Source organism: Humulus lupulus, chromosome 8, assembly GCF_963169125.1.
Source record: "Humulus lupulus chromosome 8, drHumLupu1.1, whole genome shotgun sequence".
In the NCBI taxonomy this organism is placed as follows: domain Eukaryota; kingdom Viridiplantae; phylum Streptophyta; class Magnoliopsida; order Rosales; family Cannabaceae; genus Humulus; species Humulus lupulus.
Window position 1 is genome coordinate 181,507,011 of NC_084800.1, and position 65,880 is coordinate 181,572,890.

General features: G+C 42.5%; 1 protein-coding gene across 4 annotated transcripts; it reads left to right on the forward strand.

Annotated features, from left to right (window-relative positions):
• Positions 1 to 34,672: 34,672 nt before the first annotated feature.
• Positions 34,673 to 60,506, forward strand: LOC133798750 (binding partner of ACD11 1-like). 4 transcript variants are annotated; one of them, XR_009875992.1, is made up of 7 exons: positions 34,673 to 34,810; positions 35,146 to 35,249; positions 35,358 to 35,433; positions 35,532 to 35,618; positions 35,723 to 36,271; positions 36,545 to 36,601; positions 60,337 to 60,505. XR_009875992.1 is itself a non-coding variant. In XM_062237214.1 (6 exons), exons 1-6 carry the CDS (start codon positions 34,805 to 34,807, stop codon positions 36,548 to 36,550), a joined length of 834 nt encoding a protein of 277 aa, XP_062093198.1. In that variant the 5' UTR covers positions 34,673 to 34,804; the 3' UTR covers positions 36,551 to 36,821. The 4 variants fall into 4 exon arrangements, 3 of the variants coding, with proteins under 3 accessions (XP_062093198.1, XP_062093199.1, XP_062093200.1); XM_062237214.1 differs by lacking the exon at positions 60,337 to 60,505 and having other exon boundaries at positions 36,539 to 36,821; XM_062237215.1 differs by lacking the exon at positions 60,337 to 60,505 and having other exon boundaries at positions 36,545 to 36,821.
• Positions 60,507 to 65,880: the final 5,374 nt, after the last annotated feature.

Below are 65,880 nucleotides of genomic sequence, written 5' to 3' on the forward strand. Positions count from 1 at the left end.
GCTTCTACTGGCTGTACAGGTTGCTCAATGATAACCTGCGGGCCAAGGTTTTGTTCTTCATTGGTTGTAGGTGGTACTTCGTAGTTCTGAGAATTGTTGGGTGGTATAGGGAGTCGTCCCAGAAAGGTGTTAAATCTTTCAGCTTGGAGGGCATCAGCGTCCTCCTGTCTCTTTTGCCCTCTTTCTATTTGAGCTCCTTGCGTCTCCACTAGCCTTTGCAGATTGTTCATCTGCTCGGCTATCTCGCGAACTCTATCAACTTGGTTTGGAGCTCTAGCGGCAGGCGCATTCTAAGCTCTATCAGCAGGTGTGGCCTGGCCTCGGCCAGCAACACCCCTTCCTCTTTAAGCTCTTGTCCTTGCCATTTGTTTGCTTTCAAAACAAAAGCTCCTAAGTGCATAAGGACGAGAAGTTAGTATTGACACAGATAGTCAATCAACCTAATTAAACACGCCAATCATATCAAGCACAACAAGAAATCAACACTTTTTAACGAAAGTTAGCAACTTCATTTCCTAACCTATACCATATACAACAACGTTTCAAGTTTGGGTCGACCAGTCTAAGGGATTTACAAAATTAGCCCTAAAAAAAATGGACTTATAACCCTTCTAGACCAGTTACTAATTTCCTTAATCATACTCAAGGTAGGCATATATTTCAAAACTAGGTGGGTTTCTAACACCTATGCAGCGCCTAACACCTAGTCGATGTCGATGTCGCTGTCAGCGGCCATATCAGGACCTCCATCTGGATCCTCCTCGAAATCTTCCTCAGTCTGGTCCATCAGCTCCTCATAAGAAATTTCCCCGTCGCCGAGTTCTTCATTAGCCACTTCCTCCACTGGCAGGTTCTCAGCTACAACTACACCAAAGTCCTACAACCTAGTAGGTTTGCAAGGTCTTTACAAAATGTATCAACAAGACCTTCACAGCATAACCTAATCTAAGCTGTCCATCATCATATCCAGCTCTATGTCGGTATCCTCGTCAGACTACTCGGGATCCTCCTCTGGCTCTACTGAAGACTTCTGTCATGTACTGCGTACATTGCCAAATGGCACGCCATTGTCGTCATTCGTACTCAAAGTGGCAAGGAATTCTCATCGTTAAAGAGTCTACAGAAAATTGATTCTAGGCGAAGGGATCATGGCTAGTTTTTCTATCACAGGGTCACCTATCTCAGGTATATGACCATAACCTACAATTTATAGAATTGAGGTGAATAAAAAGAAAACAACACACTAAAGGAAGAAACAGTACTTACAGTGAGTGCCGGTCTATCTTTGCGAAATGTACATGTGGGTTGTCTACAGAACCGTTTCAACTCGAGCTCTGATACCAACTGTAACGACCCGGATTTTCAAGACTCGATAATGCGGAAATATAAATGTTTTCATTTAACAAAATGTCTCAAAAACCCATAGAAAAAAAAACTTTTTAAAAATTCGTATGGCCATACTTAACATTTAGTTACAAACATGTTTTATAAAGATTAGAGTGAGCCTAGTTTAGGAAAATTACACAACATTTCCAAAAATAAAAAGGCTTCCCAAAAGGTCGGTCCACATGTACATTTGCAAGGAAGACTCCAGCGCTCACTGCTCTGCCTTGCCCTTGCCCTTACCTACAACATGAAACAACTAGGTAAGTGAAAACGCTTAGTAAGATCAACTTCCAAACAAAGCAGATAGAGAAATAGGGATTCGGACCCATCTGGACCCTACACAATCAATTTCAAGAACGCTAAAGCATCCTGGAAAACTTATGGTCATTCCTGATAACCAAGGATAAATTAATTCATATCTAGATAAAAATCCTGCACTCAGAAAAATCCCAGAACAAGCAGATATATTATATCACAACTATATCTTACCAACAATTATATCCCTCCACTCAGAAAATCCCAGAGCAAGAAGATATATTATATCACAACTATAATTCGAGACCAACGCTTGACAATTTCCAACAATTCATGCGTAACGTGCCCTCCAACATAATTGCTAATCTGTAAAAGAGAACTGAGTCCCCACACTATGATCTATCCAATAAATATTCTCATCAAGGGTAACTATCGTGTTACCTAGGGCATCGCTACTTATTCAAGAGTGTAATCCAATTTACACGGTATTTACGGAGACTTCTATGTTAATCACTGGTGCTGGTGAGCAGTTTCCCCTAGGGTGTTCAGCCTCACTCAATCTTGGCAACCCCTAGTATCTCTAGGCCCTCTCACTGAATGGCCAATATTCACGGCTGCTATCCGGGAATAACTTATCAGAGCACTTGCTCGGATTCTAACCGTCCAATGATTAAGTAAGCATGAGGGCCCCTAGGTCCCATTTATCTTGGCGCCCCTAGGTTTAACCAGCTTATCCTCATCTCATGGCCACTCGTCGCGGTAATGAACCGGACATAAATAAAATCAAGCAGTGTGACAGGGATCAACCGTCTAGGATATGACGGACTTCTACCGTTCATATTTTCTAAATCAGCACTCACTAGACTAACGTCTCTAAGCAACTTTCTATGACAGCCTATATATGTGCATGTATCCCTATACTAACATACAAGACAATAATCATTTCAGGTTGCAGCCATACAATATAAGTTGACTTACTTGGAGTCCTTAGCGTTCAGCAAGTTTTCACCCTCCAACGTTCAGTCCAGTTACGCTTAGCCAATACTGTAGTTATCCATACAGTATACTCGGATTAATTATGGCACGCATAATTCATTATTATTATTTTGGGCAGTTTGGTCATTTTAATAAAAGTCATTTGTAAGGATTTATAATCCTTATTTGGTTTTAAACCTATTAAGGAAAGTCATACAAAATATTCGAGACTAAACCCTAAGTCTCGGGGAGACCTATCCTAAGGTCTCGATACCTAGGCTCGGGTATCACAATGGTATTTCCCCAAAACCCGCTAAAAATCTTATTCTTTCAAGGTATCGCTATTAACCCGCACTTTCGACTAGTCGGTTAAAATATGTAATATTTTAGCCGGTATTACATCCAGAAAATACAAATAAATTCCTTAATTATTTTTAAAGAAAATAAACTATTTAAATTTTCCTTTTAGTTTTCTTAAGGTTTTAATATCTAAAAACCGATTTAAGAAAATTGCCTAATTTGTCTTAATTAGGAAAACCGTTATAAATTTCTCATCTTGACCAATTAATTTTCCAAAAGCAATTAATCAATTTTACTTACTAGAAAAATAATTCATTTAATTATTTTCTCAAAATATAGGGTTTTAAACCCTCTTTTAATTTATTAACTATTAATAAATTAAATCTCTTCTTTTTAGAAAGAAATAAAAACTCTTTAATAAAAATAATTCATTTAAACTCAAAGGGGTAATTTTAGTGAAAATATGATTTCAAGACTTACCATTTTATATCTTGAAATAAACAAAATTTTACTTTTTACCTTATGTTTCAAAATCTCATTTTTTTACACTAAGTGTGAAAAACTTATTTTTCAAATTTTTAACTACATACTTCGTTAGTTCATAACTTGAAATTTACTTACCCAATTGTTACCAAAATTTCCCAATTCCATTTTTGTTATACCATTTAGGTCTTTGTAAAATCTTAGGTCAAAATGAGCATTTTTGATTGGTGAAATCATTTTCCAACAATGAGGTAAAAATGACATTATTTTCAAGCCCTTATTTTTTCCAAACTTTGACAGTTAATAACTTTCAAACCGTTCAATATTTTCTTACCAAATTTTACAGTGGAATAATAGGTTATGCCAGAAATATGTCCACAAAATTTTAGAAAAAACTGGGTTTATTTTCCCTATACAGTGGCTGTCCAAACTTGGTTCCGAAAATAAGAATACGAAAAAACAGTTTTTTACCTGAACTTTGAAATAGCATAACCTACTCATTTCTAAACATTTTTTTGTGTTTCAAAAGCTCAATTTTATGTACTCAATCTCAACAACATCACAGTACAATTTAATATTACAAAAACAATATACAGTGGCTGCTTGACCCCTTGGAAGTCACAGCTCAAAACATGTTTTGTTTTAGGGTATCCTAATAAACCCTTGGGGGTTTTGGTTCCCATTTTCAAACATCAATACACATGCATCATAAAAATTATTAAACAACTACCATAACCTTATTACATCACCAACAAGAAACTTTAAGCATTAAATATACAAAATAATGCTTAAAACTAAAAACCCTACAACAAAATCATGAAAAGTAATTTTTTTACCTCTTTGGTGTTCTTGCTTAAGGTTTTGACCTTCCTATTAGCTTTGGCTCCTCCAAAACCTTTCAAAAACCCTAACAAACTTCCCCCAACAACATAGTCAATTAGCTATTTGAAACTCTAAGCTTAAAACTTTACAAAAGCCTAGATTAGTGAAGCTTTACCTTAAGGAAAATACTTCCTAGACCAAGACTTAGCCTCCAAGTTTTCCTTGGTGTTCTTGAGGTTGAATATTGAGAGAACACTTTGAGAGGTCTTCAAAAAAGATGATAGTGAATGAGAGAGGGTGGTGTGGTCAGTTGGGGAGGGATGGAAGAGTTATATACTATCTAATTTACCCTAAAAACACTCAAGTGTTTTACCCACTTGCTTTTATCCCTAACCTTTAATTAAATGGGATTTAAACTCAATTTTTTTTTTGTTCACACCATTAAAAAGAATCACATGGCCGGCCACCACTTCATTTTTTTCTATGTTATATATATATATTTTAATGGTGAACAATTATTTCATAAGAATAAAAACCCAATTTGACTTTCTACACCTTTTTCACTCTCATTAAGTTTTAATCACCATACTTACTATTAATTAATTAAATTAAATGTCCCTCATATTTAATTTAATTAACCACAAAATAAAATTTAACCTAAGGTCCATTCATGGAATAAAATTCCCCATTTCGGCAAAATTAGGCATTTACACAAAATGCCTTAAAATTTCAAATTTCTTTTAGGTTTATTATTTTTGACCAAACTTTAACTTTTATGAATGTATTTTATGCCCAAAATATAATTTCCATGATTTTTCGTTTTATTTTCCGAGATTTTTACCCGATCAGGGTTTTTGTGTCGGTCCAGGACCGAAAGTCTTATCTTGACTTTTAAAATCACAAAATTCATATTTTGGCTAGCAATAACTCATGGAATACTTACAAACAAAATATAATATTTTTTAAAATAATATTCCTAAATCGGGGGAAAAATCCCGACCCGAGTCGTTTAAAGGTACCCAAAAACGTAGGACGTTACATCCCGAAGGCTAGATCTTGGTTTGGGAACCCTTGATTATCATTTTTTTGATGGTTTCCCATATTTGGTTATCATTAGGTGACCACTAAAGGACTAAAATCCAGATCGTTCTCAATGGTCGTTCTTTTATTCATTCTCGCTCGAATCAGAGGTAAGAAAATTGTACCCCATATGTGACATGTATGGTTATTCTTGAGTCATGTTGATTGTGTAAATGTGGACATGGATTGATTATTGAATGCTTAGAAAATCTTGCTCACTTAAGCATGGTACTGACTCATTAGTCAGATTTGGCAAAGGTGTCGGTATCAAATGTGAAGCTGTGACTCATTAGTCAAGTTCGGCAGTGGTACTGGGCACTGGTCACATAGTGCTGACTTATAAGCCAGGACGGCCTTAGCGTGTTCAATGCAAGCCAATAAAGATTAGATTTAATCGACATCTGCATTGGATGACTCAAAGAGCATTAATGCTAGACCGACCTCAAGTTCGATAAATACTATAAGCACTTATGTGACTTACCCATCAGTCACTCGTCTGTTAAGTTAGAGATTTACCTATCCGTCTCTCATCTGTTTAAGGCTAGTGGCTTACCTAGCAGTCACTCTTTTGTTTAAATTAGTGACTTGCTTATCAGTCACTCAGTATGGTTTTCTAGAACCTCAAGTGATATTCACTCATCTGTTTAAGAGCTATAGGCTCTGTGTGATTGTAATGATAATCATTTGATAATGTTTATATTCTATACTGCATTTTCTTGCTGGGCTTTGGCTCATGGGTGCTATGTGGTGCAGGTAAAGGGAAACAAAAGCTCACCCAGCCTTGAGTGGAGAGCTTAGGTGGTGATGTGTACATATGCGGTCACTTGACCACCACGGCCAATGATTTCTCAGAAGAACTAGGGGGTTTATTCTATTTTTGTCACTTAGGTCGGCAGGTTTGTAATTTTGAAACAGTAATGACCATTTTGAGTTGTAAATAACTTATAAATGTTCTTGTGGGCCCATGAACAGTTTTATGTATTAAATAAAACACATCCTTTCCTTTTTATTGATTTTTCACCTTAGCCTGTTAATAACACTTATAACACGTTTTTAACCAAAGGACATGGGTAGCGGGTCAAATTTCCGGTTCACCGTAATGGTTCTGTGGTAACTAGGGCGTTACAATCTTCGTGGTGCCTAGATGCAAAGAGTAAGGTGTAGTATGAGATTCATCCAGAATCTCTTGTCTCAATGCAGTGTCTAACGGAACACATTTCCGTCCCTTGTATCTTAACAAGCCTAACTTAGACACTGTATAATCTTTGGATGCTCCAGCCAAAACATCCTCTCTGATCTTGATCAGCTGTGGATCACTCAACTAAGCCTCCTTGATTCTCTCTAACAGTGTAGACTGTAGTGTGATGTTAGCCAATTGTCCCACCAGCAACTCTATACCAGCTCTGGTCATATCATCTGCTAACTCTCTGGCTATCAGCCTCATACCATAAATCTGTCCCGGACCCTTCCAGCTTAAAGCATCAGCTACCACGTTGGCTTTTCCTGGATGATACAAAATCTCACAAATATAATCTTTTACTAACTCTAGCCAATGCCTTTGCCTCATATTCAATTCTTTCTGGGTGAAGAAGTATTTTAGACTCTTATGGTCTGTATAGATCTCACACTTCTCTCTATAAAGATAATGCCTCCATATCTTTAAAGCAAAGACCACAACCGCCAACTCTAAATCATGAGTGGGAAATTTGTTTTCATACTCCTTCAACTGACGAGAGGCATAAGTAATTACCTTCTCTGACTGCATCAGAACATAGCCCAAACCCTGATGAGAAGCATCACAATAAATCACAAACTTCTCCTGATCTATTGGAAGACTCAAAATCGGAGCTGTAATCAATCTCTGCTTCAGTTCCTGGAAGCTATTCTCACATTTATCTAACCACACAAATTTCTGACTCTTGCGTGTCAGCTCAATCAATGCAGTAGCTATCTTTGAGAACCCTTCCATGAAATGCCTATAATAACCTGTCAATCCAAGGAAACTTCTAACCTCAGAAGCATTCTTTGGCCTTGGCCAATCTTTAAGCGCTTCAATCTTTGTTGGATCTACCTTAATCCCCTCCTTACTGACAATGTTCCCAAGAAAGGATACTTGAGATAACCAGAACTCAGATTTCTTGAATTTTGCAAACAGTCTGTGTTCCTTCAGTCTCTGTAGAACCAACCTCAGATACTGCTCATGCTCTGACTCAGACTGAGAATATACTAGAATATCATCGATGAAGACGATCACAAACTGGTCCAGATAATCCTTGAACACTTTATTCATCAGATCCATAAAAGCAGCAGGGGCATTAGTCAATCCAAAAGACATAACTAAGAACTCATAATGCCCATACCTGGTACAAAAAGCAGTCTTCGATATGTCTCCCTCCTTGACCCTCAACTGATGATAACCAGAACGAAGGTCGATCTTTGAGAATACCATCTATTGACCCTGATTTTGGTCAATGACACGAAGTCTAGGAAACGACAGGAAAATGATATAGAGCTTGAAAATAATCTAATGGAAAGATAAAGAACATAGAGATTTATAGTGGTTCGACCCCAGTGATTGGTAATGACCTACGTCCACTTGATACTATTATTAATATTGAGCTCCCAAGGTGTGATCAAAGAACTAGGGTTCCTGAGTTTCACAGACCTTAGAAAAAGAAAACAATACAACGATGGATAATAGTAATATAATTCTTAAAGCAAAAAAGATCGATCCCCTTCCTTGAGCTATCTCTTGTGTATTTATAGGCTCAAGAAGAGTTACATGAATTAGGAAATAATCTCTATCCTTAATGATCAGATCTGCAGGTCATAATGAAGAGATATTCTCGGATATCATCACAACTGTACAGATCTTTACATAAATGAGTGAAATATACGACCAAGCTGGTCGTATATAGAACTTGATCTCTTCGTGCAGAAATAATGCTGGTCGATAGGCGAGCCGTATCTCTGCTACGTGTCCGCCACGTGTCAAAAATCCTTGCCACATCATCAGCAACTGATTTATGGATAAACATTTTCCCCCCAAGTTTATTTATTGTGACCAGCAATAAGTAAACTTAGGAAAATAACTTTTCGTATGCCCTACGAAATCTGGCAGAGCTCTATGCGTTCTTGAAAATAGTGGCCTAATCACGTCCAATCATGCCCTTTCAGTTTTCAAGAAACCATTATGACGGCTGTTACACTCCCCCATGCCTTGAAAAAGGTAACTCATGATTACCCTTTTTTCGGCACACCTCAGTTCTATAAATAATCCCTACATTCTCCTTTTAACTCTTTACACACCATCTTTTTGCCAAGAACTCTCAAGAAATATATTCCAGAGCCTAGGACTTTAAAGTTTTCAGACGCTTTTCCGAGGATCTTTCGCCTGCAAACTCAAAGTTCCTCCTTTTCAGGATCTCCAATCTTCACTCAGGTAAACTTTCTTCGATGTTTAACCCTTTGAGATGCCATGCATGCTGCTTCTGTGCTCTGAAACTTTTGGTGTTCTTGGGTAGAAATTTGTGAAGATTTTGCATATACCATTTAATGTTGATAGGGTAGTGTACTTTTGCTGTATATAAGTTAGGAATCAGTTTGAAAGTCAGGATCATGGGTTTAGGGCGTAAAATCGAAGTAAAAATTTGATTTTTAGGCTAGCTAAAAAACTGGGTTTTTCCTGCCCCTTTGGAGTTGAAAAAGCTTTTTTCAGAAAAAACTTTTCACTTTCACTTTTTGATCTGTTTTTCAAACTGCTCACATAAAACTTAGTGTTTCGATTAGAATGCTGCTGGTCGATAGACGTGAGCAACGTTATTCCAACTTTCAACATAAGCTCCCAGGTTGTGCGTCTTATCTCCTCCTTTGTCCATTTGCAGTTTATATGCAAGACCCGTGGGGAGGAGAAAGACCCATCAACGACGATCTGCTAGCTCAACTGCTCGAGGACAAAGAACAACCCTCGACATTGATACCCGATATTCCCTTTTATCGTATTAATCCAAACACTTCCCCAGTGTTGACCCGAAACATGGCTCGCACCAAAATCAAGGCCCAGAAAAGAAAAACCTCCGAAACTTCTCATCAGCCTGTTGCTACGACTGATGCTCCCTCGACCAGTGGTCGAGACGAAAATTCCCCCGATCCAAACATCCAAAGACATGCCCGCCCTCGACACGTTATTCAGCCGGATGTCGAGTGGCATGTAGTCTCTGAAAGTAGGGTGACAGTCAGCATGATCGCCAACTACTTAAGGAAATACAGTCTGCCAGGGGTGACCCTAGTCAAGCCCAACCCAGACCAAAGGGCTAATCTGCCTGGAGGCGCCTATGGCGCCTGGTCGCGGTTTCATATTGAGGCAGGGGCCACCTTGCCTCTTCACCCATTCTTTCAGGGGGTGGCCAACTATTTTGGAGTTGCCCCCTTTCAAATTACCCCAAATGGATATAGGATGCTTGCTGCACTCTATATCCTATACAGCCAGAAAAAATGGCCCGTGCCATCGCCTCATGAGGTCAACTATCTGTTCGACCTCAAATCTAACCCCAACCATGAAGGCACGGGGTTCTTCAACCTTTGCCATCAGGAAAATGGATGCACTTTCTTGACTGACACGACCCACATCTCAAACGTGGGGAGGTACTATCAAGAGTACTTCCTTACAACAGACCTGGTCGCGGACAACCTAGCTTTCGCACGAGGAGGTAAAACTTTCGTATCGTTGGCTGACCTCTTCACTTAGTGTTTTCCTCCACAATGTCTTAAACTTTTGATGTCTTCCAGGCCCGTGGCTACGACTAAACCCAACTCCGGGAATGGAGTCAAGATTGACACTCTTAGCCAGCATGCCAGATGCTGAGAAGAGTGTCAAGAATCTAGTTACAGAGGCTAACCTTAGGTTGGCTGGCCTCTGGGCCCCTCAATCGGATACGAGTGGGCCTTCGGCAAGGAGTGCTTGCACCAAATAGGAACCCGAGCAGCAACCTCAAGCGTGTCCTCTACGGAGAAGACCGAATGGGGTCACAATCAAGGAACTTGCTAGCACTCCTCGAGCAGAGAGGCCTTCGGCCCCCTTAGGAAAAGGAAAGCAGAAGGCCACCTAGCTTGCGGACCTCTCTGACGACTCGTTGGATGACAACGGTATAGTAGTTTCACTTTTAAACAATTTGCCAATTCCCTGTCATCTATTCGACGGGGACGACAATTTTAAATATGCTCCACACTTAGGGCCAAACTTTTTCGTGTCAAAGAATGAGTGTAAGACTAGTAGAGTTTGTAGAGTAGTGACCAGTAATAATAGCTCGGGTATTGGACTTTACAATCCTTTTCTGTTTCTTTTTCTGATGTAATGTGTTTGGCTATTCATGCTATCTTACTATTTGACGTTGTTCTTGCTTTTCAGACATGGACTCCACCAATGTGTTCGATCTTTACAGCACCCCAGAGGCTGCCGCAGCTCCTCCAAGCAAGAAGAAAACCAGTAAGAGACATACTGGGGAGAGCAGCAAAGAGCCTCAGGCAAAGAAGGCCCGGAATGCAGGCCCTTCGGAGGACAGGCCCTCTGCCACCGCGACTCCACTTTCTCCCCACGAGCAGCAGACTCCATCTGTTGTGGCCGGGTCGACTCCCTCTCCCGCTGCCCCATCTGACCAACCTCAGCAGGCTGAACCTGCCTCAGCTGGGAACGAGATGGTCAGTCGTGCCTTCAAGCTGATCAAGGAAATGGTCACTCAAAGAATGAGTGTAAGACTAGTAGAGTTTGTAGTGTAGCGACCATTAATAATAGCTCGGGTATTGGACTTTGCAATTCTTTTTTGTTTTCTTCTTCTGATGTAATGTGTTTGGTTATTCATGCTATCTCATTGTTTGACTTTGTTCTTGTTTTTCAGGCATGGACTCTACCAACGTGTTCGACCTTTACAACACCCCAGAGTCTGCTGCTGCCCCTCCAAGCAAAAAGAAAACCAGTAAGAGACATACTGGGGAGAGCAGCAAAGAGCCTCAGGCGAAGAAGGCCTGGAATGTAAGCCTTTCGGAGGACGAGCCCTCTGCCACCGCGAATCTGCCTTCCCCCCGCGAGCAGTAGACTCCATCTGCTACGGCTGAGTCGATTCCTTCTCCCGATGCCCCATCTGACCAACCTCAGCAAGAGGATCCCGCCTCTATTGGGAACCTGATGGTTGGTCGTGCCTTTAAGTTGATCAAGGAAAGGGTCACCAAAATCGCGAAGCACGAACACTGTCGAGCAACAATGGTGGCTACGGAGACGATGGGCGTTGACCCAATTCTGAATCGAGCCCTGAATGAGTTCACTAGTGTAAGTTTTCTCCCCTTGTGAAATCAGGTCTTCGGTAATTTACTATTTGTCTAATTTTTGTTTTGAATGCAGGCCATGCTAACCCTTACTGTCGGCCGCATCTGCCTGGGTGCTGTCACCGAGGAGGCCAGGACCTCGGATCAATGGCACGAGGACGAACTTAAAGCTGCCGAGGCCAGACATGCTGATTAGTTGGCGGTGGTGACTGCAGAGAAGGCCCAACTAGCTAAGGAGTTGGAGGAGAAGCTGGAGTCTCTGGAAAAAGCCCGCGAGCTGAGGGACCAATACAAGGAGTCCAACCGCTCTAACTATAAAGTGGCTAAGCAGCTCGAGCTAGACTTGATCGCGAGCAGGCTAGAAACTAGAGACATGGAGGACCGAGTTAAGGACTTGGAGAAAACTAACGCTGCCAACTTAGAGAGGTACAAAAATGCCACCCTGAGGTGCTTCTATGATTTCTGGAAGCACAATCAGGGTGACAATTTTGATTATCTTCCTGAGAACGCGATGGAAGTTGAGCTGGCTCGCTGCGCAACTCAACTGGCTGAAGAAGAAGGATCGAGGGTCCCTGCTTCCCCCGAAATCTCGCTGGCCACCAGGATGGAGGGTGTAGATAATGAAGTTGTCGACCAGAACCTTCCCCAGGATCCTCCAGCTCCTCAAGCTCCTTAGTTTTTTCTTTTATATTTCTTTTTTAATTACACGACCTACGGGTCGTGATGTAAAGACAATATAATTTTTCTTTTGTTTGCTGCACGGGCAGCTTTTACTTTCATTTTGAACAATTACATCCAAGCAGTTACTGCTTGCGGTGTAAAAGGATCGCTTTGATATTACAATATATTTTCATATTGTTATAACATCTAATTATTCGCATGACCGAACTTAGCATAGCACTTTGGTTTGATTTAACAAAATATCAAAATTTTGAAAAATACTCTAAGTGCCCTAGCATGCTTTCACTTATTTTGCTCATGTGTTTACATACCTTTTAACGATATGCTTTGCTTAATTATACCTTGTATGCCCCCCAAGTGGTCAGGGAGCTTTAGGTCCGCGGTCACTTGCCTTGACTAGAACCTGCCCGAACGTTACTGCTCGTAGTAATGCGATTAGAATTATAATACAGCAAAACAACACACATAATGAGCAAATACTTGTAATAAATACAATAGTTGGCAAGAAATGACTGGCTGAGCACAGTCCCTTTTATTCTCGTAGTAAACAGACTAAACATGTCTTTACGAGTGATCAATAAGATCTTACACAAAACTTTTAAAAAGTAAAATTTATACAAGCCAATTCTTTAAGAAGAATTGTTCATTGATAATACTTGCGCAGGTGTTCTCCATTCCAATATCGAGGAACGAGATCTCCGTTTAAGCGTGCAAGTTTATAAGTGCCTAGGTGAAGGACTTCATCATTCTGGTAAGGCCCTTCCCAATTTGGCCCGAGTACTCCAGCAGCTTGGTCGCGGGTGTTAAGAAAAACTCTTCGGAGCACAAGGTCTCCAACATTGAAATTTCTTTCTCGAACTTTGGAGTTGAAATACCGGGCGACCTTCTGCTGGTATGCAGCTACTCGAAGCTGGGCTTGTTCACGCCTTTCATCAATTGAGTCCAAGGATTCCATCAGTAGCTGGCTGTTAGAATCCTAGTTGTATGTTAATATGCGGTGAGAGGGTGGATCCAACTCAACAGGAAACATGGCCTCATACCCGTATGCCAAGGAAAATGGGGTATGACCTGTTGATGTTCGGTGGGAAGTTCTGTACGACCAGAGGAATTCAGGAAACTGTTCTGGCCATGCTCCCTTAGCTTCTTCGAGACTTTTCTTCAGTGTATCCTTCAACATTTTATTAACTGTCTCGACTTGCCCATTTTCCTAGGGATGAGTGACTGAAGAAAAGCTTTTAATAATGTCGTGACGTTTGTAGAAGTTTGTGAATAGATCACTGTCAAACTGGGTGCCGTTATCTGAGACTATCTTCTTTGGCAATCCATAGCGACAGATGATGTTTTTGACTACGAAGTCAAGCACTTTCTTCGTCGTTATGGTCGCGAGTGGCTCAACTTCGACCCATTTGGTGAAGTAGTCGACGGCAACCACTGCATACTTTACACCACCTTTTCCCGTAGGCAAAGATCCGATTAGATCTATGCCCCAAACCGCAAAGGGCCATGGACTCTGCATCTACTTTAACTCATTGGGAGCTACTTGTGGGATTTTAGAAAACCTTTGGCACTTGTCACATTTTCGCACGAACTCCATGGAGTCTTCATTCATTGTTGGCCAGAAATATCCCTGCCTTAGGATCTTTTTTGACAGGCTTTGCCCCCCAGCGTGCTCCCCGCAAAAACATTCGTGTACCTCCTTCATCAACTCTTTGGCTTTCTCCTTTGTAATACACCTGAGAAGTGGCAGTGAGTATCCTCTTCGGTACAGGATTCCATCGACCAGGATATACCTAGCAGCTTGCCGCTGAAGGGTCCTAGCTTTGTTTCTGTCCACTGGTAGCACATCGCTTGATAGATACTCTACATATGGCGCCATCCATGTATCCGTCATCTGGATGACTAAAGTGGATTATGTTGCTTGGATGATGGGTGCAAGTAGTCGCTCGACTGGCACTATGTTCAGAGTATCAGCATCTTTTGCATTTGCCAACTTTGCCAAAGCGTCTGCATTGGAATTCTGATCACGAGGCACTTGCTAGAGAGTGTATCTGCCGAACTGGGCTAACAGATCCTTTGCTTTGTTCAGATAAGCAACCATCTTTAATCCCTACACTTGATACTCTCCCAAGATCTAATTCACGACTAGCTGAGAATCACTATAAATGTCAAGCGCTTTTATGTTCATGTCCTTGGCTAACCGCAGTCTAGCGAGCAGTGCTTCATATTCAGCCTCATTGTTAGAGGCAGTGAAGTCAAATCTTATTGCATAGTGAAATCGATGCCCTTCCGGCGTTATCAATATCACTCCTGCTCTTGCGTGGGATTCGTTAGATGATCCGTCAGTGAACAATTTCCACGAGGGTGCTTGGGTTTGACCTTCAGGCTTGCTAGGCTCTTCGATCTGCTCGCTACCTGCGGGCTCTGTGAACTCGGCGATGAAGTCAGCTAAGGCTTGTCCCTTTATCACTGCTCGTGGTAGGTAAGATATGTCGAACTGCCCGAGCTCGACTGCCCACTTTAGTAATCTTTTGGCAGCCTCTGGCTTTTGCAGAACTTGCCGAAGAGGCTGGTCGGTTAAGACCGTAATCGGATGGGCTTAGAAATAAGGTCGCAACTTCCTAGAGGCCAATACTAAGCAGTAGGCTAACCTTTCAATGGGGGGATATCTCAATTCTGCTCCGATCAGCCTTTTTCTTATGTAATAGACAGCCTTCTGCACACCTTCTTATTCTCTCACCAGAACAGCACTAGCAGTGTAATCTGTGACTGCCAGGTAGACGAACAAAGTTTCTTTATCGACTGGCTTCGACAGAATGGGTGGTTGCGCCATATGCGCTTTCAGTGCTTGAAAGGCCTGTTCACACTCATCTGTCCATTCAAATTTCTTGTTGCCTCTGAGTAGATTGAAAAATGGGACACACTTGTCCGTTGATTTTGAAATGAATCTACTAAGGGCGGCAATTCTCCCAGTCAGACTTTGGACATCCTTAATCTTCACTGGTGACTTCATCTCAATCAGGGCTTTTATCTTCTCGGGATTAGCTTCAATTCCTCTTGAGTTAACTATGAATCCCAAGAACTTCCCTAATCCAACTCCGAAGGAACATTTAAGGGGATTCAGCTTCATCCTATATTTATTAAGGATGTTGAAGCATTCCTGCAAGTCCCTTACATGTCCTTCAACCTTCTTCGACTTAACCAGCATATCATCGACGTAAACCTCCATGTTTTCCCCGATCATCTCCTTGAACATGTGGTTGACGAGTCTTTGATAAGTCACACCAGCGTTTTTCAAACCAAAGGGCATCACCTTGTAACAGTAGAGCCCTGTATCGGTTCGAAAGCAAGTGTGATCCTCATCAGGGGGATGCATACTAATCTGGTTATACCCAGAGTATGCATCCATGAATGAGAGGATCTCGTGTCTTACAGTGGCATCGACCAGCAGGTCGATCCTTGAGAGTGGGAAACAGTCTTTTAGGCAGGCTTTATTGAGGTTTGTAAAATCCACCCACCCATGCCACTTGCCATTCAGCTTGGGCATGAGTACGGGATTGGAGACCCATGATGGATAAAACGCCACCCTGATGAACCCATTCTCCTTCAGCTTCTCAACTTCTTCCTTCAAAACTTTCGATCGGTCTTTGTCGAGCAGCCATCTTTTCTATTGCACAGGTGGAAAGCTTTTGTCAATGTTCAGGACATGGCTGATGATTGCAGGATCTATCCCAACCATGTCTTTATGCGACCAGGCAAAGATGTCCTGGTTCCTTTTTAAGAACTCCACCAGTGCTTGTTTTGTTGTTGTCTCTAAGTTTTTACCGACTTTCACAACTCTGGTCGGATTTTCCTCATCGAGTTGGACTTCTTCAAGGTCCTCGATGGGGCCTACTGCTTCTTCGAAACCCCCAAAGCGAGGATCTAAGTCTCTATCCTCCTTTGGGAAATGCCCTATTTAGTGAGATTATCACCTGAGCGGGCTTGAACATCATATGACATTTGCAACTCTTTTTCGGTGGCATCCCTCGATACACCCTTTTTTGCCTTAGTGATCGAGGCGTTGTAGCATTCTCTCGCCTCTCGCTGGTTTCCCAGTACGCATCCTACTCCTACGTCTATTGGGAATTTCATGGCGAGGTGCCATACAGAAGTGACGGCTCGAAGGTCAACCAGAATAGGTTTCTCTATCACGGTATTGTACGCCGAAGGAAAATCAACCACTATAAAAGTGGTGAGTAATGTCCTGTTAGTAGGTGCGGTACCTGCTGTGACTGGGAGTCTAATTGACCCTACTGGGGCAAGCCCTTCTCCGAAAAAACCATAAATGGTTTGGTTGCATGGCTCTAGGTCCTTGATGAATAGTTTCATCCTTTCCAGCGAGGACTTATATAGGATGTTGACCGAACTTCCTGTATTGACCAACACCCTTTTCACCATCATATTTGCAATTTGGACATCCACGACCAGCAGATTGGAGTGTGGGAATCGCACATGATGGGCGTCGTCATCAGAGAAGGTGATCGGTTCCTCCTCTGATCGAGCCTTTTTGGGTGCACGATCCTCAACACTCATCATCTCGATGTCCTGGTCGTGGCGTAAGGTTCGAGCGTATCGTTCCCTCGCTTTTCCACTATCTCCTGCAAGATGTGGGCCTCCGTAGATGGTGAGTAAGGTACCTGCCACGGGAGCTGGCTGTAAAGGTGGCGAGCGCTGGCGTGCAGGCGTCGACTCGTTGCCACCTTGAGCCTCTCGCTGAGAACCTCGCGCGGCTCGTACATATCTTCTTAAGTGTCCCTGTCTTATCAGGAACTCAATCTCGTCCTTCAGTTGGTTACACTCATTGGTGTCGTGCCCGTAGTCGTTATGATAACGACAGAACTTTGTCGAATCTCTCTTGGAGATATCCTTTCTTATAGGCGCGGGTCATCTGTAGGGCACGCTCGAGCTGGTCGCTTGGAAAACCTCAGCTCGGATTTCGACAAGGGCGGTGTAATTGGTGAATTTTGGTTCAGACCGATTATTTTTGGGGCGCTTACTCTCGGAGGTCGAGGGTTCGCCATTCGCCCGCATTCCACCATTTTTACCGTTGCCATTCTCGTTGCCTTTGCCATTGCCATTGGGCTTAGACCCGTTGGCGGCTTTGGCGGGTTCTTCTTTGGGCCCCTTGTCCTTTGCTGGCAATTTTCCTTCGTTGGCAATCGCGTCCTCGAGCTTGATGTACTGATCAACTCGATCTAAAAACTCCTGGGTAGTGTTAACCCCATACTTCCTGAGGCTACTCTAGAGAGGAGAATGGCGCCTAACCCCAGCGGTTAGGGCCATCATCTTGCCTTCATCGCCCATAGTCTTGGCTCCTGCTGCGGCTCGCATGAAGCACTGAACATACTCCTTCAAAGGCTCCCCTTCTTTCTGGCGTATTTCAACCAGTTGGTTTGCCTCAATGGGGTGCACACGACCCGCATAGAACTGTCCATAAAACTCCTTCACGAACATTTCCCAGGATATTATACTTGCAGGAGGGAACTTAAAGAACCACTCCTGAGCGGCATCAGAAAGGGTCGCTGGGAAGATCCTACAGCGAGCGTCTTCAGAGACTTTTTGAATGTCCATTTGTATCTCAAATTTGTTTACATGAGATACTGGATCTCCGTACCCGTCAAAGTTTGGCAGAGTCGGCATCTTGAACTTGCCGGGGGTTTCTGCCACAACAATCCTTTGTATGAAAGGGGTGCCTCTCCTCCGATCGTACTCGATATGCGATGTCCATCCCCTGACCAGCTGCTGCACAGCCTGGTTCAGGGCATCGATTTGAGCCTGAACGGCTTCAGAAATTGCTAGGGCCTCTGGTGCTGGGGGAATGTACTCATCATGCCTTTCTCGGCGGTCGTTGAGTACATCTCTCAAGTCATCGTCTCTTCGCCGCTGCTCCCCGGCTCTGAGCTGGCTAAAGACGTTGTTTTGTCTGGGCTACCCCCCAGCATTATGTCCTGCTTGTCGGTCTTCTCTAGGTGGTGGGCTTCTGCCTCCACCTCTCTTCTCGTTTCTTCGATCAGCATTCCCTCTGTCTGAGTCGGCCTCATTGTATCCGTGGCCATCTCTGAACCTTGACTGGCTATGGTGGGACCGACTGTTTCCTCTGTTGCCTCCTTGGGCTGGAACTTCCCGAGCATTAGGGGGAGGCCTGCGCTGATCAGTGGGCCCCGTGCATTGTCATGCCGTGGATGGTCCCTGACCGCAGAGCCTGTCTCCGAGTTCCTTCTGTTGGCAGAATTACGCTGCCCTCTGCTCGGTGGATGCGGATCTTCACCCCCTGGGCATCTAGGGCTGCGGGGATATTGCCCGACCCTATTCTGCCTTGGGCGCGGGGGATTGCCTCGACCAGCCTAGGACGGAGGCTGCGTCTCAGGGTCCCAAGGTGGGACATCATCCTGAGGCATCAGTGGCTGCTCCGGCCTTTGAGGGCTTGTTGGCTGGAACAGAGGGCTAGGATTGGGACCTCTTTGAGGTGGCCCACTTAGGGGTTGATCACGCTGCGAGGCAGGTGCAGCCTGCTTCCTAGCCAACTGGAGGGCTGCTTCAAGGGCTGCCATTGCATCCCTCTGACGACGGTCCATCTCCGCCTGTCTCTCGCTCAGCTCTTAGTGCTGGCGGACTATCTCCCTCTGCTGTGATGCCATTATCTCGGCGGCACTCTCTTGGTTGGCCCATAGAGCGGCCAATTCATCTTTGGCCTTGGCCAATCTTTTACCGCTTCAATCTTTGCTGGATCTACCTTAATCCCCTCCTTACTGACAATGTGCCCAAGAAAGAATACTTGAGATAACCAGAACTCACATTTCTTGAATTTTGCAAACAATCTGTGTTCCCTCAGTCTCTTTAGAACCAACCTCAGATACTGCTCATGCTCTGACTCAGACTGAGAATATACCAGAATATCATTGATGAAGACGATCACAAACTGGTCTAGATAATCCTTGAACACTCTGTTCATCAGATCCATAAAAGCAGCAGGGACATTAGTCAATCCAACAGACATAACTAAGAACTCATAATGCCCATACCTGGTACGAAAATCAGTCTTCGGTATGTCTCCCTCCTTGACCCTCAACTGATGATAACCAGAACGAAGGTCGATCTTTGAGAATACCTTCTGTTGACCCTGATTTTGGTCAACGACATGAAGTCTAGGAAACGACAGGAAAATGATATAGAGCTTGAAAATAATCTAATGGAAAGATAAAGAACACAGAGATTTATAGTGGTTCGGCCCCAGTGATTGGTAATGACCTACGTCCACTTGATACTATTATTAATATTGAGCTCCCAAGGTGTGATCAAAGAACTACGGTTCCTGAGTTTCACGGACCTTAGAAGAAGAAAACAATACAACGATGGATAATAGTACTATAATTCTCAAAGAAAAAAAGATCGATCCCCTTCCTTGAGCTTTCTCTTGTGTATTTATAGGCTTAGGAAGAGTTACATGAATTAGGAAATAATATCAATCCTTAATGATCGGATCTGCAGGTCATAATGAAGAGATATTCTCGGATATCATCACAACTGTACAGATCTTTACATAAATGAGCAAAATATACGACCAAGCTGGTCGTATATAGAACTTGATCTCTTCGTGTAGAAATAATGTTGGTTGATAGGCGAGCCGTATCTCTGCTACGTGTCTGCCACATATCGAAAATCCTTGCCACGTCATCAGCAACTGATTTATTGATAAATACCTTCTTACCCTGCAACTGATCAAACAAATCATCTATTCTTGGCAAAGGATACTTATTCTTGATTGTCAGTTTATTCAGTTCTCTGTAATCAATACACATCCTCAGAGAACCATCCTTCTTCTTTACAAACAGAACTGGCGCACCCCAAGGTGAGAAACTAGGTATGATAAAACCCAAATCCAACAGTTCTTGCAACTGTACCTTTAATTCTTTTAACTCAGCTGGGGCCATTCTGTAAGGTGCTTTAGACACTGGCTCCATCCTTGATGCCAGTTCTATCACAAACTCTATCTCTCTGTGTGGTGGCAACCCTGGCAAATCTTCTGAAAATACATCCAGGAATTCACAAACAAGTCTGGTCTCTTCTGGTCTCACTGGCACGACCTGAGTGGTATCAACCACACTGGCTAAGAATCCAATGCAACCTCCTTGCAATAGATCCCTAGCCCTCAATATAGAAATCATAGGTATGCGAGGTCCATGCACAATACCAACAAACATAAAAGGATCCTCACCTTCAGGCTCAAAGGTGACCATTTTCCTTCTGCAATCAATGGTTGCCCCATACTTTGCCAACCAATCCATACCCAATATCATGTCGAAGTCAGTTATAACCAACTCTATTAAATCCACTGACAACTCTCTGCCCTCGACTGTCACTGGCAAAGATCTGACCCATCTCCTGGATACCACTAACTCTCCAGTGGGTAACAAAGTTCCAAACCCCACGACATAAAAATCACAGGGTCTACACAGTCTATCAATAATACTACTAGCAACAAAAGAATGTGTAGCACCAGAATCAATCAAAACATTATAAGGGGTTCCAGCACTAAGAAGCTGACATGTAACTACTGAGGGAGAAGCCTCAGCTTCTGCTTGTGTCAATGCGAACACTCGAGCTGGGGCCGAGCTGTCCGCTTTTCTAGGTTCTTCTTTTCTTGCCTTTGGACAATCCTTTTTAAGATGACCCACTGCTCCACATGAGAAGCAGGCCCTTGCCCTACATTCTCCCAAATGACGCCTCTTGCATCTAGGGATTCAGGATAAGACTTCCAGGCTTCATTACCACCTGGACGACCCATTGAAACACCACGGGGTCGCCTATCAGGACCTGGAACTGGGAAGGTGTCAGGAACCTTCCTCTTCTGCTCACTGGGGCCTCCACCCCTACTTGAACCCACAAAGGGAGGACCTATCCTCCTAAACTCTTTTCTGGCTACACTGTCACGCCAGATCTTGTTCTCTGCACTCTCAGCTGTGAGTGCCTTCTCAACCACTGTGCATAGGTAGTAACCCCAGCAAAAGTGGTAATACATACATCACGGGCTAATATGGGTTGTAGCCCCTGGAGAAATCTATCTCTTCTGGTCCCATCAGTGGCCAGTTCCATGGCAAACTTTGCCAAACGATCAACCTTAAAGGCATACTCAGTGACTGACAAACTTCCCTGAAGTGGCCTAATGAACTCCTCAGCCTTTGCCGCCCTGATAGCATCATTATAATATTTCTCATTGAACATAGTCTGAAACTCTTCCCAACTCAAGGCATTAACATTCTTGGTCTGGGTAATAACCTCCCACCAAATTCGGGCATCCTCCTGAAACATATAAGTGGCACAGGAAACCCTCTCATAAACAGTCACCCTCATGAAATCTAGGATAGTGGTAATCATACTCATCCACTGCTTTGCCTTGGCAGGATCTGCACTGCCCTAAAAAACAGGAAGTTGTTGCTTCCTGAACCTTTCATAAAGAGGCTCCCATTTATTTCCAACCTCAAGCAACTGCTCTACTGCTAGCACCGACACAAGAGGTGCCTCTGATACACTGGCCACTGCATGTGCTTGCTATTGTCTCAGGAGACGAAGCTCTTCTCCCTGTCTCAACACTGTTGCCTGCAGATCACTAATTATCTACTGCCAGTTTACAGGAGCTGGCTGTGGAATCTGTGACTGGTCATTTTCCTGACCATGACTATTATTATTCTGGCCTTGATCACTTTGGCTAGCTGACATATCTGTCTGCCCTGGATTCATTCTTATCAACTTATACCTTGCTGAAACAATGATCAATACGGCCAGTCAGGTAGTAATAACTAAACCTCTTGCCGCCTTACGGCCCAAGAACAATTATCATATTCCGATGTCACACAATTATACAAGCATATACATGTTTATAGCATTTAGCACTTAGCATGTATCACATAGTAATTTACAAACAACAATACTAATAAGTATGTTCCAACAATTTCAGTACTGATTAGCACACGGTTGCTGAGAATGTATTATTCAGGGCACAGGTTTAACATGGCATCTCATGCATACAGGTAAAACATATATACTATATTTAAGCAGTTATACATATAACTACATAAATAGTTACCAAACCATGAGTCGAGCTTGACTTCAGTGATGAGTGTACATGCCCAGCCAGTCTACAGGAACCCTAACCTTGGCACACTCTGATACCAAGTTGTAACGCCCTGGATACCCCATAACAGTACGGTGAACCGGAAATTTAACTCGCTACTTGAGTCTTTTGGTTAAAAACGTGCTTCTAGTGTTATTAACAGGCTAAGGTGGAAAACCAATCAAAAGGAAATTATATATTTTATTTAATACATAAAACTGTTCATGGGCCCATAAAAACATTTACAAGTTATTTACAACTCAAAATGGTCATTACTGTTTAAATTTACAAACCCGCCGACCTAATCGGCAAAAATAGGGTAAACCCCATAGTTCCTCTGAGAACTCCTTGGCCGTGGTGGTCAAGCGGTCGCATATGAACGCATCACCACCTAAGCTCTCCACTCAAGGCTGGGTGAGCTTTTCTTTCCCTTTACCTGCACCACATAGCACCCATGAGCCAAGGCCCAGCAAGAAAACACAATATATCATGAATACATTCTCAACAATGATCATAATCATTATTCAGGACTCTCAGTCCAAAACAGATGAGTGACAGTTGCAAAAGTCACTAAGGTGGGTTTCGTTCCTTCTAGCCATGTGACGATAGGGTCACCGAGGCTTTACAAATAAGTGAACCTTTCACTAGCTTAACCAGGATAGGTGCATGATGAATAATCGCCAACATAACCTTCCTCATGACCATAGAGTCATAACCATGGGATTCCGCTCCCTAGCCATGTGACAAGCAATCACCTAGGCCTTAGGCCCTGACTCTGAGTAACTAGTCTTACACTAGTCAAGCGCTGGAAGTTTCATCGACCTTAGGTTTGGTCCAACATTAATGCCCTAGAGTCATTAAACGCTAATATCGATTAGATCTAATCTTTAATCGGCCTTGTGTTCAGGAGGCTTATGCCATTTCTAACTCACAGGTCAGTAATATGCGACCAGTGCCAGTAATATGCGACCAGTGCCGTCCCTGACTAATAAGTGTCATACACAAGTAAGCAAGCTCTCCTAAGCATTTAATATGCAATCAATGTCCACATTATCAAACAACATGCCTCAACAACAATCATGCATGTCATATACATAGGGTGCAGTTTTCTTAACTCTAATTCGAGCGAGAATGAATAAAAGAACGACCCTTGAGAACGATCTGACTTTTAGCCCTTTAGCGGTCACCTAGTCATAACCAAATATGAGACACCATCAATAAAATGAATAACAAAGGTTCCTAAACAAAGATCTAGTCGCCGGGGCATCAATCCACACTAATCCGGGTAGTAGGATCAATCCCGTGGCCTAAAACCAAGTTCCCGAGGTCAAAACACTCAAACAGGCTCAAAACTACCAAAGGGATGTGGCCCTAGCACCTTGAGCCGCGACCCCTAGCCACACTAGGAGCAAGGGCCGCGGCGCCCAAGAACAGGGCCGCGGCCCCCAACCCAGAACCAGCCATAAACTCGGTTTCCATCATCCCAAACCCTCCAAAAACATACCTAAACACTTCCAAATCCACAAATCAAAGTTCCCAAGCTTCCCAATGATCCAAAACCATAAAATTCCGAGGCTCAAACGAACCAAAAACTCAACGATTCACAAAATCCAATTCGAAGCTTAGAAATTCTAAAAACTCAAAACTTAAAACATAGATTACCTTTGATTGGGTTGTTTCTCGTCAAATCCTTCGGTCAAGAAGCTTCTAATCTTTCCTAGGATCTCTATGCCTCGATCCTCACTTGATTCCGACTCCTAGAACTCGAGATTTCTTCGAAAATGCCTCGAACGGTAAAATGAACTAACGGGAAAGAGAGAAAGGTGTTTTTATAACGTACAGTTCTATCTGACAAGCTACTTCAAGCTTAAGTAACCTCAAATAAAACCTAGTGCTCGGGGTCCCGAAAACACTCCCGGGGGTATTATAGTCAAAACTTCCTGAATTTCCTCCTGATCTCAATAACTCCCAATTTATCATTAAATAACATTCTCATTTCTCAATATCCCAATAAAAGACCCCCGTTATGTCAAAATCGCTAATTCACAATATAAGACCGTCTCATGCCGAATAGCTCGAATATATCTCCATAATAATGGGATCTCATTCCTAATTCACCATATGCACCAAAATACACAAATATGCACTCAACGGGCCAAATTATCAGAACATCCTAATAATCTTGAATACTCGATGCCACACACACAAGTAAGCAATGCTACCAAACATATATCATATGTCAAATCTTCGAATACAGGGCATTCGATATGCTTACTTAACAACTACTAGCATAATTAGGACCATGCATAAACACAGAGGCTCAAGCTCTGAACAATCTCATATTCAATATTCATAACATGCCCTAACCACATGTTTCTCGTGCAACACATGCATCACATTTAATCACTTGACATGCCTCAACAATAACCATGTATGTCACATTAAAACATCCAACATACATCAAGTATAACCATGCATGTCATATACATAGGGTGCAGTTTTCTTACCTCTGATTCGAGCGAGAATGAATAAAAGAACGACCCTTGAGAACAGTCGACCTTTAAGTTCCTTAACGGTCACCTAGTCATAACCAAATACATGACCTCATCAATAAAATGAATAACAAAGGTTCCCAAACCAAGATCTAGCCTCTGGGACATCAATCCCCACTAATCCGAGTAGTAGGAACAATCCCGAGGCCTAAAACCAAGTTCCCGAGGTCAAAACACCCAAACGGCCTCAAAACCCTGCCTGAGCCGCGGCCCTAGCACCTTGAGCCATGGCCCCCAACCACACCAGGAGCAAGGGTCGCGGCGCTCAGCACACCTAATTGCCTCCAGCTGCTTCTTCAAGCTTGGGTCGCGGCCCCCACCCAGAAACCAGCCATGAACTCGATTTTCTTCATCCCAATCCTTCCAAAAACATACCTAAACACTTCCAAATCCAAAAATCAAAGTTCCCAAACTTCCCAATGATCCAAAATCATCAAATCCTAAGGCTCAAACGAACCAAAAACTCAACATTTCACAAAACCCAATTCTAAGCTTAGAAACTATAAAAACTCAAAACTTAAGACCTAGATTACCTTTGATTGGGTTGTTTCTCGTTAAATCCTTCAGTCAAGAAGCTTATAATCTTTCCTAGGAATGCTATGCCTCGATCCTCACTTGATTCTTACTCCTAGAACTCGAGATTCCTTCGAATTGCCTCGAACGGTGAAAGGAACTGACGGGAAGAGAGAAAGTATTTTCTAATGTACGGTTCTATCTGACAAGCTACTTCAAGCTTAAGTAACCTAAAATAAAACCTAGTGCTCAGGGTCTCGAAAACACCCCCGGGAACATTATAGTCAAGACTTCTAGAATTTCCTCCTGATCTCAATAACTCCCAATTTATCATCAAATAAACATTCCCATTACTCAATATCCCAATAAATGACCCCGTTATGACAAATCTACTAATTCACAATATAAGACCGTCTCATGCCGAATAGCTCGAATATTTCTCCATAATAATGGGATCTCATCCATAACTCACAATATGCACCAAAATACACAAATATGCCATCAACGGGCCAAATTACCAAAACACCCCAATAATCAAATGTGGACCACATGCATGCATTTAACATCATATTATTATATAATTCACAAAACATGCATATAATCATTTAATGGCATAATTAAACAGTTATGACCCTCCTGGCCTACTGATCCAACCATTAAAATGCATCAGGAATTTCGGGGCATTACAACTATCCCCTCCTTACAGAAATTTCGTCCTCGAAATTTACCTGAACTGCCCGAAATATATATTCCACACAACTGATTCTAGTTTCCCAGGTCGTTCCCTTGACCTCACTGTTTTTGCAACATACCTTAACCCAAGGTACAACTTTGTTCCTCAGAACCTTATTCTTTCTATTTCATATCTGGACTGGCTATTCCTTGCAGGATAACTTAGCCTCAAATCCCCAGATTCTCATAACTCAAATCATGAGTTTCTTTTAACCCATGTCCTCAGCATGGAAATACATAATACATTGTGTATAACCGACAGTGCCAAAGATAAGGTCGATCCAAAGTCAACCTAACCAGTCCTACCCAGGACTCAAACTGTCATAACAATCTATGGCTCAACTTGCCCTTAACTCTCCATCTCTTTCCGTGGTGATACTTTTAAGGAAGATACAACCTTCTACCTAGAACTCTATGTTCCTGCTTTTCAATTCAGTACAACTTTTCCATTTATTACGAGAATTGAGCATCCAAGCTTCAACCTCTAATAATCTCAATAGTCCCCTGAACTACCTCAGGATCCAAATATAACATCTCATCCTTCTCATTCCAATGAATTGGTGATAAACATTCTCTATCATACTTTATCTCATAAGGTACCTTTCTAACACTGGATAATTCTCTTTCTTTCCCTCTTTGATTTACCATCAGTCTGAGAATAATAAATTTTATTGAATCCCATCGATATACTTATCGCCTTTCTTAACCCTTCCAAAACCTGGAAGTCACAATAAAGTCTCCATCTGATAAGATAGACCTTGAATTTCATGAAGGCGCACTACCTTTTTCACATAGAGATCTGATTACTAATCAGCTGCATTATTCACCCTTGTTGATAAAGATAAACTCACTTGACACACTGGTCCATAATGACCTAAACCAATTCATGCTGACCCACTAACCTGGGCAATCCCACCGCGAAACCTATCGCGATGTTTCCTTATTTCCATTACAAAATACTCAAAGGCTGCAATGGCCTTGCTGATTCCTGATACTCTGTCTTGACCTGCTAACAGGTTAAGAACTTTACCACGCATTCCATTACATCCTTCTCCATCTCAAGCCACCACTATAAAGCTTTCAAACTCTGATACACTGACATGATGCCTGAATGAAGAGAATAAGAGAGTAACATAAGATTCATCTAGAATCTTCCAATTAATCTTAGTGTCCATCGGATTCCAAATCCAATCTTTATACCATAATAAATTCATGCCTGAAGCTGTACAACTCTTAGCTAATCTAGCTAAGACTTTCCACTCAATCTTTCTTATCTGTGGTTCACTTAATTTTCTTTCCTTTTAATTCTTTCCGAAATGATAATCTCAAACGTAAAACTGACCACCTGGCCCACCAGAAACTCTACTCTAGTTCTGGTCAGATACTTTAACCAACATGTTGCATAAGCAATCCTTTTTCCCTATTAATGAGGTGTCATAACCACCTACTAACTGATTCTAATTTACAAGAAGACTCAGAAATCTTTCCCAAGGCACCTGAAATATCTTTACCACCCAAGGAAACTCCTGCCCCTAAGGCGTTCCTTGACCTTGGAAAATTTCCGCAGAAAATACACCATAAAATCATCGTCCAAGACGATCGCAAATCCCATTAAAATAAACCTTTGAATGCTCTATTCATTTGATTCACCAAGTCAACTCAATGTTAATCAAATTCCCAAATCGTAACTCGGCACTTCCAGTGCCCTTATCTGATATAAAATAGTCTTCTACATATCATTCTCCTTGATCTCTAGCTGGTAGTAACCAGATCCAAGATCTACCTTGGAGAATACCATCTTACTCAATAACCGAACCTTAAGTTCTTACAACCCCACTAAACCATTCAAAACAGTACCCTAAACCTGAATCCATTCCTGGCACCAATCCAATCACCATTTTATATTTTTCACATAAAGGTAACCCTGGCAAATCCTATGAAAGCACATCCAGAAACTCACAGACTAATCCAGTCTGTCATGTTCCCATTGGCACAATCTAAGTGGTATCCACCACACTAGCTAAGAGTTCTATGCCTCCCCCTGGATAAAACTCTAGCTCTCAATACAGACGTCATAAGCACACAGAATCCATGCACATTGCCAATCATCACAAGGATTCCACTCTCAAAACCAAGAGTTACTATCCCTTACTTGCCATTTAGCATTGCCCCATAATCACTTAACCTATCCATATCCTAGATCATACCAAAGACAGTCATAACCAGCTTCATCAAAACCACTGATGAGCCCTTTGCATCGTAATCCAACTCATTTCTTAAGTCACCAATACAGTATTGCCTTCCGATCACAACGTAACCAAGTGATTTGCATAACATCTTTATGCTTCTATATATGCAACAAACAAGGGAACAATATGGCCCCAAAACCAATCAGCATAACTCAAAAATCAAAACTAGAAAACTTATCTGCCACCCCTAAGGAACTAGTCTCCATCTCGGACTCTGACTGCCTCGGAATAAACACTCGAACTGGAGTCGAGCTGTCCATCCCCTTTTTCTCATCCTTCCTTAGCATTGGGCAATCCTTCTTACAATGTCCAAACATTTTACATGAGAAACATGCCTTTGTTCGGCATTCTCCTAGATGATGCCCCTTACACTGAGCGCATACTGGATATGTCTTTCGGCTTTCCTTCTTACTTGCTCCAATAAGTGGAGGCACCACTATCTGAGCTCCGTGATCTCCAGCACTCTTCTACCCAATCTGATGTCTCGCGCTCTCAAAATCAAGAGCCTTCCCTACCACCTGAGCATAGGTAAAGATTTCATGCACTGGGGCAACTCTAATGCCCCGAGCTATTCCAGGATTCAATTCCTGAACAAACGTTTCCTTCCGAGCTATATTTGTGGGTACCATGTCTAAAGCAAACTTGGCCAACCCATCAAATCTGTTAACATACTCAACTATTGTTGCATTACCCTGAACAAGATTTAGAAACTCATTCATCTTAGTAATCTTGGCTACATCACAATAATACTTCTCATTGAACAGCTGCCTAAATTCTTTCCAGTCCATCACAGCTATGTCTCATGTCTGGGATACTACTTCCCACCACGTCCGGGCATCATCCCGCAGTACACATGTAGCATAGATCACCCTATCGTGATCCACCAGCCCCATACTGTCCATAATGGAACTGATCATACCCATCCATTGCTCAGCTCTGAATGGATCTATGCCTCCCTCGAAGACTGGAGGGTAGTATTCCTGGAATCTTCCACAAAGAAATTCCCATCTGCTCACAATCCTAGGCTGAGCCAAAGCTGATGCCACTCCTGGCATAACCAAGGAAGAAGTGCTCCCCAACAGATTCTGTTGTTGCTTCAGACACCTAATCTCTTCCTCATGCCTCTGCAATCTTGATTGCAAATCTGAGAACATCTGCTAAAAATTCATAGGAGCAGATGAAGAACTAAAACCTTGGTTGTAACTCCCAGCCTCTGTGTAACCACCACTAGGCCTTATTATCTACCTTGACTATAAACCTGCTAATTGAATCTGCATTCAATAACTTGACCCATTAAACATGTTGAGCATATCAAGAGCTTTCCCCACAGGAACAATCTTACCACACCACATTTACAAATCACTTGTAGTGTTATAAACATGCCCATGGCATTCATACACCAATCATAACCCCTGCTCTTCCAACATTCACACCATGCCTCCAACTCCAGCATGCAAATATCACAATTATATATTCATAGAGCAAGTAATCATATGATCACATTCATATATATATATATATATATTCACGGAGCATATAATCATATAGTCAAGAGCCAGGCTCTATCAGAATCTCATGCTCCCTAATACAATGTGCAGGCAAAGCATTTACATTCTATTTAAGCAGTTAAGCACATAACTACAGAAAAAGTTACCATTCCCTGAGTGAAGCTATCTTCAGTGACGAGTGTACATGCCCAGCTTGTCTTCAGGAACCATAAACCTTGGCAAGCTCTTATACCAAGTTGTAATGCCCTAAACTCTAGGGACTATTACGGTGTGCATTATAAACAGTGCTAAACTCGCTAATCGAGTCATTCGGCCAAAATCGTGTAACTAAGTATGATTAGCGGTTTAGGGATTACAAATTTTGGTTAATATATAACGTTTCATTAGAACGTTTATTATATACATTGGGATCCCAAAAATATAATTTAAAGGTCTATTACAAGAAAATATTTACAACCAGTCGATCTAAGCGGCAAAACAGGGTTTAACCCTAGTTCCTCTTTCAACCCTCGACCATGGTGGTCAAGTAGCCGCATATGTACACATCGTCACCTAAGCTCTCCAACTCAAGGATGGTCCAGCTTTCTTTTGCCTTTACCTGCACCACATAGCACCCATGAGTCGAAGCCTAGCAAGAAAACTCAACATGCTCATGATTAGTAATAACATGTCATCAAATCATAAGGCACATGCCTAGCAATTATAGCCCTATTCAAGCAGGAAAATAAGTTCAAACAATGAACGAGTGACTGATCAACAAGTCACTAACAGGGGGTCTGTACCTTTTAACAAGTGACTAATTACCAAGTCACTAACAGGGGGTCTGTACCTTTTAACAAGCGACTAATTACCAAGTCACTAACATGGGATTCTGCTCCCTCAGCGATGTGACAAAACAGTCACCTAGGCCTTTGGCCCTGGGTCTGAGTAACTAATCATAGACTAGACAAGCGCTTATAATTTTCATCGAACTTAGGGTCGGTCCAGCATTAATTCCCCATATGAGTCATTCATTGCTGATGTCGATTAGATCTAATCTTTTATCGACTCTGCGTTCATGACGCTCATGCCGTTTCTGACTCTCAGGTCAGTAAAATGCGACCAGTGCTGATCCTGAATACTCGATGCCACACACACAAGTAAGCAATGCTACCAAACATATATCATATGTCAAATATTCGAATACAGGGCATTCAACATGCTTACTTAACAACTGCTAGCATAATTAGGACCATGCATAAACATAGAGGCTTAAGCTCTGAACAATCTCATATTCAATATTCATAACATGCCCTAACCACATGTTTCTCGTGCAACACATGCATCACATTTAATCACTTAACATGCCTCAACAATAACCATGTATGTCACATTAAAACATCCAACATACATCAAGTATAACCATGCATGTCATATACATAGGGTGCAGTTTTCTTACCTCTGATTCGAGCGAGAAAGAATAAAAGAACGACCCTTGAGAACGGTCAACCTTTAAGTTCCTTAACGGTCACCTAGTCATAAAAAAATATGGGACATCATCAATAAAATGAATAACAAAGGTTCCTAAACCAAGATCTAGCCTCCGGGAGATTAATCCCCACTAATCCGGGTAGTAGGAACAATCCTGAGGCCTAAAACCAAGTTCCTGAGGTCAAAACACCCAAACGGCCTCAAAACCCTGCCTGAGCCGCGGCTCCCACCCACACCAGGAGCAAGGGTCGCGGCGCCCAGCACACCCAATTGCCTCCAGCTGCTTCTTTGAGCTTAGGCCGCGACGTCCAAGAACAGGGCCGCGACCCCCACCTAGAAACCAGCCATGAACTCGATTTTCTTCATCCCAAACCTTCCAAAAACATACCTAAATACTTCCAAATCCAAAAATCAAAGTTCCCAAACTTCCCAATGATCCAAAATCATCAAATCCCGAGGCTCAAACGAACCAAAAACTCAACGATTCACAAAACCCAATTCTAAGCTTAGAAACTATAAAAACTCAAAACTTAAGACTTAGATTACCTTTGATTGGGTTGTTTCTCGTTAAATCCTTTGGTCAAGAAGCTTCTAATCTTTCCTAGGATCGCTATGCCTCGATCCTCGCTTGATTCCGACTCCTAGAACTCGAGATTCCTTCAAAATTTCCTCGAACGGTAAAAGGAACTGACGGGAAGAGAGAAAGTATTTTCTAACGTACGGTTCTATCTGACAAGCTACTTCAAGCTTAAGTAACCTCAAATAAAACCTAGTGCTCGGGGTCCCGAAAACACCCCTGGGAACATTATAGTCAAAACTTCCATAATTTCCTCCTGATCTCAGTAACTTCTAATTTATCATCAAATAAACATTCCCATTACTCAATATCCCAATAAATGACCCTGTTATGACAAAGCCACTAATTCACAATATAAGACCGTCTCATGCAAAATAGCTCGAATATATCTCCATAATAATGGGATCTCATCCATAACTCACAATATGCTCCAAAATACACAAATATGCCCTCAACGAGCCAACTTACCAAAACACCCCAATAATCAAATGTGGATCACATGCATGCATTTAACATCATATTATAATATAATTCACAAAACATGCATATAATCATTTAATGGCATAATTAAATAGTTATAGTCCTCTCGGCCTACTAATCCAGCTATTAAACCGCATCAGGGATTTCGGGGCATTACATATAGCAACTCTTTTTAGCAACCCTATATATCAACTTGCTAAACAACTATTGAAACTCACAAACAATCCATAAAGCAACCTAGAAAGCGACTCTTAAAACTCTAAAGCTCTTAAGAAAGTCATATAGCAACCCTATATATCAACTTGTTATGCAACTATTGAAACTCGTAAGCAACTCATAAAGCAACCGAAAAATAAACTCTTGAAACTCTAAAGCATCTAAGCAACTCATATGACAATCTTATATATTAACTTGTTAAACAACCATTAAAACTTGTATGTAACCCTATTGAGCAACCTTTCAAACTCTGAAGCAACCCTTGAAACTTAAAAGCTTCTAATCAACTCATAAAGAGACTTTTAAGTAGCGTATAAGCAACCTTTTCAGCCACTACCAATCATTATAATCAACATATGCAACAAATTTTATTATTACTTTAGCAACCCATAAGCAACATGTACTACAAACAAAGAAACTCTTAAGCAATCTCTTCAGTAACATTTATAACCCCTTAAGCAATTAGTAAGCAATCTATTCAGTATCCCACAACCTTTATCATGCAGCATATACAACAACATTTACAACCACTTAAGAAACTATACAACAACATATGCAGCAACCCACCATCAATATTATAACCTAATTAATAGCAACCCTTAAAGAAGCTCATAATCCCCATAAGCAACATATAAAGAGTCATTTTAGCAACCTATATAGCAAGTACCAACCATTATAATCAACATATGCAACAAACTTTATTATTACTTTAGCAACCCATAAGCAACATGTACAACAAATAAAGAACCTCTTAAGCAACTAGGAAGCAACTTATTCAGCAACCCAAATCATTATAAGTAACATAAGCAACCCATAAAAAACATATACAACAACCTATTCAGAGCAATCTTTGAAATACCCAACACAAAAATAGAGCAACAAAAGTAATGATGGAGCAAATTAAGCTACCAATTGATCTAAACAAAGTATTGAATCATATTTACCTCTTTTGAAGAACTCCCCTTTAAATCCCAAGAACTTGGCAATTGCTTGTTCTCACACCTTCTTCCAAGTGCTTCTTTTATGAATACTATTCTAGCAACCTAAGGATTTAAAGCATCCCATTCAGATTCAACCAAATCAATAAATTAGTTTTGTTTTTTTTTCTTTCTTCTTTTTTAGAAACCAAATTTCAGTTGTGGGTAGCAGAATTTTATTTCACTTTAAAACTGTTTTGGAATACATTATATGATATTCATTTAATTTAGTTGATTAAATCATATTTATAAGTGAATTGAATTTTAAAATTAAAACTTAAGTTGCAAAGATTTTAATTGTTGGATTTGATTTTGAAGTCAAAATTCAAAGAACTTTCAACCATAACATCTAATAATATTGTCTGGTTTTTGAATTTTAATTTTAAACTTAGTTGATATGGTGTTTTGGATTTGATGGGAGCATTTGTTGTTGGAGATTGGAGCTCACATTTACCCTAACAATGGCTACCGCACGAGGTCTATGAGCCAAAGTTGCCGATTTCCATTATTCTTTTCTCTGAAATCGTTGAAGTCATTATTTGTTGGAGATTGAATCTCACATTTGCCCTAACAATGCTACTTCACCAGTTCCATATGCTAATGTCAATTTTCCTTCTTCTTTTCTTAATGGTTGGAGTCATTAATGGAGACTGGTTACTTTCTTTTGTCGAGGAAAACGTATAATTGGAAAGAAAAGTTAGCTTTACATATTTTTGCACTAATTTTGTAATTACGTTATACATGAATTAAAACTTGTATATTTGGGTATTATTAAAAAAATCCCTAATATATTTATATATATATAGGTTGAAACTTGAAAGGGAAGTGTAGGCGTCGTCGTGTCCTTTAGCCGAAAAGAAGAGGAAATTACGTGTGTGATAGAAGAGTAGACAGTTAAGTTACACCACCAATAATATATATAAATATATATTAAAAAAAAAACGGGGAAAGTGGATCTATTCTATTAATTCTATTATTCCCTATCCTATCCTGGCCTAACCGTCAACACCTTATTCTCCTCTCTTAATTCATCTCAACAGTTACAATCTTTCTCTCTCTCTCTCTCAAACCTCAAATCTTATGACGGTAACTCCTTAATCTTCTTCTTTCATTTATCATTCTCTACAATCTATACATGATTATCATGATCTCATATTCATTAAGATTATAAAATTTCCAATTTCTGGCTGTAATTTTCTTGTTTTGTATTGAACATATTTGAGCTTATTTAATTGCCCTTGTCTCCAATCATTTATATATATATATATATATATATATATGTGAGATTGTTCTTGCTCTTTATCGTACATATATAGCATTCTTAATCACGATTATACCAATTTTTGTCTTTGTCTGTCACCATTATTTATATATATATTTCAGTTTTTAATAATATTTATAATTCTTCTTCATGATTACAGACAAAAACAATAAAAGTGAGTAATGTCTCCTTAGGAGCAACAGACCAAGATCTAAAGGAGTTCTTTTCCTTTTCTGGAGAAATTCACCATCTTGAAACTCTAAGGTACCATTGCATTTAATTTAATTTGTTCTCTTAAACAAACAAACAAACAATTTCACAATTATTTATCTCTTAAATATATATATATATACATATATATATATATTTCAGCGAGAATGAGCGGTCTCAAGTTGCATACGTTACTTTCAAGGATCCCAAAGGAGCTGAAACTGCAGTTCTTCTTTCGGTGATGCATTACTTTCTTTTATAATTTCCTATTATTAAAGGCTCTACTTGTGTTAATCATATCTTCTATATATATACATATGTATGTGTGCCTTTCAGGGAGCAACAATAGTGGATCAGCCTGTCACCGTTGCTTTAGCTCCAGACTATAAGCTGCCATCTTCTATTGCTTCCCCTATTCCAACAGTAATACTTTCTTCTTCAACCACTCTTTTTTCATGAATGTTTTTTTTTAATATATATATATATGTATTGGTTTCTATTGGTGACTTATTTCATGACTCGATTAGGCTGGAACTGAGGAAACAATCCAAGGTGGTGGTGGTGGTGGCGGTGGCGAATCGGCTGTGAAAAGAGCAGAGGATGTGGTGATGAGCATGCTGTCCAAAGGGTTCACTCTGGGGAAAGATGCACTGGGAAAGGCAAAGTCATTCGATGAGAAACACCAGTTCACATCCACGGCCACGGCCAAAGTTGCTTCTCTTGATCAGAAAATAGGTTTCACTGACAAAATTAGTGCTGGAACAAGCATAGTGAATGAGAAAGTGAGGGAGATGGACGACAAGTTTCGGGTCTCTGAGAAGACCAAGTCAGCTCTCACAGTTGCTGAGCAGAAGGTGAGCAGTGCTGGTTCTGCCATCATGAAGAACCGCTATGTGTTAACAGGGACCACATGGGTGACTGGTGCTTTCAGCAGGGTCACCAACAAGGCAGCTGCAACAGCCTCAGGTGATGACATGGGCCCCAACGTCCCAAAGGAGAGCGCTTCAACCGAGCAGGAACATCATCAAGTGGATGATCAACCTTCAAAGCCTCCAACAAGTCCCCACGACCACAAGGTTTAGACTTAATCCTTACTCACACTACTATATATGTATTTTAATTATGTATAGGGGTTTCACAGTGTGATTGGTATCTTTTGTACAACAAGTGAAAATAACAATGATATACCTTGTAATTATATATATATATATATATATATATATGTTCATCACTTCTTCAGAATCATAATCTAAAAAAACGAACAATGTATTCTCTTCGAATGTTAAATTTATTCGTTTTTACCCTTGAAGCAGTAAGATATATTTTTTTGAGTAGATATATAGTTGCAGGTGTAAACATGGAGCAAGAATCTGAGGGATGAGTTTGGTTATTTACTGTAATAGACGGTAAAGCAAGTTTTCACTTTTCTTTGATTTATTTATGTTTTTCTTGTTGGCTGTCATAAAACGTGAAATTATATATGTTTTTTTTTTTTTTTTTGAATAGGTTTTGTGAGGAATGAGTAGTTTGTGAGTAACTGATTATAAAAAAAGAAACCAAGTTTAATGATTTACCAATATGGTTATCGTACAATTTCAATACATAATTAATCTCTCTTTATTGTCACATTATTTGCAACCTAATTTCGATTCACATAAATTTTTTATCAGTGCCAATAACTAACATGGTGGCCATTATTGTTTTTAAAAGACATATGGTAAGAATTGTTAGCCCTGCAATAGATGCACAAGCAGAGTAGTGCAGTGTTGAGTGACATTTGTGCCATGAGACTTGGGCATGCCTTGAGCTAGGGCCATGGTCTTAAGTAGGCTAACGACTTCGTGGTCAAAGCTAGAAGAATATGGCCCAGGATAGGTTTGAGCCAAGTAGAGATGTTGGTAAACATTCTGGCTATTGTGAGTAGCATATGTTCTACGTCTAATGCATAGTGGCACCAAGCACAGCTGGTACGCACATGCAAGGGTGTGAAGCTTAGTTGACATGCTTGGTGCACACAGGTAGTGTTACCCCCTTATTAGGCCAAGCGCACATAGGTGCGCGTAGACAGGGATATGCATGCGCAGGCGCGCGCATCAGGCAGGTGCACGTGCGTCAGGGTGCACATGCGCGCGCGCATGGGCACGGAGCTTGGGTCGAACGAACACGACCAAACCAAACAAATATTCCTTGGGCGGATTATGGTTGGAAAGTATCCTAGAGGGGTCTAGGATGTGAGGTTAAAAGGGCTTGAGGATTTGAGCTTGGGAAGGTTTCCAAAAATAGAAATATGTCTCCCAAGCAAAAATCATATAAGTTCCTGCGAGAGGGCTAAATCTCCATAATCCTCTTTATAGGGGGTGACCCTTGTGCCCCCAGGGAGGGTCTTCAGCCATGGCCTAGGTATGGTGTCTAGGCTATATTGAGGTGTTGCTAAGCTTCTAAAAACGTGGGAAATCAAGTGTTGGATTATTGGCGCCATATGGCGCTAAGAGGGGTGGTGCGCTCGCACTTGTGCGCACGCGCGTCTGACGGGTGGCGTGCTCTTGGGCGTCCACATGTTGACTGATGAAGGTGTCCCTACGAACAGGTGTGATTGGGTAGTTACACGACGGTTTTAGGGTTGATCTGAGGAGGGTCCACGTGGAACGTCATGACCCTTGAAGGAGAATCCAACAGTAGATGTCCCAAGAGCTTGGCTGGGCGACAAGTGTCTATCTGAGGGGCAAGTGGCTTGCCTGGTGGACGTGTTGTGTGCTGGTTGGTCCAGCAAACACCTAGGTGGTTGGGGTTGTCAACCATTGCCACTGTTGGCATATTATTTATATATCCTAGGTGCCTGAGACATTGGAGTGTGATGTCCAGCGCATGTATACTAGTGTTCTTTGTATTTTGTGAGTAATATATAAAGTTGGGAGAGGGCTCCCGTAATTGTGGTGTGTGCCTTTACTTGTGTTCATGCATGTTTATTTACTTGATACACGAGATTGTGTGAGTTTGTGATCCGATTACTGTTTGTGTGCGTATTAGCGTTGGGTTGGCTGACTAAGTTGGGGAACTCAGGCCATCACAGGAAAAAAAATACATAGTGTAGATTGACCCTGTGACAACTGGTATCAAAGCGGAGTTTCGTGTTGGGAAACTAGCAACAATGGTGACAATGGCAGAATTGAGAGAAAGGGTGGAACGACTTGAGGAATGCGTTGCTGATCCAGCGGATGACAACTCTGTCAGTTTGTTCATTCTCAGTGAAGAACATTCTGAGCAGTTGACTGTCTTGGGGAATGCTATCACGGATTTGCAGAAGGATGCCACTGAAAGGATCGGTGTAATTGGTCAGGCGATGTTTGAAATAGAGAGGGATTTGTTCGAGAAGATCAAGACGTTTTCTGAGGACGTCCTAGTTCTTTCACGGTCTCTGAAGGACCGAGCCATGGCGTTGGATGCGGATATGGTTTTGTTGAAGAGGGCTATGGCTAATCAGGGCTTTGAGTCTTCTGGTAGTTCCTCCATGGTCAAGGTTCTTGAACCGAAAACCTTTAATGGCAGTCATGATTCAAAGGAATTAGAGAATTTCCTTTGGGATGTCGAATAGTATTTCAGAGCCGCGAGGATTCTGGATTCTGAAAAAGTATCGATAACCAGCATGTATCTTCAAGGTGACGCTAAGTTGTGGTGGCGTACTAGAATGGAAGATGACGCTAGCGCGGGCCGTCCCAAGATCGAGACATGGGATGTCTTGAAGAAGGAGTTGAAAGATCAATTCCTCCCTTGTAACACAGCGTGGGTTGCGAGGGAGTCTCTCAAAAAGTTGAAGCACACCGGGACAGTAAGAGATTACGTTAAGGAATTTAGTTCCTTATTGTTGTATATTAAGAACATGTCCGAGGAGGACAAATTGTTCAATTTTCTATCAGGTCTTCAGCCGTGGGCACAGGCTGAACTTCGAATGCAAGCGATGATGGATTTACCCACGTCCATTGTTGCGGCCGAAAAACTGGTAGACTATAAATACACAGCCCAGACTTCGCAGGGTAATGCGAGTAAGAAGTCTAACACTGGTGGGAAGAAGAACAACAACAAACCCTTGGGTCCTTAGGGAGGACAGAGAAACGATGGAAAGAAGAAAGATGGTGGGGCAGGGAACGAATGGAAGGGTTCCTCCAACACCTCTGAAAATTGTGGCAAAGGAAGAAGTGGGGCTGTTTATTTGCCAAGGTCCTCACTTATCACAGGAATGTCCTTTAAGGGGCAAGGTGAATGCAATGGTTCCCCAGGAGAGGGAAACTGTGAGCCAGGAAGGACAACCCCAGATGAATCCTCTACAGTTGTTGAACGCTTTGACAACGGGTCCGACTACCCAATTTAAGGGGTTGTTGTACGTTAAAGCTTTTGTCAACGGAAGGGAAGTGAGAGCCATGGTTGACTCTGGTGCAACGAATAATTTCGTAGCACACCGGGAGGCGGAGAGACTAGGTCTCGATGTTGTTCAGAGTTCCTCTAAGTTGAAAGCTGTGAATTCAAAGGCGAAGTCGATACGGGATTCGGCAAGGATCACTTAGAAGGTTGGCTCGTGGGAAACAGAGAGCAATCTAATGGTGGTACCTCTGGATGATTTTGATTTGATCCTTGGAATTGAATTTCTAAGTGCGGCCAAAGCCATGGTGGCACCGCATCTTCATGGAGTGATGATATGCGATGAAACAAGGCCATGTTTCATCAAAGCTATCGTTGGGAACCAAAGTAGGGACAAAGGCATTGAACTGCAGTCGGCCAAGCAGTTCAAATCAGGTTTGAAAAAGGGAAATGAAGCCTACGTCGCGGCGTTGATAGAGATCAAGCCAGACCAAGTGGTTAAAGTACCAGATTCTATGGCTGAAGTGTTGGCAGAGTATGCTGACGTGATGCCGCCTGAGTTACCTAGGGAATTACCGCCAAGGAGAGAGATTGATCATAAAATCGAATTAGAACCAGGGACTAGGCCGCCGGCCAAGGCCCCTTACCGGATGGGTCCGGCAGAACTGGCTGAGTTGAGGAAACAGTTTGATGACTTACTCGACGCGGGGTTGGTACAACCATCCAAGGCTCCGTATGGTACTCCAGTTCTATTTCAAAAAAGCAAGACGGATCTCTGCGTATGTGCGTGGATTACAAGGCGTTGAATAAGGTAACAGTGAAGAACAAATACCCAGTGCCGAATGCTGCAGATTTGTTTGATCGGTTATCCAAGGCCACGTATTTCACCAAGCTAGACGTCAGGTCGGGGTACTGGCAAGTCAGGATCGCGTCGGGGGGACGAGTCAAAGACCACGTGTGTGACAAGGTATGGCTCTTTTGAGTTTTTGGTCATGCCATTTGGGTTGACCAATGCCCCTGCTACATTTTGCAATCTTATGAACGATGTTCTATATAAGTTTTTAGATCGTTTTGTGGTGGTTTACCTAGATGACATTGTCGTTTATAGCAATACTTTGGTTGAGGATGTGAGACGCCTGAGGCAGGTGTTCTCAAAGTTAAAGAATTCAAGTTGTATGTGAAGAAAGAGAAATGTGAGTTTTGCCGGCAGGTAGTCAAGTTTCTAGGGCATTGGGTTAGTAAGGGCAAGTTACGAATGGATGGGGATAAAATCAAGGCAATAGTTGATTGGCCGACTCCGAAGAAAATGGCAGAGCTTCGGTCATTTTTGGGGTTGGCAAACTATTATCGGAAGTTCATCAAGAGGTACTCAAAGAAAGTGAGTCCTCTAACAGATCTTCTGAAGAAGGACAAGCAATGGTGCTGGTCTGAAGAGTGCGCGGAAGCTTTTGAGAAGTTGAAAGTGGCAGTATCTTCAGAGCCTGTCCTTAGGCTCCCAAATTTTGAATTACCATTCGAGGTACACAATGATGCGTCCGACAGAGCATTGGGCGGAGTATTGGTGCAAGAGGGGCACCCAGTTGCATTCGAGAGCAGGAAGCTAAAGGATGCAGAGCAAAGGTACTCTACTCATGAGAAAGAGATGGCAGCAGTGGTGCATTGCCTAGATGTCTGGCGACATTACTTGCTGGGAACAAGATTTACGGTGGTCATCGATAATGTGGCCAATACCTACTTCAAGTCTCAGAGGAAGCTAACTCCTAAACAAGCACGTTGGCAGGAGTATTTAGCTGAGTTCGATTTTGTATGGGTTCACAGACCCGGGAGGCAGAATCAAGTTGTTGATGCTCTGAGCCAAAAAGACGTGGAGACTTACATTGCGGCGTTGTCTCAGGTTGAGACAACCTTTCTTAGCCGGGTGAGGGAGCAGTCCTTGCTCGATTTCGAATACGCCAAGTTGAAAGCACAGGTCACCGAGGGGGTGGTGCGAAGATATTGGCTAGAAGACGGCTTGCTATATGCCAAGGCTAGCAGGTTGTTCGTTCTGAAAAGTGGGGGGTTTAAGAACAGAAATGTTGCGGGAAACACATGATCCACAGTGGGCGGGGCACCCAGGTGTGGAATAGATGATGGCTTTGTTAGCTAGGTCCTACAGTTGGCCTAGGATGAAGGAAGACGTAAAGACGTATGTCCGAACTTGTTTAGTTTGTTAGCAAGACAAGACTGAAATAAAGAGGGAGGCAGGCTTGCTACAACCTCTACTTATTCTAGAGTATCCGTGGCAAAGCATCAGTATGGATTTCATTGTTGGGTTCCCGAACATTGAGGGAATGAGATCGATTTTGGTTGTTGTTGATCGTTTTTCAAAATATGGTATATTCATTCCCGCACCACATGCGTGTCCGGCAGAGGTGGCTGTTGGTTTGATAATGAAACATGTGGTGAAATACTTTGGTATTCCAGTTGATATCATTAGTGATAGATATTCTCGGTTTACGAGAAGGTTTTGGACCACTTTGTTTAATATGTTGGGGTCGGATTTGAAGTTTTCCACTGCAAATCATCCCCAAACAGATGGTCAGACCGAGAGGATGAATCCGCTACTGGAAGAATACTTGAGACACTATGTGACTGCAAGTTAGAGGAACTGGAGGGAGTTGTTAGATGTGACCCAATACTGCTACAACGTTCATCAGTCTTCAACAACAGGGATGAGTCCCACAGAACTAGTGTTTGGAAGACAGCCATTGACGCCACATGAGGTGGCAAAACAGAAATCTCAAGGTTCCTGTCCGGCAACATATCAGTTTGCGAGAGATAGGACCGAGTTGCTAGAACAAGCAAGGGATAGTCTCGCCAAGGCTTCTAAGAGAATGAAGAAATACGCGGACCAACGTAGGCGGGATGTAGAGTTTTCTGTTGGGGACAAAGTTATGTTGAAACTTACACCCCAGATTTGGAAAAAGGTGACAGATAAGCGTTACCACAAAGGTTTGGTACAGAAGTATGATGGGCCTTTCGAAGTTGTGAAGAAAGTGGGAGCGATGGCTTATAGGCTGAAGTTGACTGAAAGATTTAAGGTACACCCGACATTTCATGTAAGTTTTCTGAAGAAATTTCATGATGATGGTTCAGGTTCGAGGCAGCAGGCAGTACGAGCTCCTCCTACTGTAAGGAAACAATTCGAGAAGGAGATCGAGCGGGTGCTCGATCATAGAATACTTGGTGCCAGTAAAAAGAATCAGAGGACAAAGTATGTTACAGGGCCAATCTACACTATGTATTTTTATTTCCTGTAATGGCCTAAGTTCCCCAACTTAGTCAGCCAACCCAACACTAATACGCACACAAACAATACTCAGATCACAAACTCACACACTCTCGTTATCAGGTAAATAAACATGCATGAACATAAGTAAAGACACACACCACAATTACGGGAGCCCTCTCCCAACTTTGTATCTTTACTCACAAAATACAAAGAACACAAATGTACATGCACCGGACATCACACCCTGATGTCTCGGGCGCCTAAGCCATATAAATAACATGCCAACAGTGGCAATGGTTGACAACCCCAACCACCTAGGTGTTTACTGGACTAACCAGCTGCAACACATCCACCAGGCAAGCCACTTGCCCTTCAGATGGACACTTGTCGCCCAGCCAAGCTCATGGGACATCTACTGTTGGAATCTCCTCCAAGGGTCACGACATTCCACGTGGAACTCGCTCAGATAATCCCCAATAACTGTCGTGTAAGTGCCCAATCACACCTGTTCGTAGGGACACCTTCATCAGTCAGCATGTGGATGCCCAGGAGCACGCCACCCGTTAGACGCGCGCGCACACGCGCGCGCGCACAAACCCTCTTGGCGCCAATAATCCAACACATGATTTCCCACATTTTTCAAAGCTTAGCAACACCCAAATATGGCCTAGACACCGTCCCTAGGCATTGGCCGAAGACCCTCCCTGGGGGCACCAAGGTCACCCCCTATAAGGAGGATTCTGGAGATTTAGCCCTCTAGCAGGAACTTATATGATTTTTGCTTGGGAGACATATTTCCATTTTTGGAAACCTTCCCAAGCTCAAATCCTCAAGCCCTTTTTACCTCCCATCATAGACCCCTCTAGGCTCCTTTTCAACCAAACTTCGCCCAAGGAATAATTTTTTGGCTCGGTGGTGTTCGTTCCACCCAAGCTTGCGCCCATGCGCGCGCACTAACCTCCTGACGCGCGCGCCTGCGTGCGCACACCCCTGCCTGCGTTCACCTATGCACGTCTGGCCTGATGAGGGGGTAACAGACCTCCCCCACCAGAAGAACTCGACGTCCTCATCGAGACGTTTTGGAGATACGCATTCATCTGGTCCTCGATCTGCCACAAGGACACTGCTTTCTCCCAAGTAGCGTCAGCTACTTCCTCGCCCTTCCATTGAACCAGATACTTCGTCCTCTGATTCTTCTTGCTGGCACCAAGTACTCTATGCTCAAGCACCCGCTCGACTTCCTTCTCAAATTGCTTCCTCACAGTGGGAGAAGCTCTTACTGCCTGCTGCCTCGAACCTGAACCATCATCATGAAACTTCTTCAGAAAACTTACATGAAATGTAGGGTGTAACATAAATCTTTCTGGCAACTTCAGCCTATAAGCCATCGCTCCCACTTTCTTCACAATCTCGAAAGGTCCATCGTACTTCTGCACCAAACCTTTGTGGTAACGCTTATCTGTCACCTTTTTCCAAATCTGGGGTGTAAGTTTCAGGAAAACTTTGTCCCCAACAGAAAACTCAACATCCCGCCTACGTTGATCCGCGTATTTCTTCATTCTCTTAGAAGCTTTGGCAAGACTATCCCTCGCTTGTTCCAGCAACTCGGTCCTATCTCTCGCAAACCGATATGCAGCCGGACAAGAACCTTGAGATTTCTGCTTCGCCACCTCATGCGGCATTAACGGCTGTCTCCCAAACACTAGTTCTGCGGGACAAATTCCTGTAGCCGAAGACTGATGAACGCTGTAGCAGTATTGGGCCACATCCAACAACTCCACCCAGTTCCTCTGACTTGCAGGTAACATAATGTCTCAAGTATTCTTCTAGCAGTTGATTCATTCTCTCGGTCTGACCATCGGTTTGGGGATGATTTGTAGTGGAAAACTTCAAATCCGACCCCAACATATTAAACAAAGTGGTCCAAAACCTTCCCGTAAACCGAGAATCTCTGTCACTGATGATATCAACTTGAATACCAAAGTATTTCACCACATGTTTCATTATCAAACCAACAGCCACCTCTGCTGTACATGCATGTGGTGCGGGAATGAAAATACCATATTTTGAGAAACGATCGACAACCACCAAGATCGATCTCATTCCCTCAATGTTCGGGAACCCCACAATGAAATCCATACTGATGCTTTGCCATGGATGCTCCGAAATAGGCAGAGGCTGTAGCAAGCCTGCCTCTCTCTTCCTTTCAGTCTTGTCCTGCTGACAAACTAAACAAGTCCGGACATACGTCTCCACATCTTCCTCCATCTTAGGCCAACAGTAGGACCTAGCCAACAAAGCCATCATCCGCTCCACACCTGGGTGCCCTACCCACTGTGGATCGTGTGTTTCCCGCAACAGTTCTGTTCTTAAACCCCCACTTTTCGGAACAAACAACCTGTTACCCTTGAAGTATAGCAAGTCGTCTTCAAGCCAATATCTTCGCACCACCCCCTCGGTGACCTGCGTTTTCAATTTGGCGTATTCAGAATCGAGCAGGGACTGCTCCCTCACCCGGCTAAGAAAGGTTGTCTCCACCTGAGACAATGCCGTAATGTAAGTCTCCACGTCTTTTCGGCTCAGAGCATCAGAAACCTGATTCTGCCTCCCAGGCCTGTGAACCCATACAAAATCAAACTCAACCAAATACTCTTGCCACCGTGCTTGTTTAGGAGTTAGTTTCTTCTGAGACTTGAAGTACGTATTGGCCACATTATCGGTGACCACCATAAATCTTGTTCCCAGCAAGTAATGTCGCCAGACATCTAGGCAATGTACCACTGCTGCCATCTCTTTCTCGTGAGTAGAGTACCTTTGCTCTGCATCCTTTAGCTTCCTACTCTCGAATGCAACTGGGTGCCCCTCTTGCACCAATACTCCACCCAATGCTCTGTCGGATGCATCAGTGTGTACTTCGAATGGTAATTCAAAATCTGGGAGCCTAAGGACGGGCTCTGAAGATACTGCCACCTTCAACTTCTCAAAGGCTTCCGCACAGTCTTCAGACCAGCACCATTGCTTGTCCTTCTTCAGAAGATCCGTTAGAGAACTCACTTTCTTTGAATACCCCTTGATGAACTTCCGATAATAGTTTGCCAACCCCAAAAATGACCGTAGCTCAGCCACTTTCTTCGGAGCGGGCCAATCAACTATTGCTCTGATTTTATCCCCATCCATTCGTAACTTACCCTTACTAACCCAATGGCCTAGGAATTTGACTTCCTGCCGGCAAAACTCACATTTCTCTTTCTTAACACACAACTTGAATTCCTTCAACTTTGAGAACACCTGCCTCAGGTGTCTCACATGCTCTGCCAAAGTATTGCTATAAATGACAATGTCATCTGGATAAACCACCACAAAACGATCTAAAAACTCATACAAAACATCATTCATAAGGTTGAAAAACGTAGCTGGGGCATTGGTCAGCCCAAATGGCATGACCAAAAACTCAAAAGAGCCATACCTCGTCACGCACGTGGTCTTTGACTCATCCCCCGGCGCAATCCTGACCTACCAGTACCCCAATCTAAGGTCTAGCTTTGTGAAATACGAGGCCTTCGATAACCGATCAAACAAATCCGCAGCATTCGGCATTGGGTACTTGTTCTTCACTGTTACTTTATTCAACGCCCTGTAATCCACGCACATACGCAGAGATCCGTCTTGATTCCTTTGAAAAAGAACTAGAGCACCATACAGAGCCTTGGATGGCTGTACCAACCCCGCGTCGAGTAAGTCATCCAATTGTTTCCTCAACTCAGCCAGCTCTGCCGGACCCATCCGGTAAGGGGCCTTGGCCCGTGGCCTAGTCCCTGGTTCTAATTCGATTTTATGATAGATGGCTCTCCTTGGTGGTAATTCCCTCGGTAACTCAGGCGGCATCACGTCAGCATAATCCACCAACACCTCAGCCACAGAATCCGGCACTTCAACAACTTGGTCTGGCTTGATCTCTATCAACGCTGCGACATAAGCTTCGTTTCCCTTTTTCAAGCCTGCTTTGAACTGCTTGGCCGACTGCAACTCAATACCTTTCTCCTTAGTTTGGTTCCCAGCAACTGCATCGACGAAACATGGCCTTGTTTCATCGCATATCATCACTCCACGAAGATGCGGTGCCACCATAGCTTTAGCCGCACTTAGAAATTCAATTCCAAGGATCAAATCAAAATCATCCAGAGGTACCACCATTAGATTGCTCTCTGTTTCCCACGAGCCAACCTTCAAAGTGATCCTTGCCGAATCCCGTATCGACTTCGCCTTTGAATTCACAGCTTTCAACTTAGAGGAACTCTGAACAACATCGAGACCTAGTCTCTTCGCCTCCCGGTGTGCTACGAAATTATTCGTTGCACCAGAGTCAACCATGGCTCTCACTTCCCTTCCATTGACAAAAGCTTTAACGTACAACAACCCCTTCAACTGGGTTGTCGGACCTATTGTTAACGCATTTAACAACTGTAGGGGATTCATCCGGGGTTGCCTTCCTGGCCAACGGTTCCCGTCTCCTCGGTAACCATAGCGTTCACGTTGTCTTTCAAGGGACATTCCCTTGCAAAATGTGGGCCTTGGCAGATAAAGCAGCCCCCATTTTTTCCTTTGCCAAGATTGTCAGATGTGTTGGAGGAACTCTTCCGTTCGTTCCCTCCCCCACCATCTTTCTTCTTCCCATCATTTCTCTATCCTCCCTGAGAACCCGATGGTTTGTTGTTGTTCTTCTTCTTCCCACCATTGTTAGACTTCTTACTCGCATTACCCTGCGAAGTCTGGGCTGTGTATTTAAAATCTACCAGTTTTTCGGCAGCAGCAATGGAAGTGGGTAAATCCACCACCGCTTGCCTTCGTAGTTCAGCCTGTGCCTCATGCTCATAAGTATATTCAAATATATTGATTGGATATGGATGTCAACCCTCATCTTCCTATATGTTTGTTGTTACAACCAACATCCAACAACTCACTAAGGTTCACTTATTAGCCTACAACTCGACACTTGTTTCTAAAGTAAGCATGTGCCAAAGGAATGTGGATGGGACGGGTAGCACTTCCCTAGATAGTGTCTATTAGCTCCTCATCAGGCTACATGCATGCAGGTGCACGCAGATAGGGGTGCGCGTCCACGGGCTCACGCATTAGGCAGACGAGCACGCGGCAGCAGGCGCACACGCGCGCGCATGGGCGCACGGCTTGGGTCGAATGGAAACACTTAAGCCAAATTAATATTTCCTAGGTGGAACATGGACGAAAAGGATCCTAGTGGGGTCTAGGATACGAGGTTAAAAGGGCTTGAACATTCTAGTTTGAGAAGGTTTCCAAAAAGGGAAATATATCTCCCAAGCAAAAATCATATAAGTTCCTGCCAGGGGTTAAAGCTCTAGAATCCTCCTTAAGGGGGGTGACCTTTGTGCCCCCAGGGAGAGGGTCTTCAGCCATGACTTAGGGATGGTTTCTAGGCTATGTTAAGTTATGGCTAAGCTTAAAAAAGGTGGGAATCAAGTGTTGGATGGTTGGCGCCATGTTGCGATGTGCGTGCGCACCTGTGGTGCTCGCCAGAGCATACACGTGGTGGCTGTTGATGGTACCTTGTGAACAAATGTGATCAGGTGGTCACAAGACAGTTACTAGGGATTATCAGGAAGATGCATGTGGAGTATCTTGATCCTTTGAAGGAAGAATCTAACGGTGCTTGTCCCAGATGCTTGGCTGAGCGACAGGTGGCTATCAATTGGGCATGTAGCTTGCCTGAGGGACGTGTTGCAAGCTGGTTGGTCCAGCTAACACCTAGGCAGTTGGGGTTGTCAACCGATGCCTCCGTTGGCATGTTATTAATGTAGCCTAGGTGCCTGAGGCATCAGAGTGTGATGTCTGACGCACGAATACTTATATCTTTGTATTTTGATTAATATATAGAGTTAGGAGGGGATTCTCGTAAATTGTGTGTGCCTTTACTAGTGTTTGTGCTATTGTACTTACTTGATAGACGAGTGTGCGATGTTTGCTCAATGTTATTGTTTGTGTGCATGAAAGAGTGTGTTGTTGGCTGATTAGGTTTGGGTGACTTGGGCCACACAGGAAAAAAAATTATGGTGTAGTTTTGACCTTGTGACAACTGGTATCAAAGCCTAGGCTTCGTGTTGGGAACTAAGAAGCAATGGTTACTATGGAAGAATTGAGAGAAATGGTGGAAAGGCTCGAGGAAAGCGTTGGCACTCCACCAGATGATAACATTGTCAGTTTGTTCATTCTTGGTGAAGAACATACTGAGCAGTTGGTCGTCCTTGGAAATGATGTCACAGACTTGCAGAAGGATGCTACCGAAAGGATCGGTGTGATTGGTCAGGCCATGATCGAAATGGAGAGGGATTTGTCTGGGAAGATCAAGGCATTGTCTAAGGACATCTTAACCTTGTCATGTTCCGTGAAAGACCGGACCATGGTGCTGGGTGCGGATATGGCTTTTGTCACAGGGGCAAACTACACTATGAATTTTTTTCCTACGATGGCCTAAGTTCACCAACTTAGTCAGCCAACCCCACGCTAATACGCACACAAACAGTAACTGGATCACAAACCCACACACTTTCGTGTATCAAGTAAATAAGCAAGCATGAACACAAGTAAAGGCACACACTAATTACGGGAGCCCCATCCCAACTTTGTATATTACTCACAAAATACAAAGAATACTAGTGTACATGCACTGGACATCACCCCTCGATGTGTCAAACGCCTAGGCTATATAAATAACATACAAACAAAGGCATCGATTGACAACCCCAACTGTCTAGGTCATAGATGGACCAACCAGCTCGCAACACGTCCACTAGGCAAGCCACCTGTTCATTGGATAAACACTTGTCGCTCGGCCAAGCTTATGAGACAACCACCATTGGATTCCTCCTACAAAATGTGAAGATGCTCCATGTGGATACTAATGATAACTACAAATAACCGTCATGTACCCACTTGATCACATCCATCAACGAGGCACCATCATCAGCCAACACGTGGGTGCGTTGGCGCACACATACCCAGCAAGCGGCCGCACGCGCACCTGTGCGCACTCACATCCCTACTTGGCGCCATATGGCTCCAAATATCCAACACATGATTTCCCACTCATTCTTAAGCTCAGCCACCTCTAAACATAGCCTAGACACCATCCCTAGGCCATGGTCAAAGACCCTCCCTGGGGCACCAGGGTCACCCCCTCTAAGGAGCATTCTGGAGATTTAACCCTCTGGCAGAAACTTATATGATTTTTGCTTGGGAGACATATTTCCATTTTTGGAAACCTTCCCAAACTAGAATCTTCAAGCCTTTTTAACCTCACATCCTAGACCCCTTTAGGATACTTTTTGACCATACTCCACCCAAGGAATGTCAATTTGGCTCGGCCGTGTCCGTTCGACCCAAGCCCCGCTCCCATGCGCGCGCGCGTGCGCCTGCTGCCGCACGCGCACACCTGTCTGCGCGCCCCTACGTGCGTACAGCCTGATGAGGGCCTAACAGACCTCCCCCACCAGATGAACTCGACGTCCTCATCGAGATGCTTTGGAGATACGCCTTAACCTGATCCTCAAACTGCCATAAGGATACTGCTTTATCCCAAGTAGCATCAGCTACTTCTTTGCCCTTCCACTGAACGAGATATTCTGTCCTCTGATTCTTTTTACTGGCACCAAGTATTCTATGATCGAGCACCCTCTCGATCTCCTTCTCGAATTGCTTCCTCATAGTAGGAGGAGCCCGTACTGCCTGCTGCCTTAAACCAGAACCATCATCGTGAAATTTCTTTAAAAAACTCACATGAAATGTTGGGTGCACCTTGAATCTCTTGGGCAACTTCATTCTATAGGCCACCATACCCACTTTCTTTACAATCTCAAAAGGAACGTCATACTTTTGCACCAGCCCTTTGTGATAACGTTTGTCCGTTACCTTCTTCCAAATCTAGGGTGTTAGCTTCAACATCACTTTATCCCCAACCGAGAACTCTACATCTCACCTACGCTAGTCAGCATACTTCTTCATCCTTTTAGAAGCTTTGGCCAGACTATCCCTTGCTTGTTCCAGCATCTCCATTCTATCCCTTGAAAATCGATAGGCTGCTGGACAATATCCCTGGGACTTCTGTTTCGCCACTTCATGCGACGTCAATGGTTGTCTTCCGAACACTAGTTCAGCAGGACTCAACCCCGTTGCTGAGGACTGATGGACATTGTAGCAATACTGTGCCACATCAACCAACTCCACCCAATTCCTCTGGCTAGCTGTAATATAGTGCCTCAAGTATTCTTCCAATAACTGATTCATCCTCTCAGTCTGACCGTCTGTTTGTGGGTGATTTGCAGTAGAAAACTTCAAATCTGAACCCAACATGTTGAACAAAGTAGTCCAAAAACGTCCAGTAAACCGAGAATCTCTATCACTAATGATGTCAGTTGGAATACCAAAATACTTCACCATGTGTTTCATAATCAACCCAACAGCCACCTCTGCTAGACACGCATGTGGTGCGGGAATGAATATTCCATACTTTGAAAAACGATCAACGACAACCAAAATTGATCTCATTCCCCCTATATTTGGGAAACCAACAATAAAATCCATGCTAATGCTCTGTCACAGATACTCTAGAATAGGCAAAGGCTGTAACAAGCCTACCTCCTTTTTCCTTTCAATCTTGTCCTGTTGACAGACCAAACACATTCAGACATATGCCTCCACGTCCTCTTCCACCCTAGGCCAACTGGAGGACCTAGACAGCAAAGCCATCATTCTTTCCACACCTGGGTGACCCGCCCATTGTGGATCATGTGTTTCCCGTAACAATTCAGTCCTCAAACCCCCACTTTTTGGGACGAATAACCTGCTACCTTTGGAATATAACAAGTCATTCTCTAGCCAATATCAGCACACCACCCCCTCAGTGACTTGCGATTTCAACTTGGCATACTCAGAATCAAGAAAGGATTGCTCCCTCACCCAACTAAGAAAGGTTGTCTCAACCTGAGACAACGCTGCTATGTAAGCTTCCACGTCCTTTCGACTAAGAGCATCGGTGACCTGGTTCTGTCTTCTCGGTCTATGAACCCACACAAAGTCAAACTCGGCTAGATCCTCTTGCTAACGTGCATGTTTTGGGGTTAACTTCTTTTGCGACTTGAAATAGGTATTGGCCACATTGTCTGTCACCACCGTAAATCTCGTCCCTAGTAAATAATGGCTCCATACATCAAGGCAATGCACAACTGCTACCATTTCCTTCTCGTGGGCAGAATACCTTTGCTCTGCATCTTTGAGTTTCTGGCATTCAAATGCAATCAGGTGTCCCTCCTGCATTAGTACTCTGCCCAGTGCTCTGTCAGAGGCATCAATGTGCACCTCAAATGGCAACTCAAAATCAAGAAGCCTTATGACAGGCTTCGAAGACACTGCCACCTTCAATTTCTCGAAAGCTTCTATGCACCCCTCAGACCAGCACCATTGCTTATCCTTCTTCAGTAGATTCGTTAGGGGACTCACTCTCTTGGAGTACCCTTTGATGAACTTACGATAGTAGTTCGCTAGCCCCAAAAATGATCGAAGGTCCGCCACCTTCCTTGGAGCAGGCCAATCTACTATGGCCCTAATCTTGTCTCCGTCCATTCTCAGCTTGCCTTTACTAACCCAATGTCCCAAGAACTTGACTTCTTGGAGACAAAACTCACATTTTTCCTTCTTCACATAAAGCTTAAACTCTCTAAGCTTTGAGAACACTTGCCTCAGATGTCTCACATGGTCAACCAAAAGTATTACTATAGACAACAATATCATCCAAATAAACAACCACAAAGCGATCCAAGAATTCGTATAGAACATCATTCATCAGATTACAAAATGTTGTAGGGGCATTTGTCAATCCAAAAGGCATGACCAAAAACTCGTAAGAGCCATACCTCGTCACACACATGGTTTTAGGCTCGTCCCCTGGAGTGATCCTGACTTGCCAGTACCCCGATCTCAGGTCTAGCTTGGTGAAGTATGTGGCCTTGGACAATCGGTCAAAAAAATCTGCAGCATTTGGTACAGGATATTTGTTCTTCACTGTCACCTTATTCAATGACTTGTAGTCCACACATATTCTCAGCGATCCGTCTAGTTTCTTTTGAAATAGAACTGGGGCACCGTACGGTGCCTTGGATGGTTGTATTAACCCAGTGTCAAGCAAGTCATCCAATTATTTCCTCAACTCGACTAGTTCTTCCAGACCCATCCGGTATAGAGCCTTGGCCGGTGGCTTGGTTCTTGGTTCTAGTTCGATCTTGTGGTCGATAGCCCTCCTGGGCGGCAACTTAGGCGACATCAGATCAGCAAACTCTACCAACACTTCCACCACAGAATCGGGTACTTCCACCTCCTGGTCGGGTTTGATCTCTATCAGCACCGCGACATAGGCTTCATTTCCCTTCTTCATGCTTGATTTGAACTTCTTAGCCAACTGCAGTTCAATTCCTTTGTCCCTACATTGGTTTCCAACGATAGCTTCAACAAAACATGGTCTTGTCTCATCACATATCATCACTCCTCGAAGATGCGGTGCCACCATGGCTTTAGCCGCACTCAAGAACTTAATTCCAAGGATTAATTCGAAATCATCCAGAGGTACCACCATCAAATTGCACTCGGCTTCCCACGAGCCACCCTTCAATGTGGTGCCTGCTGAACCATGTATCAGCTTCGCCTCTAAATTAACAGCCTTCAATTTTGTGGTACTTTGAACAACATTGAGACCCAATCACTCTGCCTCTCGGTGTGCTACAAAGTTATTCGTTGCACCAGAGTCAACCATGGCTCTTACTTCCTTCCCGTTGACAATAGCCTTGACGTACAACAATCCCTTAAATTGGGTAGTTGTTCCCATTGTCAAAGCGTTCAACAACTGTAAAGGGTTCATCCGGAATGGTCCCTCCTGGCTCACGGCTTCCCTCCCTTGGGTAACCATTGCATTCACCTTGCCTTTTAAAGGACATTCCTGTGCATAATGAGGGCCCTGGCAAATAAAACAGCCCCCACTTCTTTCCTTGCCATGAGTGTTAGAGGCATTGGAGGAACCCTTGCATTTGTTCCCTGCCCAACCCTCATTTTTCCCTCCATCTTGGTCAAGGCCTGACCAATCACACCGATCTTTTCGGTAGCATCCCTCTGCAAGTCCATGACAACATTTCCAAGGACGGCCAACTTCTCAGTATGTTCTTCACCAAGAATGAACAAACTGACATTGTTATCATCTGTTGGAGCGCCAATGCTTTCCTCGAGCCTTTCCACCATTTCTCTCAATTCTTCCATAGTAACCATTGCTTCTTAGTTCCCAACATGATGCCTAGGCCTCGATACCAGTTGTCACAAGGTCAAAATCACACTACGAATTTTTTTGCCTGTGATGGCCTAAGTCAACCAACCTAGTCAGCCAACAAAACACTCTTTCTCACACACAAACAGTAACGCCGAGCAATAACCACACACACTCGTCTATCAAGTAATTACAATAGCACAGACACTAGTAATGGCATACACAGTTTACGGGAGCCTCCTCCCAACTTTGTATATTAATCACAATACAAAGATACATGTGTTCATGCGCTGGGCATCACACCTTGATGCCTCAGGCGCCTAGGCTACATTAATAACATGCCAAAAGAGGCATCGATTGACAACCCCAACCACTTAGGTGTTAGCTGGACCAACAAGCTTGCAACACCTCCCTCAGGCAAGCCACATGCCCACAGGATAGCCACATGTCGCTCAGCCAAGCATCTGGGGCAAGCACCGTTGGATTCTTCCTTAAGAAGATCAAGACACTCCACGTGGATCTTCCTGATAATCCCTAGTAACCATCTTGTAGCCACCTGATCACATCTGTTCACAAGGTACCATCAACAACCACGACGTGTATGCACTGGCGCGCGCCACAGGTGCACGCGCACATTGCAACATAGCGCCAACCATCCAACACTTGATTCCCACCTTTTCTTAAGCTTAGCCACACCTTAACATAGCCTAGAAATCATCCCTAAGCCATGGCCAAAGACCCTCCCTGGGGGCACAAGGGTCACCCCTCTTAAGGAGGATTTTGAAGATTTAACCCCTTGGCAGGAACTTATATGATTTTTGCTTGGGAGACATATTTCCCTTTTTGGAAACCTTCTCAAACTATAATGAGAAGCCCTTTTAACCTCGTATCCTAGACCCCACTAGGATCCTTTTCGACCATGTTCCGCTGAGGAAATATTAATTTGGCTCGAGTGTTTCCTTACAACCCAAGTCGTGCGCAAATGCACACGCGGGCATCTACTGCCGCACGCTCCCTCGCGCGCACACCCATGTCTGCGCGCACCTATGTGCGTGTAGCCTGATGAGGGGCTAACAGTACGAGATTATGTGAAGGAATTTAGTTCCTTGTTGGTGGATATAAAAAATATGGCTGAGGAGGACAAGATGTTTAATTTTCTATCAGGACTTCAGCCTTGGGCACAGGCTGAACTGAGAAGGCAGGCGGGGACAGATCTTTCCACGTCCATCACTGCTGCCGAGAAACTAGTAGATTACAAGTATACAGCCCAGACTTCCCAGGGAAATGCTAGCAAGAAGTCGAACGGTGGGAAGAATAAGAACAACAACAAGCCTTCGAGTCCCATGGGAGGACAGAGGAATGAGGGGAAAAGGAAGGAGGGTTGGGCAGGGAACGAACAAAAGGATTCCTACAATGCCTTTAACAACCATGACAAGGAAAATAGCATGGGTTGCTTTATTTTCCATGGCCCACATTTGGCACGGGAATGTTAGTTCAAAGGAAAGGTGAACGTGATGGTTTCCCAGGAAAGGGAAGTTACGAACTAGGAAGGACCGTCCTGTATGAACCCTTTACAGTTGCTAAACACCATGACAACAAGAACGACGACCCAATTTAAAGGATTGTTGTACGTCAAGGAATTTGTGAATGGGAAGGAAGTAAAAACCATGGTGGACTATGGTGCCAAGAATAAATTTTTGGCACACCGAGAGGCGGGGAGACTGGGTCTCAACGTTGTTCAAAGTACTACAAAATTTAAGGCTGTGAATTCAGAGGGAAAGCCGATACAGGGTGCGACTGGCATCAAATTGAAGGTTGGCACATGGGAGGCAGAGTGCAACCTTATGGTGGTGCCTCTTGATGATTTTGATTTAATCCTTGGAATAGAGTTCTTGAGTGCGGCGAAGGCCATGGTGGTACCACATCTCCGAGGCGTAAATATATGTGACGAGAGAAGTCCATGTTTTGTCGAAGTAATTACTGGAAACCAAAGTAAGGATAAGGACATCGAACTGCAATCTTCTAAGAAATTAAAATTAGGAATGAAGAGGGGAAACAAAGCCTATGTCGCGGCACTGATAGAGATCAAACCGAACTAGGTGGTGGAAGTACCCGATTTTGTGACAGAAGTGTTGGGAGAGTTTGCTAATCTGATGCCACCAGAGTTTCCTAGAGAGTTGGCGCCTAGGAGGGTGATCGACACAAGATTGAGTTGGAACCAAGGACTAGGCCGCCGACCAAGGTCCCTTACAGGATGGGTCCTACAGAACTGGCTGAGTTGCGAAAACAATTAGATGAGTTGCTTGACGATGGGTTAATACAACCATCTAAGGCCCTATACGGTGCCCCAGTTCTATTTCAGAAGAAGTAAGACGGATCACTGAGAATGTGTGTGGACTAAAGGGCATTAAATAAGGCGACGGTGAAGAACGAATACCCGGTACCAAATGTTGCGGATTTGTTTGACCGACTGTCCAAAGCCACGTACTTTACCAAGCTAGACCTCAAGTCGGGGTACTAGCAAGTCAGGATCGCTCTAGGGGACGAGTCTAAAACCACGTGTGTGACGAGGTACGACTTATATGAGTTTTTGCTCATGTCTTTCGGCTTGACAAATGCCCCTGCCACATTTTGTAATCTGGTGAATGATGTTCTATATGAGTTTTTGGATCGTTTTGTGGTTGTTTATTTGGATGATATTGTTGTCTATAATAACACTTTGGTTGACCATGTGAGACATCTGAGGTAGGTGTTCTCAAAACTAAGAGAGTTTAAGTTGTATGTGAAAAAGGAAAAATGTGAGTTCTGTCGCTAAAAAGTCAAGTTCATGGGACATTGGGTTAGCAAAGACAAACTAAGAATGGATAGGGACAAGATCAGGGCCATAGAAGATTGGCCTGCTCCAAAGAAGGTGGCAGATCTGTTAGGAGTGTGTCCTAAAAGCATGAAAAGACATTTGTTTTTTCTGTGAATAAATAAATACAATGGTTTATTATTATTGTCATATTTAGATTGTTAAATTATTGTTTGAATAATTTTGTAAATATCAGAAAAATTCCATATTCATTATTGAGGATGTGATCTTGTATTAGTACGAGAGAATTAAGATCACATGAATGAATAAAAATAGTCAACAACAACAAATTAAATTTATGGAATTCTTTAATTGGAGTTGCAAGTACAGTTTACTGAGTATCATAATGATACAAATAATCTAGATTCGGATTATTGATGTAGTAAGACATCTCGGTAAAGGTGCTTTATATAATATGATTATATATGACATGGACCGATGTGAATTAAAGTCTTTATCCAAAAACCATTTAACAATAAAGACTTGTAATTCATATCATAACTGATGATCATTTATAGATCAACCTAAATCCTGAGTGTTCATGAACTCCTGTTCATGTTTATTAAATCTTTTGATTCATTCGTTAAGGTCTCTTCAAAGAATGAGGCTAATGACTTTTGTTTTGGAGATTTAATATCATGGATGGTTGGGAACATGTATCAACAATACGGAATCTAATATTTCCTAACGGATCGTATATTAGTTCCCTTAAAGGTTAATTCTGGAACTGAATGATTTTGAGCTCAAATCTATAATTAGATTATAGATTAATTATTCACTAGTGAATTAATGGTACTTAAGGAATAAGAAGTAAATTAGAAAGGTTAAATGGTAATTCTTCCATTCTAATTTATGAACTAATTAATTAGAGGGTTGAACTATTGTAAGATGGTTATATCAATGGACGACTTAAGAAAAAGATTTCTGTAAAAGTATATCTATAACATAAAGAGTGCAATTCTGAATTTATAGTGGAGTAATATCAGAATTAATAAATTAACTATTATAATTAAAGAGTTTAATTATTTAGTTTCAATTTATTGGAGCTTAATGTTATAGGTCCATGGTCCCCAGAATGGCTCAAACAATCACTGTCAAAGGCAAATACAAAAATGGGCAAAAATGACTTATGTGATAAGTAAAATATTTTTCTATGTATCAAACATAATTATTGTTTAATTATGTGTAATTAATTAATTAAGAATTAATTAATTATTTGATTTAACAAAAATATAATTAATTTTGAATTAATTTATTTTTGGGATTTTTGGTATTTAAATAATAATAAAAATTGGGAAAAATCACATGCCTTCACATGCATGTGGTACACGTGTGGCACAGTGCACAGGCACTGTGCCACACGCATAAGAGATAGACTTGGTCTCTTGATTCCACAATTTTAGTTATTTAAATATTAAATAAATAATGAGATATTTTGATTTGATTTAAATATTATTATTTAATCAAAAATCTAATAACTGATCAGCTATTTTGAATTTGTTTAAAATAACAAATATTTTAATATATTGGATATTATTAAATATGGGATATCAGTTTTCAAAGAACGTAAGTTTTCAGGGATAGAAAAATATATAGGATTCTCTCAGAGAAAAAGATCAGTGACAAAAACAAAGGTCATTGTTTTTCACAAAACCTAGGTCCAAACTTTATCAGATCTCATGTGTTGAGAATATCTGATAAATAGTTATTGCCTATTATTTGTATAGCGAGCCCACACTCGTTCTGGAGAGTCCAAGAACTTTACTTAGCTAAGATAGATAATAGTATGATAGTATTTATAGCATTATCTTTGTAACTGGGGATTTTTGGTTCAGACCGGGAATTATTTGGACACTCATAGCAGTACTTATAGATTTTCTAAGTTTAATCTATAGTTTAAGAATATTAAGTATAACCTAAGGTTTGATTAAAGTGACTGATATTAAGGATTATATTTATTATACTATAAGGTTTAGATATCAACCAATAGGATTTTAAGCACATGTTATGAATGGTGATTAAGGATTAAGTATTTTTGAGGATTAAATTTAATATGGAGTAAAGTTTGAATGTTATAGGGCCAGTCAGCAGCTTTGAGTACGTTGAGGGCTTAGTCAAGGCTATTTACTCCATTCAAACTTAGCTAAAAATGTGTAATTTCGTGTTTAAATATTCAGCGAGTGCCGATATATCGCAGCTATAGGGGGCGATATGTCGCAGCACGTAGATACGGAAAACACGAAACGATGCACGGTCGCCTCGGGCATACTGGCCCAGGCGATATATCGCCTACAGGGGGCGATATATCGCCTCCTTCAGCATATGTTCATTTGTTTTTGAATTCTTTTCCTTTCAGCCATTCAAACTTCTTCATAAGTCCAGCATCTTTTGAACGAGTCTTCAGCCTCTGCTGAACGATTATTCAAATGATTTTCACTTAAAAAGCCATTATTTTTATTCAAGTAAAATCAAGATATTTTCATTCCCAAACTCTTTAAATAGGACCTAGTACCCAGCCATTATTCACCATTTGCTCTAAGTTCAGAAGCTGCTAGTGTTAAGTGAGAGTGAGAGTGTAAACACCTGGTTTGGGGAAAAACTATAAGCTTAAACATCATAAGCTTATCAAACACTTTGGGAAGTGAGGTTCTATAGTGTTTCGGTTGAGGTGTAGATTGGTCTTTCAATTCTTTGAGGTAACCAAAACTCTAGTTCATTTCTGTATTATGTTATTTTCTTCCTCATAGTCTTCTACTCAATCTCTAACCTTAATCTTCATTTTGGTTAGGCGATCTAAGTTCTTGAAGCACATAAGTTTGGTAAGTGTGACTTTTAATGGTTTAGTCTTTCCATCCCTTTCATTTCATCTCCTTTCTTCTTTAGACTCACTCTTTCTTATGGTTTTAGGAGTGTTCCAAAAAGTCCCAACTCAGTCCATTATATCCCGGTAACTTTGGTAAGGAAAATAGGCTAGAATCTATATGTTTATGTTTATGTTATCTTATGTGTTATGTTGTGATATGATATGAGTATGTTATGAATATGTTGTGCATGTGTTTGTTGTAGGCTTGGGCTTATGCCCTATTTGACTAACAAGACCCCAAAAAGATTGTGGGCATATGCCTATTTAGCTGGTAGGACCCCACTAATCTCATGGGCATAAGCTTGTTTAGTCTATGGGACCCCAAGTAATAATGGCCATTATAATAAGTGTATTATGTGTTATGATATGTCTTTACGTTATTATGAAATTATGTTTATGTTTATGACTATGTGTTAGATTTTTCCTTGCTGGGCATTAGGCTCATTCCTTTCTGTTTATGTGCAGGAAAATAAGCTTTAGAGGCGGTAAGATTCGTGACGCTTGGAGGATGTGTATCGATGGTGAATGGAGTCAAGGGGCCGAGCATTATTCGATTCGAGGATGTAGTCTTGTTTATGTTTTTATGGTTTTAAATGTATTTTCCGCATTTTCTATGTAACTCTTTTTAATTTTTAAGTTATTTTGTTTTAAAGACAATGGGTACCCATATCCTACTTATTTTGTGAAAGTAAACTTTGTTTCTACAAGTTTCTGATAAATTATGGTATTTTCGTAAAAATGTAAGTTTTATGTATAGTTTCGTTAATGGTCCAAAAAGTCTAGAGTAGTGGGTCATTACAGTTGGTATCAGAGAAACGGTTCTTTTGCATGAAGTTCTCCTCGATACACACGCTCAAAGCTCCGAATCGGACCGCCAAGTAAGTGTTTAAGTTACTAGTTATGTTACTTATGTGTATAGCTAACACTTTTAGTGTTTATGTTTTCAGTTAAGAATGAACGGAGCTTTAAGCAATGAGGATATCCGAGCCATTAAGGCTTTAAAAAGAATAAGGGAGCCAAGAAACACCGTAGGAGCACTAGAAAAGATCACTCGAAGATTGATCTTGTTCCACAAAGAGATAGGTCACCTTAAAGAGTCTAAGCAAATCATGATGAGAGTTGCAGAACAATATGTCCTAGTAATTAGGCTTTTAAAAGATTTTCCTTCAGCAATTTTAACTTTAGAAGAAATATGGGAGAATATAAATAATGATGATGACTTACAAGCAGCCCTAAGATATTATTCTCTCATACTTAAGTTCACCTATGATTTAGAGTTTCAATTCACTAATGAGCAACAACATAGGATCTTCTTGAATCTTCCCCGAGGAAATTTTGAGGCTCAAGACAATGATGATTATAAGGAGATAGATAATGATATGCTAGATGAAGGATCGGACGTAGAAGATCCCGATTTTTAAGAATAGCTAGTTTTTTCATTGTTTGTTTTGTTTATTTCTTTATTTTATGATTGTAATAAGTGAAAATTATTTTTTCCAAATTAATTTCATGTTATTTTATCATCATGTATGAGTTTGATTTTATTTTCGCAATCATAATAAGTAATAAATAAAATAAATAATGACTAAGTTCAGTGAAGGTGGATACAAATCAATGAACCAAGTTTCCTTATTGAGAGTTAGGGGGCCTTAGTAGTGGGAACGATTTTACTGATCCCAGCCCTCCCTCAATATGGTTAACTTTGGAACAAAGATAAGTTTCGAGCCTGAGAATTAAGTCATATAGGATGATTAGAAACACACCTAGAAAATAAAGATGACTTGTTTTTCTAAGTATAGAAACCCACTCTAATAATAAATAAAGACCTATATAATTTTTCATAAGAAGTCATAATAAATAGGTCCGAGAAATGTTTGTTTTAGAATAAGTTTTTGCCTTAGAGCCTATTAGGGTAAGTTCTAACAAGTTCTCGACTGTTAGAACTTTTGGTGAAGATGTCGCTCCGAAGATCTGCACGCACCAACGGAAACGCCTCCAACGTTGTTCCAACGACCAATGATGCCCTACAGTTCGCAGAAGAGGAGTGTGTGCTACTACTAACCTCAACACGCCAACATCGCCAGCTAACAACACCGCGGAAATCGCTAGACGGCAACAACAAGTCGAGGAACTCTTGCCGCAACAACGTCAACAGGCGCAGACTCAGCCTCAGCCTCCGCCGCAACTGCAGCCGCAGCTACAACAAATGGCCCTAGCACCCCAACAAGTTGGTCCATATGGGGGATGGCCAGTGACAAACTACGCACCACATTCAGTACCGAATATGGAGTCAGTGCATGAAAGATTCCGCAAGCAGCACGCTCCAAACTTCGAAGGGACTATAGACCCCTTTGAGGCAGAAGAGTGGCTAAGGAATGTGAAGCCAATTCTTACGCGCATGAACCTCAGTAATACGGACCGCATATCCTGCGTCTCGTCATTACTCAGGAAGGATGCCAGAATATGGTGGGACTTAGTTCAGCAAACTAACGATGTCACCACCATGATATGGACAAGATTTGTGGAGCCGTTCCACAAGAAGTATTACACCTCGGCATTCATCGCTAATGGTAGAAGAATATGCTCGTCAGTTCAACAGATTAGTCAAGTTTGCACCAGAGTTGGTCTCAACCGACTTTACGAGGTTGACCAAGTTCGTCAGAGGACTTAGACCAAAGATGGAATTAGGGGTTAAGTTAGCAAACCTGGGAACCACTACCTATGCCAATGTTCTAGAAATGGCAATAGAAGTAGAAAGGATTATGATGAATGTTAGTGAGGAGAAGAGAGATTAAACGATTGTTCCAGACCAAAGTCTTTGTCTTGACCCAAGGAGGAACCCATGCTAGTAACAAGGATTTACAGGTCAGATCCTATCCTCGATAGTATATGTTCTAGTATCGCTTGATTGGTAACAGTATACTCGTATATCTCGTTAGGAATGATAGAAAAACTAGACAAACCTAGTGAAAGATTTAGAACTAGGTTTGTAACCGAGTTGCCTTCGGGCAAAGTAGTTCTATCATCACGAATAGTACGAGGCGTACCGATCAAGATTGAGGACATAGAACTAGAAGGAGACCTGATGGAGCTAGTGATCAAGGACTTTGACGTAATACTAGGCATGGATCGACTAGCACGGCATGGCGCAACGATCGACAGCAAACGCAAGAAGGTGATGTTCGAGACTCCTGACGGCCAGAAACTGTGCTTCATGGGACAAGCTTCAGGACTACGCACACCGTTAGTGTCACCTCTCAAAACTCAACAAAGGATAGAGAAAGGATGTCAAGCGTTCTTAGCCAGCAACACGAACGTGGAAAGGGAGACGCCACTTAAGGATGGAGATGTTCGAGTTATACAAGAATTTCCAGAGGTATTTCCCGATGACTTGCCAGGATTGCCGCCAACTAGAGAAATAGACTTCACGATAGAATTAGTACCGGGCACTGAGCCTATCTCTAAGGCACCATACCGGATGGCACCTACGGAACTCAAGGAGTTAAAGACGCAGCTACAAGAACTCCTAGACTTGGGTTTCATTAGGCCAAGCCATTCACCATGGGGAGCTCCGGTACTATTCGTGAAGAAGAAGGACGGAAGTATGCGCATGTGCATAGACTACCGTGAGCTGAATAAAGTAACGATTAAGAACAAATACCCGCTACCTCGGATTGATGATTTGTTTGATCAACTCCGAGGCGCGACTGTATTCTCTAAGATCGATTTACGGTCCGGGTATCATCAGCTCAAGGTAAAGGGGGAAGATATTCCTAAGACAGCCTTTAGGACTCGTTATGGACATTACGAGTTCTTGGTTATGTCTTTTGGTCTTACTAACGCACCAGCCGCGTTTATGGACTTAATGAATAGGGTCTTCAAGGATTACCCAGATAAATTCGTCGTTGTATTCATCGACGATATCTTAGTATACTCCAAGGATGAAGTAGGGCACGAGGAACATTTGAGGATGAATTCGACGCGATTGAAGGAGCATAAACTTTACGCCAAGTTCAAGAAATGCGAATTTTGGGTTTCGTAAGTGGCGTTCCTCGGGCACATCATATCGAAAGACGGAGTTGCAGTAAATCCATCAAAGGTAGAGGCCGTGAAGGATTGGCCCAGACCAAAGAACGCATCTGAAGTAAAAAGCTTCTTTGGGCTAGCAGGTTATTATAGGAAGTTTGTAGAGGGCTTTTCTAAGATAGCCACTCCACTCACCAACCTGACCCGGAAGCAACAAAAGTTTAACTGGAACGATAAGTGTGAAGAAAGTTTCCAGTTGTTTAAAGATAAGCTTTGCTCAACACCAGTACTTAGTGTACCAACACCCGACGATAAGTTCGTTGTCTAATGCGATGCATCAAAGCTAGGATTGGGATGCGTGTTGATGCAAAAACAACAAGGTGATAGCCTACGCCTCACGTCAGTTAAAGGAGTATGAACAACGCTATCCAACTCACGATATGGAGTTGGCAGCGGTGGTCTTTGCGTTAAAAATTTGGCACCATTATCTTTATGGAGAACGGTGCGAGATTTACACGGACCACAAAAGTTTAAAATACTTCTTTACGCAGAAGGAGCTCAACATGAGGCAGCGTCGGTGGTTGGAATTAGTAAAGGATTACGACTGCGAAATCCTATACCACCCGGGGAAGGCAAACGTAGTTGCTGATGCACTTAGCCGAAAAAGTTATGGGAACTTAGCAGCCTTATCCAGAATAGAAAAGCCGCTACAGCAGGAGCTTATCAGTGCCGGAATAGAAGTGGTTATAGGCAAGCTGGCTAACTTGTCTATCCAATCGAATCTGCTAGAGGACATACGGATTGGTCAGAGACATGATGGTACACTAGCAACACACATGGATGCAGTCACAGAGGGCAAGACTACAGAATTCTCAATATCCAGTCAAGGTTTATTGAGATATAAGGATCGGGTATGCGTGCCAGACGATCAAAGTATTAAGAAGACGATCCTAGAAGAAGCGCACAGCACCCCGTACTCAGTTCATCCAGGGTCTACCAAGATGACTCATGACATCAAGGCAGTCTATTGGTGGCCAGGGATGAAGAAGGACATAGCGGAGTATGTATCTAAGTGTCTGGTATGCCAGCAAGTGAAAGCAGAGCATCAGCGGCCTGCAGGATTATTGCAACCGCTTAGCATACCGGAATGGAAGTGGGACGATATAGCCATGGACTTCGTGACGAGTCTGCCAAGGACGAATAAGCAGCATGATTCTGCTTGGATAGTCAAAGATAGACTAACCAAGTCGGCTCATTTTCTGCCTGTTAAGACTTCTTATACGGCAGACCAATATGCAGACATCTACATCCAAGAGATTGTACGATTGCATGGAATCCCCAAGACGATAGTATCAGATAGAGGATCAGTGTTTACGTCAAGATTTTGGAGAAGCTTACAGCAAGCCATGGGTACTAAGTTAAGCCTTAGTACAACTTTCCATCCTCAGACAAATGGGCAGTCTGAGCGTACGATTCAGATCTTAGAGGATATGCTACGCGCGTGTATACTTGATTTCGGAGGATCGTGGAACAAGTACTTACCACTGATCGAGTTCTCGTACAAACAACAGCTACCAGTCAACGATCGGAATGGCACCTTATGAGTTGCTATTTGGAAGAAGGTGTCGATCACCGTTGCACTGGGACGAGGTAGGAGAAAGGCAGCTTCTAGGGCCCGAAGCTGTTAGACAAGCACAAGAAGCAGTAACGCTTATTAGACAGCGTATGCTTGCTGCTCAAAGCCGTCAGAAAAGCTATGCGGATACCAAGCGACGCGATGTGGAGTTCCAAGTTGGAGATCAAGTCTTCCTGAAGATATCTCCTATGAAGGGTGTCAAGCGGTTCGGGAAGAAAGGCAAGCTCAGTCCCCGATTCATAGGTCCTTTTGAGATATTGGACAAAGTGGGACCAGTTGCGTATAGACTAGCCCTACCGCCAGCACTAGCCGATAGTCACAACGTCTTCCACATCTCGATGTTACGC

What these genes read in the sequence shown, in the direction of transcription:
- LOC133798750 (XM_062237216.1), top strand. An exon ending in AAACTGCAGTTCTTCTTTCG is followed by an intron (nt 35,434 to 35,531) that starts GTGATGCATTAC and finishes TGTGCCTTTCAG; the next exon opens with GGAGCAACAATAGTGGATCA. An exon ending in TTGCTTCCCCTATTCCAACA is followed by an intron (nt 35,619 to 35,722) that starts GTAATACTTTCT and finishes TGACTCGATTAG; the next exon opens with GCTGGAACTGAGGAAACAAT.